This window comes from Amblyraja radiata, chromosome 30 (genome assembly GCF_010909765.2).
Source record: "Amblyraja radiata isolate CabotCenter1 chromosome 30, sAmbRad1.1.pri, whole genome shotgun sequence".
Taxonomy (NCBI): domain Eukaryota; kingdom Metazoa; phylum Chordata; class Chondrichthyes; order Rajiformes; family Rajidae; genus Amblyraja; species Amblyraja radiata.
Window position 1 is genome coordinate 15,410,715 of NC_045985.1, and position 55,000 is coordinate 15,465,714.

Consider the following 55,000-nt stretch of genomic DNA (forward strand, 5'->3'; position numbering starts at 1 on the left):
AAGAATATCATTGTTCTACCTGGGACATATGACAATAAAGCTCTCTCGACTCTCTCTCGAATTGGTTTCTATAAAGTGCCCCGAGCTGTAGGATGCGAAAATGGGATAATGTGACCATGTCGTCTATGGTTAGAAACATAGAAACATAGAAAATAGGTGCAGGAGTAGGCCATTCGGCCATTCGAGCCCGCATAAGCATTCAATATGATCATGGCTGAACATCAAGTATCAGTACCCCATTCTTGCTTTCTCCCCATGTCCCTTGATTCCAAAGAGATATATCCAACTCTCCCTTGAATACATCCAGTGAATTGGCCACCACTGTCCTTTGTGGCAGAGAATTCCACAGATTCACAACTCTCGGGTGAAAAGGATTTTCCTCATCGTAGTCCTAAATGACCTTCCCCTTATTCTTAAACTGTGTGGCCCCTGGTTCTGGACTCCCCCAACATCGGGTTCATTTTTCCTGCATCTAGCCGGTCCAATCCCTTAAGAATCGTAATTGTTTTATATAAGATCTCCTCCCATCCTTCTAAATTCCAGTGAATACAAGCCCAGCCGATCGAATGTTGACATGGACTCTCAGATTCCTATTAAATTCAATTTCCTCCCTCTCACCTTAAACCTACGCCCTCCAGGTGTTGAATTTCCCTACTCTGGGTAAAATACATAGAAACATAGACAATAGGTGCAGGAGTAGGCCATTCGGCCCTTCGAGCCTGCACTGCCATTCAATATGATCATGGCTGATCATCCAACTCAGTATCCCATACCTGCCTTCTCTCCATACCCCCTGATCCCTTTAGCCACAAGTGCCACATCTAACTCCCTCTTAAATATAGCCAAGGAACTGTGGCCTCAACTACATTCTGTGGCAGAGAATTCCACAGATTCACCAATCCCTCTGTAAAAAATGTTTTTCTCATCTCAGTCCTAAAGGCTATCCCCTTTATCCTTAGTTCATCCTTAGATCCCAGTTCATTGGCTATATTTTAGAAGGAGTTAGATGTGGCCCTTGTGGCTAAAGGGATCAGGGGGTATGGAGAGAAGGCAGGTACAGGATACTGAGTTGGATGATCAGCCATGATCATATTGAATGGCGGTGCAGGCTCGAAGGGCCGAATGGCCTACTCCTGCACCTATTTTCTATGTTTCTATGTTTAAACTGTGACCCCTTGTTCTGAACTTCCCCAACATCGGGAACAATCCTCCTGCATCTAGCCTGTCCAACCCCTTAAGAATTTTATAAGTTTCTATAAGATCCCCCCTCAATCTTCTAAATTCTAGCGAGTACAAGCCGAGTCTATCCAGTCTTTCTTCATATGAAAGTCCTGCCATCCCAGGAATCAGTCTGGTGAACCTTCTCTGTACTCCCTCTATGGCAAGAATGTCCTTCCTCAGATTAGGATTAGGACATAGGCATTTACCCTATCTAGTCACATACACAATACCCATACACAAATAAAAACATTTCTTCCATCGAACGTGTCCACAGACAAGCAGCTCGATTTGTTACTAACACCTATGAGAGAGAAGCGAGTGTCACCAAACTTCTGAATTCTCTGGGGTGGAAGGAACCCTCTCCAAGACAGACACACGTGAAGCTCACCGTTTGACATGTTTTTACAAAATGTTAAATGGTCAGCTCGACATAGACTACACGACCTACACCAAACCCAAACCAATTAGGAGCAGACGAGGGCATTCGATCCAATTTGTGATCCCAGCTACAAAGACAGATGTGTACAGCAATTCGTTCTTCCCCCGCTCAATTAAAGCATGGAATAATCTCCACCCAACTATAGTTACCCAACCAGATGCAACTAAATTTAAAGTAGCTCTTTCTTCCCAATAACCCTTTCTGGCTTAAGCCCTCCCTTCACCACCTCCACAGTTTTAATTCCATTTGGAATATTTTGGAGGACCAAGAAACCAAGAACCAAGAACTAGTCCCTCATGAATTCTTGTACACCTCTATAAATTCTCCCCTCAGCTACCTTCGCCCTAGAGGATAAAGTTGATTTTTGGAGCAAAAACTGGAATGAAATTCAAAGCCTGCCCCAATACAGCTCAGATTCAACAGCTGATAGATGAGCGTCACTGTGAAGAAGCGGTACCATAAATGTCGATTGCAACATTCACCCCCGCTTCATTCATTCGCGGCTCAGCGTTAGGTCTGATGCAAAGGTGTTTTTTTTAAAAAGAATTTAAGGTGGAAATAATGCCTGGGCGCCACCTGTGCTTCTATTTACCCCTGTTTCTCGACATCGTCGCCTCCGCAGGTAAGCGACGTGTGCAAGTTAAAAGTAAAGAGATCAGTTTAGTGCAAACTTGTGCAAGTTTTATCTGTAAAAAGTTGCAGCGCGAAGAGTTCTACAGCGAGCGAGGGAATCCTCCCTTTCTCCGCATGTGTGTGTGTGTGTGTGTGTGTTTGTGGGGAGATATTTGAGATATAATTATCCCCTCTTAAAATAGTGTTCCCCGCTTCTGCAGACCGACACAATAGCTGGAGTAACTCAGCGGGACAGACAGCATCTCTGGAGAGAAGGAATGGGCGACATTCAGACTGCCCGGCCCCGCTGAGTTACTCCAGCTTTTTGTGTCTATCATCGGTTTAAACCCACAGTTCCTCCCTATTGTTTCCCCGCTGCTTGTAACCCCTCTCTCCTTTATTTTTTTCTTTCATTTTCTACACAGCGTTTCGTTATCGCAGCGGTTTCATTCATTCGAGGGTCAAGGGTCTGTGTACAAATATGTGAGCGTTGTGAGGGATTTTCTGCGAGTTTTCTGGGACCTCCCGTTCACCAAGTCCTGCTAATTCCACTACCACCATCCCACCACCTCCTCTGCTCACGCTATCCTGGTTTCACGCAAGAATTCGTGGCTTTATCTGCTATCTTTATTTAAATGTTTATTTTCTTGCCTGAGTTTCCGTGTAATATTTGTCCCGCCGCCAGCGCCTTTGAGCTGAGAAATAGACAAAACGCTTGGTGACTCAGCGGGCCAGGCAGCATCTCGACTAGAGAACGGCCTGAAGAAGGGTCTCGACCCGAAACGTCGCCCATTCCTTCTCTCCAGAGATGCTGCCTGTCCCGCTGAGTTACTCCAGCATTTTGTGTCTATCTTCGGTTTAAACCAGCATCTGCAGTTCCTTCCGGACGTCTTTGACACTGGTTTAAGAAAAGGCATCTGCAATTCCTTCCTACATACCCTAGAGACCTATCCATGTGCTCCAGGAATGCTGCCTAACCCGCTGAGTTACTCACAAATAGTTGGAGTAACTCAGCGGGTCAGGCAGCATCTCTGGAGGAAAAATGTTTGGTGTCATTTCGAGTGGGGAAGAAGGGTCTCCACCCAGAAACCTCACCTATCCATGTTCTCCACAGATGATGCCTGATCTTCTGAGTTGCTGCAGCTTTTTGTGTCTATCTTCGGTGCCAACCAGCATCTGCAGTTCCACACAGTTTAAAACTTGGTATTAGGGTGGGTCTTGATTTCTTGAAGATATGCCTCCTTCGGTTAGTATCCTCTACTTGGGAAAGTATCCGCTAGTTTCTTTCAGCTTCGGACGATAGCTAAAATAAAACAATTCCTCCACTTTGATGACCTGGAAAAGATCATCCACACATTCATCTCCTCCCGCCTAGATTACTGCAACTCCCTCTACACTGGCATCAGCCAATCTTCCCTGTCCCGCCTGCAACTGGTCCAAAACGCCGCAGTGTGCGAGACTCCTGACGGGCACCCGAAAAAGGGACCACATCACCCCGATCCTGGCCTCTCCACTGGCTCCCTGTGCGGTCCCGTATAAACTTCAAAATACTCCTCTATGTCTACAAAGCCCTCAATGGGCTTGTCCCCACCTACATAAAAAATCTTCTCACCCACCACTCCACCTCCAGGCCACTCAGATCGGCCGACTTGGGGCTGCTGAATATCCCACGGTCTAGGCATAAGCTCAGGGGCGACCGTGCCTTTGCGGTTGCAGCCCCTAGACTGTGGAACAGCAGCCCCCTTCCCATCAGAACTGCCCCCTCCATCGACTCCTTTAAGTCAACACTAAAGACTTATCTATACTCCCAAGCCTTTCCTGACGTCCACTGAGTGAGGGCTACATGTATATATGTATGTAGTTTGTTTTGTTGTGCTATTCTTATAACAAATGTAAAGCACTTTGGCCAACGAGAGTTGTTTTTTAAATGTGCTATATAAATAAATGTGACTTGACGACTTGACTAATGTGAGGTTATCCACTTTGGTGGCAACAACAGGAAAGTAGATTATTATCTGCATGGTGGACAATTAGGAAAGGGGGAGATGCAACGAGACCTGGGTGTCATGGTACACCAGTCATTAAAAGTAGGCATGCAGGTGCAGCAGGCAGTGAAGAAGGTGAATGGTATGTTAGCATTCATAGCCAAAGGATTTGAGTATAGGAGCAGGGAGGTTCTACTGCAGTTGTACAGGGTCTTGGTGAGACCACACCTGGAGTATTGCGTACAGTTTTGGTCTCCTAATCTGAGGAAAGACATTCTTGCCATAGAGGGAGTACAGAGAAGGTTCACCAGACTGATTCCTGGGATGTCAGGACTTTCATATGAAGAAAGACTGGATAGACTCGGTTTGTACTCGCTAGAATTTAGAAGATTGAGGGGGGATCTTATAGAAACGTACAAAATTCTTAAGGGGTTGGACAGGCTAGATGCAGGAAGATTGTTCCCGATGTTGGGGAAGTCCAGAACAAGGGGTCACAGTTTAAGGATAAAGGGGAAATCTTTTAGGACCGAGATGAGGAAAACTTTTTTCACACAGAGAGTGGTGAATCTGTGGAATTCTCTCCCGCAGAAGGTAGTTGAGGCCAGTTCATTGGCTATATTTAAGAGGGAGTTAGATGTGGCCCTTGTGGCTAAAGGGATCAGGGGGTATGGAGAGAAGGCAGGTACAGGATACTGAGTTGGATGATCAGCCATGATCATATTGAATGGCGGTGCAGGCTCGAAGGGCCGAATGGCCTACTCCTGCACCTATTGTCTATGTTTCTATATGACTACTATGGCATCCTGTTGTGGTTTGCTAGTTGCACTATGGCTGAAAGGAAGGGCACTACAGAGAGTTATTAAAAACAGCACAGAGCATCACAAACGCTCAGCTACCCTCCCTGGATGACATTTACAGGGCCCGATGTTTACGTGGGGCCACAAACATCAAAAAGGACTCATCCCACCCTGCCAACCACCTTTACACTCTGCTGCTCTCTGGGACTAGATACAGGTCTCTGAAAGCCCGCACTTGTAGACTAATTAACAGGTTCTGCCCACGTGCCATTAAATAATTAAACTCAAATGCATAACACTGCGGGCAACACAACACAATTTGTGGTGCAATATTAAAAAATGTGTCTGCTGGGGTGTGTAATATAACTTGCACTATTTTTATTATCTATTTATTATTTCATTCATTGATCTTGCCGGTAATATGAGAGTTAATGGTTGATTGTGTTTTTGTGCTTTTAATCCTGTGTCTTCCATTAGAAACATAGAAACATAGACAATAGGTGCAGGAGTAGGCCATTTGGCCCTTCGAGCCTGCACTGCCATTCGATATGATCATGGCTGATCATCCAACTCAGTATCCCATCCCTGCCTTCTCTCCATACCCCCTGATCCCTTTAGCCACAAGGGCCACCTCTAACTCCCTCTTAAATATAGCCAATGAACTGTGGCCTCAACTACCTTCTGTGGCAGAGAATTCCACAGATTCACCACTCTCTGTGTAAAAAATGATTTTCTCATCTAAAAGACTTCCATCTCATCCTTAAACTGTGACCCCTAGTTCTGGAATTCCCCAACATCGGGAATAATCTTCCTGCATCTAGCCTGTCCAACCCCTTAAGAATTTTGTAAGTTTCTATAAGATCCCCCCTCAATCTTCTGAATTCTAGCGAGTACAAGCCGAGTCTATCCAGTCTTTCTTCATATGTAAGTCCTGCCATCCCAGGACTTTTGTATACCACTGAAGGAGATGCACTAACATTTCGTTGTACAGCTGCTGTGCAATGACAATAAAACGTATTTGATTTGATTTGATTTGAGATAGACACAAGAAGCTGGAGTAACTCAGCGGGACAGGCAGCATCTCTGGAGAGAAGGAATGGGTGACGTTTCGCGTCCAGACCCTTCTTCAGACTGGTTAGGGATGAGGGACACGAGAGATATAGGCGGTGATGTGGAGAGATGAAGAACAATGAATGAAAGATATGCAAAAAATGGGAAAAGAAACGATGGGAAAAGAAACAGGCCATTGTTAGTTGTGTGTTGGGTGAGAACGAGAAGCTGGTGCGACTTGGGTGGGGGAGGGATGGAGGGAGAGGGAATGCAAGGGTTACATGAAGTGAGAGAAATCAATATTCATACAACTGGGCTGTAAGGTGTAAGGTGCCCAAGCGAAATATACCTCCTCCGACGAGAATTCTGCAACACTCTCTCTTTCTCTCTCTCTCTGCTTCCCCTCTGTGATGCCTCCTGCACTCTGACTCTATGACCACGTTTTAAACCAGTCTCGCTACCATAGCCACGTGTGCTCCGGTTCTAGTCATCCCAGTTCGGACCCAGCCAGGATTACAGGTACCGACAGGTACTCGCTCTGACTGTCCCACAGCTCCGGGCCTCAGTCACCAACATCTGCAATGGCCCCCAACTTTACTTCATTCTACGCCAGATCCACACCCTCAACAAACGCTTCCTTGCCTACCTGGACTCCACTAACAATCGCAGAACAATCCCTGTTCCAGGCGTACACTGGCCCCATCCCCAAACTCTATCTCAGTTACATTGCCGACTGCATTGGTGCTACCTCCTGCACCCAGGCAGAACTCATGGATGTCATCATGGTGAGACCACACCTGTAGCATTGGGTACAGTTTTGGTCTCCTAATCTGAGGTAAGACATTCTTGCCATAGAGGGAGTACAGAGAAGGTTCACCAGACTGATTCCTGGGATGGCAGGACTTTCATATGAAGAAAGACTGGATAGACTCGGCTTGTACGCGCTAGAATTTAGAAGATTGAGGGGGGATCTTACAGAAACTTACAAAATTCTTAAGGGGTTGGACAGGCTAGATGCAGGAAGATTGTTCCCGATGTTGGGGAAGTCCAGAACAAGGGGTCACAGTTTAAGGATAAGGGGGAAGTCTTTTGATCAGCCATGATCATATTGAATGGTGGTGCAGGCTCGAAGGGCCGAATGGCCTACTCCTGCACCTATTTTCTATGTTTCTATGTTTCTATATGTTTTAGGACCGAGTTGAGAAAATTATTTTTTACACAGCGAGTGGTGAATCTGTGGAATTCTCTGCCAGAGAAGGTAGTTGAGGCCACAGTTCATTGGCTATATTTAAGAGGGAGTTAGATGTGGCCCTTGTGGCTAAAGGGATTAGGGGGTATGGAGAGAAGGCAGGTACAGGATACTGAGTTGGATAATCAGCCATGATCATATTGAATGGCGGTGCAGGCTCGAAGGGCCGAATGGCCTACTCCTGCACCTATTTTCTATGTTTCTATGTATCAACCTCACCACCAATTTCCATCCTGCATTCAAATTTACTTGAAACATCTCTGACACTTCCCTCCCCTTCCTTGATCTCACAGTCTCCATCACAGAAAATAAACTATTGACTGACATCTATTACAAACTCGCTGACTCCCACAACTATCTCGACTACACTTCTTCCCACCCTGCTTGCTTCAAAGACTATATTCCCTACTCCCAATTCCTCCGTCTATGCCGCATCTGCGCCAAAAACGAGGTGTTCCATACCCGGACATCCGAGACCTTTCAGAACTCATCATAGATGAGGCCACTCACTTGTATCTCTTCGGTACCCAGCAGCTCCACCCTTGCTCCCCCTCCTCCCAGTCGCAACAGTGACAGAGTCCCCCTTGTCCTTACCTTCCACCCCATCAGCCGGCGCATACAACACATAATCCTCCAAAATTGCCGCCACCTCCAACCGGATCCCACCACTAGCCACATTTTCCCATCTCCACCCCTTTCCGGCTTCCGCAGAGACCGTTCCCTCCACAACTCCCTGGTTAACTCATGTGGATAAATGTGAGGTTATCCACTTTGGTAGCAAAAACAGGAAGGCAGATTATTATCTAAATGGTGTCAAGTTCGGAAAAGGGGAAGTGCAACAGGATCTGGGGGTCATTGTTCATCTGTCAATGAAAGTAAGCATGCAAGTACAGCAGGCAGTGAAGAAAGCGAATGGCATGTTGGCTTTCATATCAAGAGGAGTTGAGTATAGGAGCAATTGGGTCCTTCTGCAGTGGTACAGGGCCCTAGTGAGACCACACATGGAGTATTGTGTGCAGTTTTGGTCTCCAAATTAGAGGAAGGACATTCTTGCTATTGAGGGAGTGCAGCGTAGGTTCACAAGGTTAATTCCCCGGATGGCGGGACTGTCACATGCCGAGAGAATGGAGCGGCTGGGCTTGTGTACTCTGGAGTTTAGAAGAATGAAAGGGAATCTTATTGAAGCATGTAAGATTATTAAGGGTTTGGACACGCTAGTGGCAGGAAACATGTTCCCTGTTGGGGGAGTCCAGATATGTTGAGGGAGTCCAGAACCAGGGGCCACAGTTTAAGAATAAGGAGTAAGCCATTTAGAACGGAAATGAGGAAATACTTTTTCACACAGAGATTTGTGAGTCTGTGTAATTCTCTGCCTCAGAGGGTGATGGAGGCCGGTTCTCTGGATACTATCAAGAGAGAGCTAGATAGGGCTCTTAAAAATAGCAGAGGCAGGGGATATGGGGAGAAGGCAGGAACAGGGTACTGATTGTGGATGATCAGCCATGATCACATTGAATGGCGGTGCTGACTCGAAGGGCTGAATGGCCTCCTCCTGTACCTATTGTCTATTGTCTATTGCCATCCCTTCTCACCTAAACAACCCCCTCCACAGCTACCTTCCTTCCCCTGCAACCTCAGATGATCGCTGTACCTCCTCCCTCGACTCTGTCCAGGGACCCCGACAGTCCTTTCAGGTTAGGTGGAGGTTCACTTGCACCTCCTCCAACCTCATCTACTGTATCCGTTGTTCAAGATGCCGACTCTTATACATCGCCGAGACCAAATGTAGACTGGGCGATCGTTTCGTGGAACACCTTCGCTCAGCCTGCCTGAACCTACCTGAATTCTCCTTCCCTTTCCTACACAGATCTTTCTGTCCTGGGCCTCCTCCATTGTCAGAGTGAGGCTAAACGCAAATTGGAGGAACAGCATCTCATATTTCGCTTGGGCAGCTCACACCCCAGTGGTATAAATATTGATTTCTCTCACTTCAGGTAGCCCCGGCATTCCCTCTCTCTCCATCCCTCCCCCACCCAAGTCGCACCAGCTTCTCGTTCTCACCCAACAAACAACTAACAATGGCCTGTTTTGTTTATCATCGTTATATTTTTGCATATCTTTCATTCATTGTTCTTTATCTCTCTACATCATCGTCGATATCTCTCGTTTCCCTTATCCCAGAACCAGGCTGAAGAAGGGTCTCGACCCGAAACGTCACCCATTCCTTCTCTCCAGAGATGCTGCCCGTCCCGCTGAGTTAAATACTCCAGCATTTTGTGTCTATTTTCAAAGAAAAGATGGTACATGAATAGATATTATGTTTTGGGCTGCACGGTGGTGCAGCGGTAGAGTTGCTGCCTCACAGTGCCAGAGACCCGGGTTCGATCCTGACTACGGGTGCTGTTTGTATGGAGTTTGTACGTTCTCCCTGTGACCTGCGAGGGTTTTCTCAGAGATCTTCGGTTTCCTCCTACCTCCTACAATGAAAGGCATAGAAACAAATGGATGTGGAGAGGATGTTTCCACTGGTGGGAGAGTCAACGGCCGCAGGTCACAGCCTCAGAATTAAAGGGCGCTCTTTTAGAAAGGAGGTGAGGACGAACTTCTGTAGTTAACATGTGGAACTCATTGCCACAGAGGGCTGTGGAGGCCAAGTCAGTGGATATTTTTAAGGCAGGGATATACAAATTCTTGATTGGAACGGGTAGTAGGTAGCAGCAGCCTGTCAGCAGCCCGTTAGTTTTTTTTCTACTTTTTTTGTTTTTTTAGTATGTTTTAAAGTATGTTTTTAATGTTTCTCGGTGTGTCTTGTGTGGGGGGGAAACCGTTTCGGTCACCTCCTCCTCCTCCATATTTAAGAGGGAGTTAGATGTGGCCCTTGTGGCTAAAGGGATCAGGGGGTGTGGAGAGAAGGCAGGTACAGGATACTGACTGGATGATCAGCCATGATCATATTGAATGGCGGTGCAGGCTCGAAGGGCCGAATGGCCTACTCCTGCACCTATTTTCTATGTTTCTATGTTTCTTTGTTTCTAAATCTGTTCCCTCCGCTCTCCTGTGTTCTGAATTGGATCCTCCCGTGCCTCTGGGATGACGACTATTTCTCTTGGTCCTCAGGGACAACGTTGACACCAAGCCTGGAGTTGTTCGGTGCCATCGGATCGTCCGTTGTGCTGCCAGGTCCCGGCGAGAAAGAAATTCAAAATGTGCGACACCTCCGGTGGGCATTTGGCAATATCCGAATTATAGATTACTTTTACCGCTCATTGCAAAACGCCACATTCACCAACTCCTATAAGGATCGATGCGAGTTCAACTCTTCCAACGGATCTGTGATGCTGAAAGATTTAACAGCCCAAGACCAAGGTCTCTATCAAGTTGACGTTGATTTAAACGCCAACAACAGCAGAGTCATCAAACTGAATGTTATGGGTGAGCAGTGTATCGGTTTGTTATTGTGTTGCATAGTTTTAGTCTATTATACAGCCTGGAAACAGGCCCAACTTGTCCATGCCGACCAACATGCCCCATCTATGATAGCACCACCAGCCTGTGTTTCACAAGTTCGAAAAGTAGAATTAGGCCATTTGGCTGATCTCTGCATCCTAATCCCATTTTCCTGCCCTCTCCCCACAACCCTTGATACCCGCTCTAATCAAGAATTTGTCTATCTCTGCCTTTATAGATATCCACTCAATCAATCAATCAATCAACCTTTTTTGTCATCTTGCAAGCAACAGTTGTACAGTGCAAAATGAAAAGACGTTTCCCAGGGAATAGCGGATCATCGCACATGAAATTTAAAACATTTCACACATAATAACACTAACAACAATCCAGTCCCTGATGGAACAGTATAAATAGTTAAAAGCAAGTAAAACAGCAACGTTAAAATACAGTAAAACCAATCATAAAAATGTCCGGGGCAGCTGATTTGAGTGACCTGTGCCATTATTAAAGTGTCCGTGCCAAGCCTCAGAATCAGGTGACTGTGAGTACAGAGTGACTGTTTAGCAGCCTCACAGCCTGTGACAGGAAGCTGTTTAGCAATCTTGTAGTCCGGGCTTTGATGCTTCGATATCTCTTGCCTGATGGCAGGAGATCCAGGTGTATGTGGAGGGGGTGCAGTTTGTCCTTAGCTATTCTCTGAGCTTTTTTCAGACAGCGGCTCTGGAACAGTTCTTGTACCAAGGGTAGGGAGACGCCAATGATCCTCTCTGCTCCCCTCACTACCCTCTGCAGAGCCTTCCTGTCCGAGCAGTTGCAGGTGGAGTACCACGTATTTATGCAGTACGCGAGTACAGACTCCACCGTACCCCTGTAGAAAGTCCTGAGGATGTTGGTGGAGGCCACTGATTTGGCCCCCACAGCCATTTGTGGCAATGAGTTCCACAGATTAACTACCCTCTGACTAAAGAAGTTCCTTTCTAAAAGCGCGCCCTTTAATTCTGAGGCTGTGACCTCTGGTCCCACCAGAAACATCCTCTCCACATCCACTCTATCTATGCCTTTCATTATTCTGTAAGTTTCAATGAGGTCCCCCTCAACCTTCTGAACTCCAGCGAGTTCAGGCCCAGTGCTGTCAAAACGCTCATCATATATTAAGTCACCCATTCCAGGAATCATTCTTGTAAACCTCCTCTGTACCCTCTCCAGAGCCAGCACATCCTTCCTTAGATACGGGGCCCAAAATTGTAACAATTTTATTTGGAAACTCCTTAAAGTTGTCTTCATGCTCGGACTGTTTGTTTTCATTCTTCATCAGAACGACTGTCGTCTCCTTCAATCACCACTGGTATTGCCATGGTGGATCAGGACATTAATCTGACATGCCAAGTGGCTGGAGGGAAGGCGAGCTCGGTCCGATGGACGAAAGACGGCCGAATGACAACAAACAGCGACGACACGTATCGCTTGTTGCAAAACAACCTCACCTTGCAGATCCGGAATGCCCAAAAATCACATTGTGGAGTCTTCACTTGCATCCTGGAAAATCGTGTCAGTGAAGTGAACCATTCTTACCACCTCTTCATTCATGGTGAGTGATGTTAGTTTAGTTTAGCTTAAGGTTTTCAGTTTAACTCAAACAAAACTCAGAATCTGAGTTACTGTGTGGAGATATGGGATAACACCCACAAAACCAACCTACAGCCGTTATGCACATTACAAAAAACAGCAATAAGAATTATCAATAACGTTGGATATCTTGAACATACCAATTTATTATTCTTAAAGTCACATATACTGAAGTTCACCGATCTGGTTAAATTTAAGACTGCGCAAATCATGTACAAAGCAAGAAATAATTTACTTCCAAGAAATATACAAAAACTGTTTATGGAAAGACAGGGTGGGTATAATTTGAGAGGGGAACATAATTAAAAAACTCAATGTCAGAACAACTCTTAAAAGTATGTGCATAGCAATCTGTGGTGTGAATTTGTGGAATGGTCTGGAACAGGAGATAAAACTTAGCACAAGCATAATTCAGTTTAAAAAGATGTACAAAAACACTTGTTTAAAAGGATATTGGGATGAGGATAGGTGATTGTGATATTTGTTATACTGATTGTATTGGGAAGGGTGATTATAGAGTGATGGGTTGTATATATGACTAAGATACTGTATAGTATATGAGGGTTTTTTTTCTTTTTCTTTTTTTCTTTTTTGTATGGCTTTGTAAATATTTGATTAGTGTTCAAATGTAAATAATTTGGTGTACATATAGTGGCTGGTGTACATATGGTGTACATATAGCTGCTAAATTTGTATAAGATAATTACAAGCAGTTGAATAAGGGGTTGGAATTAATAAGCTTTGGCTTCTTCCTGCTCATTTTCGGACACATACGATTTCATTTATTTATAGATATTGTTTATGACACGTTATAAATATTCTTGTTTTGTTTTTTGTATGCTGTTTCACACTTGCTTTTTATTCTTTTATTCTGTTCGAAATAAATAATTAAAACAAATATATTTAAAAAAAAACATTAATAGCCTATTGCATTTTATCTGTTTATTTATGTATGTGTATATATATATATTCAATGGTAGTCAAGTCAAGTCAAGTCAAGTTTATTCGTCACAAACACATACGAGATGTGCAGTGAAATGAAAAGTGGCAAATGCTCGCGGACTTTGTGCAAAAAGACAAACAAACAAACAACCAAACAAACTACAAACAGAATGGAACAGAATCACATATTATTTTACATATTAAATATTGTGGGCGGAAGGAAAAAGGGGAAAAAAAACAAAACAGCAATTTTTTTTAAAAAGAGAGAAAAAAAAAGAAAAAAAGACTGATGTGTTCTGTTCTGTTCTATATTTATTTATGCCTACTATATTCTGTTGTGCTGAAGCAAAGCAAGAATGTCATTGTCCTATCTGGGACACATGACAATAAACTCTCTTGAATCTTGAATCTTGCCTCGTCTTCACACCTTACACTTCCTTATCTCTGTGTCCAACCCCATCTCACCTGACTCTCGGTCTGAAGAAGGGTCTCAACCCAAAACGTCACCCATTCCTTCTCTCCGGAGATGCTGCCTGTCACATTGAGTTACTCCAGCATTTTGTGTCTATCTTCGGTGTAAACCAGCATCTGCAGTGGTCTCCTAATTTGAGGAAGGACATCCTTGTGATTGAGGCAGTGCAGCGTAGGTTCACGAGATTGATCCCTAGGATGGCGCGACTGTCATATGAGGAAAGATTGAAAAGACTAGGCTTATATTCATTGGAGTTTAGAAGGATGAGGGGGCATCTTATGGAAACATATAAAATTATAAAAGGACTGGACAAACTAGTTGCAGGAAAAATGTTCCCAATGTTGGGCGAGTCCAGAACCAGGGGCCACAGTCTTAGAATAAAGGGGAGGTCATTTAAGACTGAGGTGAGAAAAAACTTTTTCACCCAGAGAGTTGTGAATTTATGGAATTCCCTGCCACAGAGGGCAGTGGAGGCCAAATCACTGGATGGATTTAAGAGAGAGTTAGATAGAGCTCTAGGGGCTAGTGGAGTCAAGGGATATGGGGAGAAGGCAGGCACGGGTTATTGATAGGGGACGATCAGCCATGATCACAATGAATGGTGGTGCTGGCTCGAAGGGCCGAATGACCTCCTTTTCTATGTTTCTATGTTTCTATGCAGTTCCTTCCAACACATAATATTTCCTATTTCAGGTATTCCGTCTCTACATAGCACAACCCTGAGCCTCTCCATTGTGGCTCTGATTTTTGGCTGCACAGTCTTCATCGGCATTATCGTTTCTTGTTTACTGGGAGGCAGTACTGCAATAAGTAAGAGATATTTATTTACATTTTTCTACCGATCGCTGTTGAAAATTAAACAACCATCGCAACGTGAGGGGGAGATATTTTTTAAATAGTCGTTTTTTACAGAGCGATTGTTTCTCTTTCTTTTCTAGGGTCTATTTCTTAACTTTCTTCTCTAACTCTCTTTCTAATGGGTTTCTTTTCCCAACACTTTCCTGCACTATCACCACTCTTTCTCACTTTCCTTATTTCTTTTATTTCTATCTTTCTTAAAGCTCAAATAATGAAGGGGTACAACAAATGTAATAAGATAAATGTGGTGTGTATTACTGTAACTAATTGTACTTATAATAAAAACTTAAAAAAAAATAAAATAAAAAAAAAAAAATAAATAAAGCATAATATAAAATTAAATTAAATTAAAAAAAAGAAATAAATTTTTTTTTTTTTTTTTAATTAAAAAAAAAAAAAAAAAATAGCCCCAAAGTGCTGGAGAAACTCTATCGTCACGGTGGCACAGCGGTAGAGTCGCTGCCTCACAGCGCCAGAGTACCGGGTTCGATCCCGACCACGGGTGCTTGTCCGTACGGAGTTTGTTCGTTCTCCCCGTGACCTGCGTGGGTTTTCTCCCGGCTGCTCCGGTTTCCACTCACGGCCCAAACACGTGCGGGTTTGTAGGTCGATTGGCTTTGGTAAAAAATGTGAATTGTCCCTAGTGTGTGTAGGATAGTGTTAGTGTACGTGGTAATCGCTGGCCGGCGCAGGCTTAAGCCCCTGTCCCACTTAGGAAACCTGAACGGAAACCTCTGGATACTTTGCGTCCCACCCAAGGTTTCCGTGCGGTTCCCGGAGGTTTTTGTCAGTCTCCCTACCTGCTTCCACTACCCGCAACCTCCGGCAACCACCTGCAACCTCCGGGAACCGCACGGAAACCTTGGGCGGGGCGCAAAGTCTCCAGAGGTTTCCGTTCAGGTTTCCTAAGTGGGACAGGGGCATTAGTGTTTCCACGCTGTATCTCTAAAATGTCTGCAAAATTGAATTGAATTGAATTGAATCCTTTATTTGTCATTCAGACCTTTCGGTCTGAACGAAATGAACGAAATGCTTTTCAACAAATGGATATACTGGGCAGAATGGAAATTTCTTTCACCAGAGGGTGGTGAATGTGTGGAACCCATTGCTATGGATGCCAAATGCTTGGGTAGTTTTAAAGTAGAGATTAATACGTTCTTGATAAGTATGGGCGTCAAAATCTACCTGTAGAAGGGAAGAGAATGCGATTCAGAGTTTAGTTTAGTTTATTGTCACGTGTACCGAGCTACAGTGAAAAGCTTTTTTGTTGTGTGCTAACCAGTCAGCGGAAAGACTATACATGCTTACAATCGAGCCGTCCACAGTGTACAGATACATGTCTAAGTTAATGACGTTTAGTGCAAAATCAAAGATAATGGGAGGGTCTCCAATAAGGTAGATAGACTGCAAAATTGATCAGCCAACATCGAATGGTAGAATAGGCTCGATGGGCTGAATGGTCTAATTCTGCTCCTCTGTCTTATGGATGCTGATTCGGACCTTCTGAATTGTGTCATTCTACAATTCCAGGTTTAGTTTAGAGATACAGCGCGGAAACAGGCCCTTCGGCCCTCCGAGTCTACGCCCACCAGCGATCCTCACACACTAACACTATCCGACACACACGAGTGACAATTGACATTTATACCAAGCCAGAGAGCCCAAAAACCTGATTGTCTTTGGAGTGCGTGTGGAAACTGGAGCACCCGGGGAAAGCCCACGCAGGTCACGGGGAGAACGTACAAACTAGGTACAGACAAGCACCTGTGGTCAGGATCGAACCTGGGTCTCTAGGGCTGTGAGGCAGCAACTCTACCGCCCCTGTATTCTAATGTTCACCAGACTGATTCCTGGGATGTCAGGACTTTCATATGAAGAAAGACTGGATAGACTCGGCTTGTACTCGCTAGAATTTAGGAGATTGAGGGGGGATCTTATAGAAACTTTCAAAATTCTTAAGGGGTTGGACAGGCTAGATGCAGGAAGATTGTTCCCGATGTTGGGGAAGTCCAGGACAAGGGGTCACGGCTTAAGGATAAGGGGGAAATCCTTTAAGACCGAGATGAGAAAAACATTTTTCACACAGAGAGTGGTGAATCTCTGGAACTCTCTGCCACAGAGGGTAGTTGAGGCCAGTTCATTGGCTATATTTAAGAGGGAGTTAGATGTGGCACTTGTGGCTAAAGGGATCAGGGGGTATGGAGAGAAGGCAGGTACAGGATACTGAGTTGGATGATCAGCCATGATCATATTGAATGGCGGTGCAGGCTCGAAGGGCTGAATGGCCTACTCCTGCACCTATTTTCTATGTATCTATGTAATGTTGAAACTTATTGCTTATTTTTGCAGGTCTACCGTCTCATCAAAAATTACTGCTGTTCTTGCAGTTGGCATCGATGGTGTCTCTTGTCGTACTCATGGCAGCAATTTGTTTCTGGGGGGAAACTTCAGGTAGAGTATATGCCCCTGTTTCTCTCTTGATCGGATATTGCCTATTGCACACTCTATTATCGAGTAGTAGGTCAGGTGGTAAAGCTGCAGAGAGACAAAGAAACATAGAACACAGGTGCAGGAGGAGGCCATTCGGCCCTTCGAGCCAGCACCGCCATTCATTGTGATCATGGCTGATCGTTCCCTATCAATAACCCGTGCCTGCCTTCTCCCCATCCCTTGACTCCACTAGAGCTCTATCTAACTCTCTCTAAAATCCATCCAGTGATTTGGCCTCCACTGCCCTCTGTGGCAGGGAATTCCATAAATTCACAACTCTCTGGGAGAAAAAGTTTTTTTCTCACCTCAGTCTTAAATGGCCTCCCCTTTATTCTAAGACTGTGGCCCCTGGTTCTGGACTCGCCCAACTTTGGGAACATTTTTCCTGCATCTAGATTGTCCAGTCCTTTTATAATTTTATATGTTTCTATAAGATCTCCCCCTCATCCTTCTAAACTCCAGTGAATACAAGCCTAGCTTTTACAATCTTTCCTCATATGACAGTCCCGCCATCCCAGGGATCAATCTCGTGAACCTACGCTGCACTGCCTCAATCACAAGGATGTCCTTCCTCGAATTAGGAGATCAAAACTGTACACAATACTCCAGATGTGGTCTCACCAGCGCCCTATACAACTGCAGAAGAACCTCTTTGTGGTCATACTCTTCCACATTCCAATTATAAGTTGTGGATACTGCCCAGTCCTTCACGGGCTCTGACCTCCCCACCCTCGAAGGGATTTACCGGAATCGCTACCTCAAAAAGGCAGCCAGCATCATCAGAGACCCACGCCACCCTGGCCACGCACTCATTTCACCCCTGCTATCGGGAAGAAGGTACAGGAACCTGAAAACTGTAACATCCAGTTACAGAGGGATATATCTGGGAGTCCTTGTTCATCACTCACTGAAAGTAAGCATGCAGGTACCGCAGGCAGTGAAGAAAGTTAATGGCATGTTGACCTTCTAAACAAGAGGAGTTGAGTATAGGAGGAAAGAGGTCCTTCTGCAGTTGGACAGGGCCCTAGTGAGACCACACCTGGAGTATTGTGTGCAGTTTTGGTCTCCAAATTTAAGGAAGGACATTCTTGCTATTGAGGGAGTGCAGCGTAGGTTTACAAGGTTAATTCCCGGGATGGCGGGACTGTCATATGTTGATAGAATGGAGCGGCTGGGCTTGTACACTCTGGAGTTTAGAAGGATGAGAGGCGATCTTATTGAAACATATAAGATTATTAAGGTATTTGACACGCTAGAGGCAGGAAACATGTTCTTGATGTTGGTGGAGTCCAGAACCAGGGGCCACAGTTTAAGAATGAGGGGTAGGCCATTTAGAGCGGAGATGAGGAAAAACTTTTCACCCAGAGAGTTGTGAATCTGTGGAATTCTCCGCCTCAGAAGGCAGTGGAGGCAAATTCTCCAGATGCTTTCAAGAGAGTTAGATAGAGCTCTTAAAGATAGCGGAGGCAGGAACGGGGTACTGAATGTGGGTGATCAGCCATGATCACATTGAATGGCGGTGCTGGCTCGAAGGGCCGAATACCCTACTCCTGTACCTATTGTCTATTGTCAATGAGGTCCTTATTTCCAGCATCTGCAGACTGATTCCTGGGATGTCAGGACTTTCATATGAAGAAAGACTGGATAGACTTGGCTTGTACACGCTAGAATTTAGGAGATTGAGGGGGGATCTTATAGAAACTTACAAAATTCTTAAGGGGTTGGACAGGCTAGATTCAGGAAGATTGTTCCCGATGTTGGGGAAGTCCAGGACAAGGGGTCACAGCTTAAGGATAAGGGGGAAATCTTTTAAGATCGAGATGAGAAAAACATTTTTCACACAGAGAGTGGTGAATCTCTGGAACTCTCTGCCACAGAAGGTAGTTGAGGCCAGTTCATTAGCTATATTTAAGAGGGAGTTAGATGTGGCCCTTGTGGCTAAAGGGATCAGAGGGTATGGAGAGTAGGCAGGGATGGGATACTGAGTTGGATGATCAGCCATGATCATATTGAATGGCGGTGCAGGCTCGAAGGGCCGAATGGCCTACTCCTGCACCTATTTTCTATGTTTCTATGTTTCTATTTGATTTTCCTTTGTGCTATCATGCCTCATATTCACTGTAATTTTAATTTCAGTTATGAATTACTCATTTTTGTTTTTTATTATAGAATATTCTGGAATCATAGTGGCTACATTGGTGATTTTAAGTCTCCTCCTAATACTGATCTTGGTTGCGATGTGCAGCATGAAGACATATGGCTGGGAGTGGTTTAATAACATCCTGTCAACCCATTGTAAGTTCAATCAAGAGATACGATACAATGATACCATGATGATACAATTTATTTGTTGTCATTTGAACCTCATTGAGGTTCAAACGAAATTTGATTTCTGCAGTGATACACACAAGTAGAAAAAACCAAGACACAACACAATTTACACAAACATCCATCACAGCGAATCCCCTCCTCACTGTGATGGAAGGCAAAGTCTTATCTCTCCCCTGCACTCCTCGTTCTCCTCCCGATGTCAGAGTCAAAGCCCCCGGCGGACGATGGTAAGTAAGTCCCGCGGCCATTAAAGCCGCGCGGGGCGATGCAAGGCCGTGCTCCGGGTCTTGATGTTGGAGCCCCCGGCGGGCCCTAGCAAGTCCCGCGGCCATTTAAAGCTGCGCCGGACGATGTAAGGCCCCGCTCCAGGCCATCCTCAACTCCGCAACTCGGGCGGGAGAGTCGCCGATGCGGGGTTGAAAGCCCCGAAAAGCGGTCTCCCACCAGCGACCCGCGGGCTCCCGGTGTCACCGTCCACCAGACCTGCGGTTGGAGCCTCCGAATCTCCGGGGTCGGGCAGCAGCAGCGCGCCACCACAGCTCTCCAAACTCCGAACTCGGCCAGCTCCGCGATGGTGAGTAGTCCGCAGGTTCCGCGACTGGAGCCCCAGGTCGTTCCGGTTGGAGGCCGGCTGCTCCACGGTGCTAGGCCCCAACGACAACGGAGACCAGACAGGGAAAAGGTCGGGTCCTCCGTACAGGGAAAAGATTTTAAAAGTTTCCCCCGCCCCCGCCCCCACCACACACATACCCAGTTAAAAAAATCACTAAAAACTACACTCAAACAAGACAAGAAAAATTTTAAAAGACAGATGGACTGCAGAGGCCGCTGCGACGTGAGTCGTGCCACCCACCCAATGTACGTTACTTTTTACAGAATGCAGTTATAATCACCAGTTAAATATTTCAGCTGTTGCTGCTTAATGTAACCAGCGGTATGAATATTGACTCCTCTAACTTCAAGCAACCCTTGCTTTCCTTCTCTCTCCATCCCTCCCCCCTTCCCAGTTCTCCGACCAGTCTGACTGTCCCGGATTATATTATCTCTGTTTGCTTTGATTTCATATTCCCCTATTCTCCTTACAGTGATCTGTTCTACATTTTCCTTGATCTGCATTTCTTTTGATGTCTCATTTTCACACCCTACCCATCCTTATCTCTGTGTCTCCCAGTCCCTTGACTCAGTCTGAAGAATAGCAATGTTACAAAATGTTGAGATTTTAAAAATCAAGTCTGCAATTTATCCCATCAGATAAAGCATAAAAATAAGTTTCATTTGACACCTAATTCACTTTGATATCTTCAGTATTAAATAAGTTATGGCCATTTTCATACTCGGAAATTAGCATCTTGTTCCCTATTGCTTTTCCATTAACTTAACACAAAAGCTGTGATTGAGGACAGTCAAATGGCCATAACTTTCTTAAATATTAATAGAACTGAAAGAATTTTTCAGTTATTATAGATTGAAGCATTCTGAATGCTGATGCTGCCTCACCCGCTGAGTTTCTCCAGCATTTTTGTCTACCTTCGATTTTTCCAGCATCTGCAGTTCTTTCTTAAACATTGTTAGCTGTTTGGTAGGTGAGAACAAGTTACAATGAGACTCAACAAGACGACTTTGAAGCTGGTACGACTTGGGTGGGCGGAGGGATGGAGAGAGAGGGGTTGCAAGGGTTACTTGAAGTTAGCGAAGTCAACATTCATACCACTGGGCTGTAAGCCGGCCGAGCGTAATATGAGATGCTGTTCCTCCAACTTGCTCTGACAGTGGAGGAGGCCCTGGACAGAAAGGTCAGTGTGGGAATGGGAGGGGGAGTTGAAGTGCTTGGCAACCGGGAGATCAGGTAGGTTCAGGCGGACTGAGCGAAGGTTTTCAGCGAAACGATCGGCCAGTCTATGTTCTATCGGTCTCGCCAATGTATGAGGGATTAGTTTAATGTCTCATCACATTCGGCACAGACACTGCAAGCTGAAGGATCTATATCTTTGCTGTACTATAGTTTAGCTTAGTTTAGAGATACAGCACGGAAACAGGCCCTTCGGCCCACCGAGTCCGCACCGACCAGCGATCCCCGCACACTAACGCCATCCTACACACACACACACACACACTAGGGACAACTGTTACATTTATACCAGGCCAATTAACCTACAAACCTGCAGAGAGAGTACAGAGGAGATTTACTAGAATGTTGCCTGGGTTTCAGCAACTAAGTTACAGAGAAAGGTTGAACAAGTTAGGACTTTATTCTTTGGAGCGCAGAAGGTTAAGGGGGGACTTGATAGAGGTCTTTAAAATGATGAGAGGGATAGACAGAGTTGACGTGGATAAGCTTTTCCCACTGAGAGTAGGGAAGATTCAAACAAGGGGACATGACTTGAGAATTAAGGGACAGAAGTTTAGGGGTAACATGAGGGGGAACCTCTTTACTCAGAGACTGGTGGCTGTGTGGAATGAGCTTCCAGTGAAGGTGGTGGAGGCAGGTTCGTTTTTATCATTTAAAAATAAATTGGATAGTTATATGGACGGGAAAGGAATGGAGGGTTATGGTCTGAGCGCAGGTAGATGGGACTAGGGGAGAATACGTGTTCGGCACGGACTAGAAGGGTCGAGATGGCCTGTTTCCGTGCTGTAATTGTTATATGGTTATATGGTCTTTGGAGTGTGGGAGGAAACCGAAGATCTCGGAGAAACCCCACGCAGGTGACGGGGAGAAGGTACAAACTCCGTACAGACAGGATGGAACCCGGGTCTCCGGCGCTGCAAGCGCTGTAAGGCAGCAACTCTGCCGCTGCGCCAACCCTGATATTACAGTTAGTTACGAAATTACTGTTCAAAACTTTGTGATTGCATTTGTTTTGTTGACAGTCTGCAGAATTATGGTGGATGCAGTAACTCCAGTGGGCGGACTGATAGTTATTTTCAAATCTGGAATTCTGATTGCAGAGATATTGAAACAAGCTGGTGAGTGTTAATTAATATAAATCGTTTCAAAAAATTGTCAACCCTCGTTATAATAGACCATAGAAGCGGTGGGGGGAGGGGTGTCCATTATTACAGATTGTCCGTTATATCAGATTAATATGCCCGTGTCCCATTTAGGAAACCTGAACGGAAACCTCTGGAGACTTTGCGTCCCACCCAAGGTTCCCGGAGGTTGCAGGTGGTTGCCGGATGTTGCAGGTAGTGGAAGCAGGTAGGGAGACTGACAAAAACCTCCGGGAACCGCACGGAAACCTTAGGTGGGGCGCAAAGTCTCCTGAGGTTTCCGTTCAGGTTTCCTAAGTGGGACAGGGACATTTTTTAGGGATTACCAGGCAATAGAGTATCATTGTATGAGTAGTGGATGCAAGGAACTGCGGATGCTGGTTACACAATGCTGGAGTAACTCAGCGGGACAGGCAGCATCTCTGGAGAGAGGGAATGGGGGACGTTTCGGATCGCGACCCTTCTTCAGACACCATTCAACACCATTCGGGTCTCGACCCGAAACGTCACCTATTCCTTCTCTCCAGAGATGCTGCCTGTCCCACTGAGTTACTCCAGCATTTTGTGTCCATATCCAAAGATGCTGCCTGACCCGCTGAGTAACTCCAGCATTTTGTGTCTACCTTCGGATTAACTCGGAGGGTCAGGCAGCATCTCTGGAGAACATGGACAGGCAACGTTTCGGGTCAGAAAAGATAGACACAAAATAATTGCTGAAGTAACTCAGCGGGACATGCAGTCTATTCCTTCTCCGCAGAGATGCTGCCTGACCCGCTGGGTTACTCCAGCATTTTGTGTCTATCTTCGGTGTAAATCAGCATCTGCAGTTCCTTCCTACACAATGAACCATTCTACATTTGATTGATTGATTGATTGATTATACCTTTAATAATCCTTTACAGGAAATTACAGTGCCACGACAGCTTCAAGACAGACATAACACCACACATTTCCTCAAATGGCTTCCATACTTAACAAGTTAAAATACAAGTTAAAATACAAGTTAAAATACAATTAATTTAAAAAAAAGTGCAGTTATTTATGCGCATTATATAACCTTATAGCAGCTGGTAAACAGGACTTCCTATGTCTCTCAGTTTTGCACATTGGTGCAATCAGCCTCTGACTGAAGATGCTGCTCTTGATCACCTTCAGGGCATGGAGTGGGTGAGTGGGGTTGGTCATTATAGAACCTAGTTTGTTCAGAGTTCTGGCCTCTGCCACCTGCTGGACCGTTCGTTGCTCAGCCCCGACCACTGAGCCGGCCTTCCTGATTAGCTTGTCCAGTCTGTTTTTATCCGCTATACGGGCGCCATCTCCCCAACAGGCCACAGCAAAAATAGAGCACTGGCCACCACTGAATGGTAGACACTGCACAGTAGGGGTTGGCAGATGTTAAATGCCCTCAGCCTCCTTAAAAAATACAGTCGGCTTTGTCCCTTCCTGTACACCGCCTCCATATGACACTTCCAGTTCAGCTCACTGTCAAGCTGCACCCCAAGGTACCTGTGATTAGCGACCACCTCCACCTCAGTGCCCTTAATGGTGATTGGTGTTGCTTGAGTCCTCCTCCTCCCCCTCCTGAAGTCCACAACTATCTCCTTTGTTTTTTGGTCATCATCTGCTTTGATCTATCATTTTCACACCTTGCCCTTCCCTATCTTTGTGCCTCCCTCTCCGCTGACTCTCAGTCTGATGAAGGGTCTCGATCCGAAACGTCACCCATTCCTTCTCTACAGAGATGCTCCCTGTCCCGCTGAGTTACTCCAGCATTTTGTGCTTGTCTTCGATGTAAACCAGCATCTGCAGTTCCTTCCTCCACATTTCTGGTCGAGACCCCACTTCAGACTCTGGGCCCAGAACTGGGCCTGGAATTTGGGTGGGTTGATGGACCCGCCCTACTGGCAACCGTGGGGGAGGGGAGGATCGGGGAGTCGATGATGGCCAGCAGCTGGAGTGTGGGTAGGGTCGGCGATGGCGAAAGTCGGGCCTGGCATCGGCCCCGCGGAAACCTTGTGCCGAAACAAAGAACCGCAGAAGCTGCCTCAGGGGTCACAGTTTAAGGATAAGAAGGAAATCTTTTAGGACCGAGATGAGAAAAACGTTTTTCACACAGAGAGTGGTGAATCTGTGGAATTCTCTGCCACAGAAGGAAGTTGAGGCCAGTTCATTGACTATATTTAAGAGGGAGTTAGATGTGGCCCTTGTGGCTAAAAGGATCAGGAGGTATGGAGAGAAGGCAGGTACAGGATACTGAGTTGGATGATCAGCCACGATCATATCGAATGGCGGTGCAGGCTCGAAGGGCCGAAGGGCCTATTCCTGCACCTATTTTCTATGTTTCTATGCCTCACACCAAAGACAAACGCAAAGTGGCGGAGTAACTCAGCAGACCAGGCAGCAGCATCTCCGGAGAGAAAGGAATGGGTGATGTTTCGTAAGTTCATTAGTTCATGAGTTAAGAGGAGCTGAATTAGGCCATTCGGCCCATCAGGTCATTCAACATTGGCTGTTGGAGTGGCGGAGTAGACTTTTGGAGTTTGGGGGTCAGACTTATCGGCGTGAGTCAGCGGTGGTGGTGGCGGTCGTAAGTCTAGACTGGAACGGCAATGGGAGGCGGTGAGGGCTGGGGGTGATGTCGGCAGCCTAGCCTGCTTGTGAAGATTGGCAGATACCTCCACCATAAACGATATCCGTTATAAAGAGGTCCATAGTAACGAGGGCTTACTGTAATCTATTGTTTAGCTATGAAAGTCCTGGGATGTCAGGACTTTCATATGAAGAAAGACTGGATAGCCTCGGCTTGTACTCGCTAGAATTTAGAAGATTACATAGAAACATAGAAACATAGAAAATAGGTGCAGGAGTAGGCCATTCGGCCCTTCGAGCCTGCAATGCCATTCGATATGATCATGGCTGATCATCCAACTCAGTATCCCATCCCTGCCTTCTCTCCATACCCCCTGATCCCTTTAGCCACAAGGGCCACATCTAACTCCCTCTTAAATATAGCCAATGAACTGGCCTCAACTACCTTCTGTGGCAGAGAATTCCACAGATTCACCACTCTCTGTGTAAAAAATGATTTTCTCATCTCGGTCCTAAAAGACTTCCCTCTTATCCTTAAACTGTGACCCCTAGTTCTGGAAGATTGAGGGGGGTTCTTATAGAAACTTATAAAATTCTTAAGGGGTTGGACAGGCTAGATGCAGGAAGTTTGTTCCCGATGTTGGGGAAGTCCAGAACAAGGGGTCACAGTTTAAGGATAAAGGGGAAATCTTTTAGGACCGAGATGAGAAAAACATTTTTCACACAGAGAGTGGTGAATCTGTGGAATTCTCTGCCACAGAAGGTAGTTGAGGCCAGTTCATTGGCTATATTTAAGAAGGAGTTAGATGTGGCCCTTGTGGCTAAAGGGATCAGGGGGTATGGAGAGAAGGCAGGGATGGGATACTGAGTTGGATGATCAGCCATGATCATATTGAATGGCGGTGCAGGCTCGAAGGGCTGTATGGCCTCTACTCCTGCACCTATTTTCTATGTTTCTATGTTTAGATTAGTGTAGTTTAGTGTAGTTTAGTTTAGTTTAGTTTAGTTTAGAAATACAGCGCAGAAATAGGCCCTTCCTCAGATCTGAATTTGATTCCAAGGCTTTTCATAGAAACTTGCAAGAATTAGTTTAGTTTACAAATACAGCACTGAAAAAGGCCCTTCGGCCCACTACGTCCGCACCGACCAATGATCTCCGCTCATTAAGACTATCTTGCACAAACTAGGGTCATTTTTTACCTTTATACCAAGCCAATTAACTGGTAGAGTTGCTGCCTCACAGCTCCAGAGACCCGGGTTCGATCCCGACTACGGGTGCTGTCTGTACGGAGGTGTACGTTCTCCCCCTTAACCCGCGTGCGTTTTCTCCAAGATCTCCAGCTTCCTCCCACACTCGAAAGACGTACAGGTTTGTAGGTTAATTTGCTTGGTGTAAATGTAAATTGTCCCTAGTGTGTGTAGGTTAGTGTATGTGTGCGGGGGTCGCTGGTCGGTGCGGACTCGGTGAGCCGAAGGGCTGCATCTGTAAACTAAACTAAACTAATTATTCCGAGTTACTATGGGAAGTCTTGAAATCAAACTAAGATCCTAGGAAGAGGCCATTCGGCCTGCTGTATCTGTGCTGTCCTTCACTCTGTGCTAATTAGACCCACAGTCTATAATGACAAATGCTGGAGTAACTATTATTTTATACGTTTATAATTTACATTCTTTTGTCTATCGACAGGAAAAGGCTGTGAATCCCCAGACAATCTTCTATCAAGTATTCTCCCTGCCGTCATTGTGCCATCAGTTGTCTTTGTTATGTTCTTTGCAAGTTACGCCATATTGTGTAAGTAAAATTGCCACAATGTTTGTTTCATAGTCACAACAGACTTGCATTACGGGTTACGTTTTGCCAACCCTTGCATGGAACCATAGAAACATAGAAAATAGGTGCAGGAGTAGCCCATTCGGCCCTTCGAGCCAGCACCGCCATTCAATATGATCATGGCTGATCATCCACAATCAGTACCCCGTTCCTGCCTTCTCCCCATATCCCTTGATTCCGTTAGCCCCAAGAGCTATTTCTAACTCTCTCTTGAAAACATCCAGTGAATTGGCCTCCACTGCCTTCTGTGGCAGAGAATTCCACAGATTCACAACTCTCTGGGTGGAAAAGTGTTTTCCCTCATCTCAGTCCTAAATGGCCTACCCCTTATTCTTAAATTGTGATCCCCTGGTTCTGGACTCCCCCAACATTGGGAAAATTTTACCAGCCTCCAGCCTGTCCAAACCCTTGAGAAATGTATATGATTTTATTTGTCTCTTTACTCTCCCCCACCCCCTCCCCCTCCCCCTCCCCCTCCCCCTCCCCCTCCCCCTCCCCCACCCCCTCCCCCTCCCCCTCCCCCTCCCCTCCCCCTCCCCCTCCCCCTTCCCTCCCCCTTAACCCACTCATTCCTGGCATCATTCTCGTAAACCTCCTCTGGACCCTCTCCAGAGCCAGCACATCCTTCCTCAGACATGGTGCCCAAATTTTCTCACAATATTCCAAATGTGGCCTTATAGAGCCTCAGCGTTACATCCCTGTTTTTGTATACAAGCCCTCTTGAAATAAATGCTAGCCTTGCGTTTGCCTTTCCGCTGACTGGAAAGCATGCAACAAAAGCAGTTGTTGGCTTGGTGTTAATGTAAATGTACCCTGGTCTGTGTAGGATAGTGTTAACGTGCGGGGATCTGAAGAAGGGTCTTGTCCTGAAACGTCACCCATTCCTTCTCTCCAGAGATGTTGAATTACTTCACCATTTTGTGTCTATTCAGCTTAAACCAGCGTCTGCAGTTACTTTCTGCAACTTGTGGTCTCAATAACAAGGTGCCTGTGGTTTCATTCTGCAGACTCATAGATGATCTTTCGAATTTGCATTTACGGTTTTGTGGACGGAAGCCATAACCTGTGCCTAGTCTCTGCTGGAAATGTGTGAAAAACAACATTTTAAACTATTGTGTAAGAAGGAACTGCAGATGCTGGTTTAAATCGAAGATAGACACAAATAGCTGGAGTAACTCAGCGGGACCAGCAGCATCTCTGGAGAGAATGGATGGGTGATGTTTCGTGTTGAGACTGAAGAAGGGGTCTCGACCCAAAAACATCACTCATTCCTTCTCTACAGAGATGCTGTGACCCCTTGTTCTGGACTTCCCCAACATCGAGAATAATCTTCCTGCATCTAGCCTGTCCAACCCCTTAAGAATTTTGTAAGTTTCTATAGGATCCCCCCTCAATCTTCTAAATTCTAGTGAGTACAAGCCGAGTCTATCCAGTCTTTCTTCATATGAAAGTCCTGCCATCCCAGGAATCAGTCTGGTGAACCTTCTCTGTACTCCCTCTATGGCAAGAATGTCTTTCCTCAGATTAGGAGACCAAAACTGTACGCAATACTCCAGGTGTGGTCTCACCAAGACCCTGTACAACTGCAGTAGAACCTCCCTGCTCCTATACTCAAATCCTATTGCTATGAGTCACGCTCCTCCACACTCACCGATGAGAATAGTTTTCTGTCGGCGGGTTCCCCATAAAGAACGAGCAATTTAATTGGCTTAAGCCCATCGCACACTATTTAAAATGGCAAAATGTAGACCAAAATGCTGGAGAAACTCAGCGGGTGAGGCAGCATCTATGTCTGAGTTTGGCCCTTCTTCACATTCAAGCATTTCTCCAGCATTTTTGTCCACCGCTCCATAGATGCTGCCTCACCCGCATTCACATTCCCGTGCAGATGGTGTGATAGGTGAGACACAGCGGTGGTCCCAGCACCGACCCCCGACCCCCCCCGAGGCACGGCTCACACCTCCCTCCCTCACCTCCGGTGGCTCTCTCTGTGTCCGTCGCCCCCTCTGTCCACTCCCCATGGAGTTTTAACCCCGGCCCGGAGCCCGGAGCGGACTGGGTGAGTGGGGGCGTCGATGCCGCCTCCGGAGTCGCGGGGATGGATCTCGGGCGAAGGCTCCGCTCCAATGCCCGACCCCAGGTCACTGACCCTCACCTCCCCCGGACACCCGGGTCACTGACCCTCACCTCCCCCGGACCCCCGGGTCACTGACATAGAAACATGGAAAATAGGTGTAGGAGTAGGCCATTCGGCCCTTCGAGCCTGCACCGCCATTCAATATGATCATGGCTGATCATCCAACTCAGTATCCTGTACCTGCCTTCTCTCCATACCCCCCTGATCCCTTTAGCCACAAGGGCCACATCTAACTCCCTCTTAAATATAGCCAATGAACTGTGGCCTCAACTACCTTCTGTGGCAGAGAATTCCACAGATTCACCACTAAACCTGACTCTCACCTCTCCGTCTATAGTCAAAGGGTAAGGTTGATTGATTTATTTGTGCAGAACAGTGATGGAAGTCTGACTCCTCTTGTTTCTATGTTTTTGTTTCTCTATATATTTGCATAACAGCATGAATTATAATCTGATTTCCATACATGAATATACTAAGGTCATTCATGTGCTGCACCTGTTGATCAGAGCCTGGCTCTGCTGTGGAATGTAATTAGGAATGTAATTTAGCCTAACCTTATTCACACCTAATCCAATTTGAAGCATAAATGTTGCATTTAAGTGTAAGTTAAAAGTATGCACCAGATTCCACAATTTCAAACTGAAAAAGGCAAAAGCTTCCTACCGTGGGAGGGGGGGGATACCCCCTGACACATAGCCCTCAATCGGTCACTGCACTCCCTCGCAATTTCTGCCTCTCACCTCTCACCCTATGTTGGCAGCCCTGCTCTATGAGTAATGGAGTAACCCTATGGTAGGGGAAATTTTTTGTGCTGTGCAATAATGTTTTCACCATATCCCGCTTGCATGCACAGACCATCAAACTCTACTTTAGACTCTGGATATACAGCGCAGAAACAGGCCCTTCGGCCCACCGAGTCCGTGCCGCCCACTGATCACCCCATACAACTACCACTATCCTACACACACTGGGGACAATTTTACCAAAGCCTAATGACCGACGCACCTGCACGTCTTTGGAGCGTGGGAGGAATCCGGAGCATCCGGGGAAAACCCACATGGTCACGGGGAGAACGTGCAAACTCCTCACAGACAGCACCTGTGGTTAGGTTCGAACACGGGCCTCTGGCGCAGTGAGGCAGCAACTCTACCGCTGACCTTTTTGTGTAATACACTTTACATTAGTGCGGCTTACTCAAATTCCTTTGACGGTGGTGGTCAGGGTAGCGCAGCGGTAGAGTTGCAGCCTTTCAGCGAATGCAGTGCCGTAGACCCGGGTTCGATCCTGACAGCGGGTGCTGTCTGTACGGAGTTTGTACGTTCTCCCCGAGACCTGCGTGAGTTTTCTCCGACTTACAGGTTTGTAGGTTAATTGGCTTAGTAAATGTTAAAATTGTCCCTAGAAATCAGATTCCAGCAAGTACAATTGATAGGTACACAAAAATGCTGGGGAAACTCAGCGGGTGCAGCAGCATCTATGGAGCGAAGGAAATAGGCAACGTTTCGGGCCGAAACGTTGCCTATTTCCTTCGCTCCATAGATGCTGCTGCCCCCACTGAGTTTCCCCAGCATTTTTGTGTAACTTCGATTTTCCAGCAGCTGCAGTTCCTTCTTAAGTACAATCGTAATCTCACTAATATTTAAATCCTCGTTGACTTCCACTTCCCATTAGTTTGGGCGATGTTTTCCACAGACTCTTTATCTGAAGTCCCTGACCCTCTTTGAACTTGAGTTAAACGCTCAACTTCCTGGAGTCCGTCTTCTTAAAGACATAATTCGTGCATTTAAAGCTTTCTGCTGGATTTTTTAAATCATCTGCTCTTGGGTTTTGCATGAATTTTCATGAAATAAACAAGCAAATGGTTTTTGTTGTGCATGGGTTTATGAAAATATTATGAAAATTAGCGAGTGTTAGGAGGCCCTACAGCACTTGCAGCGCCAGAGACCCAGCTTTTTGTTACAAGCCCCCTTGAAACAAACGCTAGCCTTGCGTTTGTCTTTCTGCTGACTGGAGAGCACGCAACAAACGCTTTTCACTGCACTTTGGTACACGTGACAATAAGCTAAACGGAACTGAACTGAAAATTGTAGATGCTGGAATTTTGAAACAAAAGCAGAAGATGGTAATACTCAGCTAGTCAGTGACGCCTGTTTGGTTTCCAAATTTGAGGAAGGACATTCTAGCTATAGGGGGGTTGCACGTAAGGTCACTGGGTCATAGGGGTTGACGCTCAATCCATCTGGAGGACATCCGTAACTTCCGGTATATGTTATTAATGCAAGAAACGCGTACTTTCCTACCGGTTAAAAACCGCCAAAACTTTGAATTTTTGCGCTGAAAAAAATTGTGTAAGTCGGGGTAAGTGTGAGAGACATGTACCCAACTTTAGAATTCCAAACGTGAAGCGAAATGAAGGTATAGAGAAGCGAGAGCTGAAGGGACTACAGCAGCTAAAGTGCTTGGTAAACATTGGCCGTGCAGATATCAGAATTGAAAATATTGGGAATTATCGCGTTTGCTCACTGCATTTCATCAACAGTAAGGCATTATTTGTGTTTTTTCTTGATTCCTTTGGTATCTAAAAAGTCTCAGAAGTGATAAATCTGGCTGTAAATTTTTCTTCAGATGCGTTTTCATTTTGTATGTAAAAACCCACTTGAGAACCATGGGCGATTTAAAAAATTTACAGCCAGATTTATCACTTCTGAAACTTTTTAGATGCCAAAGGAATCAAGAAAAAACACAAATAATGCCTTAGTTGATGAAATGCAGTGAGCAAACGGCCAATGTTCGCCAAGCACTCTGGCTGTTGTTGTCCCTTCAGCTCTCGCTTCTATCTACCGTCATTTCTCCTCACTTTTGGAATTCTGAAGTAGGCTAAATGTCTCTCACGCTTATCCCGATTTCCATAATTATTTACAGCGCAAAAATTGACAATTTCAGCGGGTTTTAACGGGCCCGCTACGCTGGAAACAATGGTAAGTGCCTACCTGCAGTTCATCGCGTGTAATCCACTTGGAGTAGCGTAGCAACAGTACGGGTCATGGGTCGTGACCCGACTGCCGTGAAACCTCCCTATTGAGGGAGTGCAGCATAGGTTTACTAGGTTAATTCCCAGGATGGCAGGACCGTCATATGTTGATAGAATGGAGCGGCTGGGCTTGTATACTCTGGAATTTAGGATGATAGGGGGTCTTATTGAAACATATAAGGTTATTAAGGGATTGGACACGCTGAAGGCAGGAAACATGTTCCCGATGTTGGGGGAGTCCAGGACCAGGGGTCACAGTTTAAGAATAAGGGGTAAGCCATTTAGAATGGAGATGAGGGAAATCTTTTTCACCCAGAGAGTTGTGAATCTGTGGAATTCTCTGCCACAGAGGGCAGTGGAGGCTGGTTCTCTGGATGCTTTCAAGAGAGAGCTAGATAGGGCTCTTAAAAATAGCGGAGTCAGGGGATATGGGGCGAAGGCAGGAATGGGGTACTGATTGTGGATGATCAGCCATGATCACATTGAATGGCGGTGCAGGCTCGAAGGGCCGAATGGCCTACTCCTGCACCTGTTGTCTATTGTCTATTGATTGATGCATGGTAGGGAGAGGATAATGCTATGAAACAAAAGATAGTGTTAATGTGCGGGGATCGCTGGTCGGCACGGACTCGGTGGGCCAAAGGGCCTGTTTCCGCACTATATCTAAACTAAAACGCACGACATAAGGTGGAAACAAAAGACTGCGGATGCTGGTTTATACCAAAGTTACACACAAAGTGCTGGAGTAACCCAGCGAGTCAGGCGACATCACTGAGGAAAAAGGTGGCCGACATTTTGAGTCGAACTGAAGAAGGGTCCCGACCAGAAACGTCGCCCATCCTTTTTCTCCAGAGATGCTGCCTGACCCGCTGAATTATTCCTGCACTTTGTGTCCATCTTTAGAGGACACAAAGTCTTGATGAGAAAGTCTCTTTCTTGCCATAGAGGGAGTACAGAGAAGGTTCACCAGACTGATTCCTGGGTTGTCAGGACTTTCATATGAAGAAAGACTGGATAGACTCGGCTTGTACTCGCTAGAATTTAGAAGATTGAGGGGGGATCTTATAGAAACTTACAAAATTCTTAGGGGGTTTGACAGGCTAGATGCAGAAAGATTGTTCGCGATGTTGGGGAAGTCCAGAACAAGGGGTCACAGTTTAAGGATAAAGGGGAAATCCTTTAGGACCGAGATGAGGAAAACATTTTTTACACAGAGAGTGGTGAATCTCTGGAATTCTCTGCCACAGAAGGTAGTTGAGGCTAGTTCATTGGCTATATTTAAGAGGGAGTTAGATGTGGCCCTTGTGGCTAAAGGGATCAGGGGGTATGGAGAGAAGGCAGGTACAGGATACTGAGTTGGATGATCAGCCATGATCATATTGAATGGCGGTGCAGGCTCGAAGGGCCGAATGGCCTACTCCTGCACCTATTTTCTATGTTTCTATCTTTACATATTTAGACATGACATACTGGACTAACTCAGTGGTTCAGGCAGCATCTGTGGAGAACATGGACAGGTGACGTTTCTAGTCGGGACCCTTCTTCAGTGGAGTTTCTCCAGCACTTCTGTCAGCCTCTGTGCCCTTGCAGGTTTTAAATTGATAATTGTTTTCAAGAGAGGGTTAGATTTATCTCTCAGGGCTAACAGAATCAAGGGATATGGGGGAGAAAGCAGGAACGGGGTACTGATTGTGGATGATCAGCCATGATCATATTGAATGGCGGTGCTGGTTCGAAGGGCCGAATGGCCTAATCCTGCACCTGTTTTCCATGTTTCTGTTTCTATGTAATACGGACAGGTGACGTTTTGGGTCGGGACCCTTCTTCAGACCCGGTCCTGACCCAAAACGTCACCTATCCATGTTATCCAGAGATGCTGCCAGACCCTCTGAGTTAGTCCAGCGTTTTGTGTCTACCTTCAGTGTAAACCAGCATTTGCAGGTCATGTTTAGTACAATGACCACTGGATTTTGTTGACATATGGATATGAACAGTTTTATAGTTGTTAGTTAGTCAAGTCAAGTCACATTTATTTATATAGCACATTTAAAAAACAACTCTCGTTGGCCAAAGTGCTTTACATTTGTTATAAGAATAGCACAACAAAACAAACTACATACATATATACATGTAGCCCTCACTCAGTGGACGTCAGGAAAGGCTTGGGAGTATAGATAAGTCTTTAGTCTTGACTTAAAGGAGTCGATGGAGGGGGCAGTTCTGATGGGAAGGGGGGATGCTGCTGTTCCACAGTCTAGGGGCTGCAACCGCAAAGGCACGGTCGCCCCTGAGCTTATGCCTAGACCGTGGGATATTCAGCAGCCCCAAGTCGGCCGATCTGAGGGGCCTGGAGGTGGAGTGGTGGGTGAGAAGACTTTTTATGTAGGTGGGGGCAAGCCCATTGAGGGCTTTGTAGACATGGAGGAGAATCTTGAAATGTATACGGAACCGCACAGGGAGCCAGTGGAGAGAGGCCAGGATCGGGGTGATGTGGTCCCTTTATCGGGTGCCCGTCAGGAGCCTCGCACACTGCGGCGTTTTGGACCAGTTGCAGGCGGGACAGGGAAGGTTGGCTGATGCCAGTGTAAAGGGAGTTGCAGTAATCTAGGCGGGAGGAGATGAATGTGTGGATGATCTTTTCCAGGTCATCAAACTGGAGGAATTGTATTATTTTAGCTATCGTCCGAAGCTGAAAGAAGCTAGCTTTTACCACGGCATTGACTTGTTTGTCAAATTTCAGTGCTGAGTCAAATATCACGCCAAGGTTTTTGACGTGAGGTTTGAGTAATGCGGTAAGGCTTCCAATGCTGCCTGCTATCATTTTGATTGAGTCCGAGGGGCCGAGAAGGATGACCTCAGACTTACTCTCGTTTAGTTGGAGGAAGTTCTGGGCCATCCAACACTTTATATCCTCGAGGCAGTGGGTAAGGTTAAGCAGATTTGATTGGTTTTTGGGCTTCAGGGGGAGATAGAGTTGGGTATCGTCTACGTAGCAATGGAAGGAAATGCCGTGCCTTTCAATGACTTGGCCTAAGGGGATCATATACAGGGGGAAGAGAATGGGGCCAAGGATGGAACCTTGTGGAACCCCACAGCAGAGATTAGCTGGGGAGGAGAATGAGTTGCCTAGTTAATGCTGAACAATGAAATGCTGCTACCAAAATAGTGAAGTTATAGTGAAGAATAGTGAATAGTGCAGATCAGAAGAACTCTTGAATATTTTTACTGATCTTAATCTTGGACAGAATCCAACTTGCTTACTAAGCTACAATCAAAATATTGAAATTCCCAAGCAAAGAAAAATAATTTCGGAGAGGAACTCAGTGGGAGAGGCAGATTCTTAGACTTCCTATGGGCCCTATACAAGGCCAGCACATCCTTCCTCGGATATGGTGCCACGGAACAGCTCACAATACTCCAAATGCAGCCTTATAAACCTTTGGCATTTTATCCTTGCTTTTGTATTCTAGTGTTCTCAAAATGAACGCTAACAATGCATTGGCTCTAATTAGTAATCAGATTAAAAAGATTTAGCCTGAGTATTGGGTGTAGAAGTCGGGAGGTCATGTTGCAGTTGTATCAGACGTTGGTGAGGCCGCATTTAGAGTCTTGAGTTCAGTTCTGGGCACCGTGTTATAGGAAAGATATTGTCAAGCTGGAAAGGGTTCAGGGGAGATTTACGAGGATGCTGGCAAGGCAAGAGGGTCTGAGCTACATAGAAACATAGAAACATAGGTGCAGGAGTAGGCCATTCGGTCCTTCGAGCCTGCACCGCCATTCAATATGATCATGCCTGATCATCCAACTCAGTATCCCATACCTGCCTTCTCTCCATACCCCCTGATCCCTTTAGCCACAAGGGCCACATCTAACTCCCTCTTAAATATAGCCAATGAACTGGCCTCAACTACCTTCTGTAGCAGAGAATTCCACAGATTCACCACTCTCTGTGTGAATTTTATTTTTCTCATCTCGGTCCTAAAAGACTTCCCCCTTATCCTTAAACTGTGTGACCCCTTGTTCTGGACTTCCCCAACATCGGGAACAATCTTCCTGCATCTAGCCTGTCCAACCGCTTAAGAATTTTGTAAGTTTCTATAAGATCCCCCCTCAATCTTCTAAATTCTAGCGAGTACAAGCCGAGTCTATCCAGTCTTTCTTCATATGAAAGTCCTGACATCCCAGGAATCAGTCTGGTGAACCTTCTCTGTACTCCCTCTATGGCAAGAATGTCTAGAGGGATAGGTTGAGCAGGCTGGAACTCCATTCATTGGAGCACAGGAGGATGAGGGATGATCTTACACTTGTGTGTATATAATCATGAGATGAATAGATCGGGTAGATGCACAGAGTCTCTTGCCCAGAGTAGGGGAATCGAGGACCAGAGGACATAGGTTTAAGGTGAAGGGAAAATGATTTAATAGGAATCTGAGGGGTGACTTTTTCACACAAAGGGTGGTGGGTGTATGGAATGAGCTGCTGGATGAGGTAGTTGAGGCTGGGACTATCCCAACGTTTAAGAAACAGTTAGATAAGTACATGGATAAGACAAGTTTGGAGGGATATGGACCAAACACAGGCAGGTGGGACTAGTGTAGGTTGGTCATGTTGGCAGGTGTGGGAAGTTGGGACGAAGGGCATGTTTCCACACTGTATCGCTCAATGGCGATGTCTCTATGAAATCAGATAGCCTTTTTTTCTCACTCTAATAACAGCATATCAAATTTTTTATTGCAGATTTATTAGATTTCAAACCACTATGCCTGGCCAGAACAAATGTCGGCACTTTCCTCATCTGTGTTTAGTTTGTGATACCATAATAACTGCATTCAAATCACGATGCAACATATAGCTCTTTTGTTCACTGACTAATGTAAACCTTTGTTCAAATGCACAAGGAAGTTCCACACAAAACTGGTAATTCTAGGTACATGTTTTTGCATGCAGAGAATTCAGACTGTGGTATGAGGAAATTGTTAGCTTTGTTTAGCTTAACGATACAGCGTGGAAACTGGCCCTTCGGCACACTGACCCCCCATGCCGACCAGCGATCCACGCACACTATCACTATCCTACACACGCTAGGGACAATTTTACATTAATACCAAGCCAATTAACCTACGTCTACAGTTTACAGTCTAATATATTGTCACGTGTACTGAGGTACAGTGAAAAGCTTTGGAGTGTGGAAGGAAACCGAAGCACTCAGAGAAAACCCACACAGGTCATGGGGGAAATGTGCAAACTCCGTACAGACAGCGCCTACGATGAGCGTTTGTTGGCACTGGGCCTGTACTCGCTGGAGTTTATCAGAATGAGAGGGGACCTCATTGAAACGTATCGAATAGTGAAAGGCTTGGATAGAGTGGATGTGGAGAGGATGTTTTCTCTAATGGGAGAGTCTAGGCCTAGAGGTCACAGACTCAGAATTGAAGGACATTCAAGTTCAAGTTCAAGTGAGTTTATTGTCATGTGTCCCTGTATAGGACAATGAAATTCTTGCTTTGCTTCAGCACAACAGAACATAGTAGACATTTACTACAAAACAGATAAATGTGTCCATATACCATAATATAAATATATACACACATGAATAAATAAACTGATAAAGTGCAAATAACAGATAATGGGTTATTAATAATCAGAGTTTTGTCCGAGCCAGGTTTAATAGCCTGATGGCTCTGGGGAAGTAGCTATTCCTGAACCTGGTAGTTGCAGTCTTCAGGCTCCTGTACCTTCTACCTGAAGGTAGCGGGGAGATGAGTGTGTGGCCAGGATGGTGTGGGTCCTTGATGATACTGCCAGCCTTTAGGAAGGAGATGAGGAGAAATGTCTTTAGTCAGAGGGTGGTGAATCTGTGGAATTCTTTGCCACAGAAGGCTGTGGAGGCCAAGTGAGTGGATATATTTAAGGCAGAGATAGATAGATTCTTGATTAGAATGGGTGTCAGGAGTCATGGGGAGAAGGCAGGAGAATGGGGTTAGGAGGGAGAGATAGATCAGCCACAATTGTTTAAGAAGGAACTGCAGATGCTGGAAAATCGAAGGTACACAAAAATGCTGGAGAAACTCAGCGGGTGCAGCAGCATCTATGGAGCGAAGGAAATAGGCAACGTTTCGGGCCGAAACCCTTCTTCAAACTCGGCCACGATTGAATGGCGGGGTAGATATGATGGGCTGAATGGCCTAATTCTGCTCCTATCACTTATGACCTGATGACTCGTGTTTGTCTTCGGTATGAGCCAGTATCTGCATTTCTATGTTTTTACAACTTGTCATGTGGTCTGGTCCACAGATACGAAACACAAGCAGCAAATGAAAACAAAGCAAGAGGTACGAAATGAACAGCAAGACTGCGTGAGTAACAGCAGTAAAGGGAAAGTAGAAACATTGGCATGAGTCCAAGTTATGCAATGGGGAATCACAACTGTGGTTAGAGAATGTGGTACTGTGGCGCAGTGGTAAAGTTGCAGCCTCACGGGATCGATCCCGACTACGGGTGCTGTCTGTGTGGAGTTTGGACATAGATTCATAGAGTCATAGAGTGATACAGTGTGGAAACAGGCCCAACTTGCCCACACCGGCCAACATGTCCCAGCTACACTAGTCATAGAGTGATACAGTGTGGAAACAGGCCCAACTTGCCCACACCGGCCAACATGGCCCAGCTACACTAGTCATAGAGTGATACAGTGTGGAAACAGGCCCGACTTGCCCACACCGGCCAACATGGCCCAGCTACACTAGTCATAGAGTGATACAGTGTGGAAACAGGCCCAACTTGCCCACACCGGCCAACATGTCCCAGCTACACTCGTCCCACCTGCCTGTGTTTGGCACATATCCCTCCAAACCTGTCCTATCCATGTACCTGTCTAATTGATTCTTAAATGTTGGGATAATCCCAGCCTCAACTACCTCCTCTGGCAGCTTGTTCCATACACCCACCACCCTTTGTGTGAAAAGGTTGCCCCTCAGATTCCTATTAAATCTTTTTCCTTTCACCTTAAACCTATGTCGTCTGGTCCTTGATTCCCCTACTCTGGGCAAGAGACTCTACCCGATCTATTCCTCTCATGATTTTGTACACCTCTATAAGATCACCCCCTCATCCTCCTGTGTTCCCAGCCTACTCAACCTCTCTCTATAGCTCAGACCCTCTAGTCCTGGCAACATCCTTGTAAATCTTCACTGTACCCTTTCCAGTTTGACAAATATATACTTGTATAGGGCTCTGGTGAGACCACATCTGGAGTATTGTGTACAGTTTTGGTCTCCTAATTTGAGGAAGGACATCCTTGTGATTGAGGCAGTGCAGCGTAGGTTCACGAGATTGATCCCTGGGATGGCGGGACTGTCATGTGAGGAAAGATTGAAAAGACTAGGCTTGTATTCACTGGAGTTTAGAAGGATGAGGGGATATCTTATAGAAACATATACAATTATAAAAGGACTGGACAACCTAGATGCAGGAAAAATGTTCCCAATGTTGGGCGAGTCCAGAACCAGGGGCCACAGTCTTAGAATAAAGGGGAGGTCATTTAAGACTGTGGTGAGAAAAAACTTTTTCACCCAGAGATTTGTGAGTTTGTGGAATTCCCTGCCACAGAGGGCAGTGGAGGCCAAATCACTGGATGGATTTAAGAGAGAGTTAGATAGAGCTCTAGGGGCTAGTGGAGTCAAGGGATATGAGGAGAAGGCAGGCATGGGTTATTGATAGGGGACGATCAGCCATGATCAAAATGAATGGCGGTGCTGGCCGAATGGCCTCCTCCTGCACCTATTTTCTATGTTTCTATGTTTCTATGACAACATCTTTCCTACAAAACGGCGGGCAGAACAGTACACGATACTCTGTACGTTGTACATGGATAGGTCAGGTTTGGAGGGATATGAGCCAAATGCAGACAGGTGGGACTATTGGGCTGGTGTGGGCCGGTGTGGGCAAGTTGGCTACAACGAGCCAGTTTCCACACTGTAAAAGCCAACTCCATAAACCTTGTGACACACACTTAGTCATTTGCTCTAAAGTTTAGTTCAAATCCCCTTAAGGGTGGCCACGGTGTCGCAGCGGTAGTGTTGCTGCCTTACAACGCTTGCAGCGCCGGAGACCCGGGTTCCATCCCGACCACGGGTGCTGTCTGTACGGAGTTTGCACGTTCACCCCGTGACCTGCGTGGGTTTTCACCGAGATCTTCTGTTTCCTCCCACACTCCAAAGACGTACAGGTATGTAGGTTAATTGGCCTGGTGTAAGTACAAATTAGAAACATAGAAACATAGAAAATAGGTGCAGGAGTAGGCCATTCGGCCCTTCGAGCCTGCACCGCCATTCAATATGATCATGGCTGATCATCCAACTCAGTATCCCATCCCTGCCTTCTCTCCATACCCCCTGATCCCTTTAGCCACAAGGCCCACATTTCACTCCCTCTTAAATATAGCCAATGAACTGGCCTCAACTACCTTCTGTGGCAGAGAATTCCACAGATTCACCACTCTCTGTGTAAAAAATGATTTTCTCATCTCGGTCCTAAAAGACTTCCCTCTTATCCTTAAACTGTGACCCCTAGTTCGGGACTTCCCCAACATCGGGAATAATCTTCCTGCATCTAGCCTGTCCAACCCCTTAAGAATTTTGTAAGTTTCTATAAGATCCCCCCTCAATCTTCTGAATTCCAGCGTGTACAAGCCGAGTCTATCCAGTCTTTCTTCATATGAAAGTCCTGCCATCCCAGGAATCAGTCTGGTGAACCTTCTCTGTACTCCCTCTATGGCAACAATGTCTTTCCTCAGATTAGGAGACCAAAACTGTACGCAAATTGTGTGTGTGTTTAGGATAGCGTTAGTGTGCAGGGATCACTGGTCAGTGCGGACTCGGTGGGCCGAAGGGCCTGTTTCCACGCTGTATCTCTAAACTAAACAAAACTAAATGACTCAGACAGAATTCCCCCTTAAATGGGCCCCATGATTAATATTGTGATGCTATTTTTATCTCCTTTTCATAGCCAGACATTCTTTATGCTGGAATGTGGACGTTCCTGTTCAGCGATTTTTCCATCATGTCTTCCCCGTAGCAATCATGTCCCATCTGTTAATTAACGCCATCAGTTCAATTTAGTAGTTTAGAGATACAGCGCGGAAACAGGCCCTTCGGCCCCCTGGGTCCGTGCTGACCAGCGACCCCCACACATTATCACTATCCTACACACAGCGGTACAGCGGTAGAGTTGCCACCTTACAACGCTTGCAGCGCTGGAGACCCCGGTTCAATCCTGACCACGGGCGCTGTCTGTACGGAGTTTGTACGTTCTCCCCGTGACCTGCGTGGTTTTTTTTCCGAGATCTTCGGTTTCCTCCCACACTTTATTCTTTATTCTTTATTCTTTGGAGCGCAGAAGGTTAAGGGGGGACTTGATAGAGGTCTTTAAAATGATGAGAGGGATAGACAGAGTTGACGTGGATAAGCTTTTCCCACTGTGAGTAGGGAAGATTCAAACATGACTTGAGAATTAAGGGACAGAAGTTTAGGGGTAACATGAGGGGGAACTTCTTTACTCAGAGAGTGGTAGCTGTGTGGAATGAGCTTCCAGTGAAGGTGGTGGAGGCAGGTTCGATTTTATCATTTAAAAATAAATTGGATAGTTATATGGACGGGAAAGGAATGGAGGGTTATGGTCTGAGTGCAGGTAGATGGGACTAGGGGAGAATAAGTGTTCGGCACGGACTAGAAGGGCCGAGATGGCCTGTTTCCGTGCTGTAATTGTTATATGGTTATATGGTTATAAGGTTATACAAAGACGTACAGGTGTGTGGGTTAATTGGCTTGGTGTATGTGCAAATTGTCCCTAGTGTGTGTGTAGGATAGTGTTAACATGCGGGGATTGTTGGTCGGCGCGGACTCGGTGGGTCGAAGGGCCTGTTTCAGTGCTGTATCTCTAAACTAAACTAAACTAATCTAAACTCTGGGAACAACTTATTTTTATACCAAGCCAACCAATCCACAAACCTGCACGTCTTTGGAGTGTGGGAGGAAACCGGAGCACCCGGAGAAAACCCACGCAGGTCACAGGGAGGATGTACAAACTCCGTATAGACAGCACCCAGAGTCAGGATCGAACCCGGGTCTCTGGCGCTGTGAGGCAGCAACTCTACCGCTGCGCCCCTATAATGTACTGTTGTGTGAGACAACTTTGCCACCTCCACCTTCAATGTGTCCGGGGTAATGAGGAGAAGGCAGGAGAATGAGGTTCGGAGGGACAGATAGATCAGCCATAATTGAATGGCGGAGTAGACCTGATGGATGCAATCCCTGCATTAAAGGGGAGTCCAGAACCAGGGGCCACACAGTTTAAGAATAAGGGGTAAGCCATTTAGAACGGAGACGAGAAAACACTTTATGAGTCTGTGGAATTCTCTGCCTCGGAGGGCGGTGGAGGCCGGTTCTCTGGATGCTTTCAAGAGAGAGCTAGATAGGGCTCTTAAAGATAGCGGAGTCAGGGGATATGGGGAGAAGGTACGAATGGGGTACTGATTGGGAATGATCAGCCATGATCACATTGAATGGCGGTGCTGGCTCGAAGGGCCGAATGGCCTACTCCTGGACCTATTGTCTATTGTCTATTATCTTTTGTCTATTAAAATAGATGCAATTAAGGATTGTGTCCCTCCCATGTCTATCGTCAAAATAAACTGACTCATCTGACATTTCCATTAGTGTTTCCTTGTTCCTTCTCCTCCCCATCATTACACTCCTACTCTGCAATCCCAACGATTCCAGTTTCAATCACTGATTCCAATTCTTTGGAACTTGTTTATTAGTTCATATTTTGTAACAATAAATTAGAAAGTAGCATAATCTTAAGAAAGATTATAAGAAAGGGGCGGCAGGGTGGCACAGCGGTAGAGTTGCTGCCTCACAGCGCCACAGACCCGGGTTCGATCCTGACTATGGGTGCTGTCTGTACGGAGTTTGCACGTTCTCCCTGTGACCTGCGTGGGTTTTCTCCAGGGTGCTCCGGTTTCCTCCCAAACTCCAAAGACGTACAGGTTTTTAGGTTAATTGCTTTTGGTGAAATAGTGAATTGTCCCTAGTCATGGAGTCATAGAGTGATACAGTGTGGAAACAGGCCCTTCGGCCCAACTTGCCCACACCGGCCAACATGTCCCAGCTACACTAGTCCCACCTGCCTGCATTTGGCCCATATTCCTCCAAAATTATCCTATCCATGTACCTGTCTAACTGTTTCTTAAACGTTGGGATAGTCCCTGCCTCAACTACCTCCCCTGGCAGCTTGTTCCATACACTTAGAAACATAGAAACATAGAAAATAGGTGCAGGAGTAGGCCATTCGGCCCTTCGAGCCTGCACCACCATTCAATATGATCATGGCTGATCATCCAACTCAGTATCCTGTACCTGCCTTCTCTCCATACCCCCTGATCCCTTTAGCCACAAGGGCCACATCTAACTCCCTCTTAAATATAGCCAATGAACTGGCCTCAACTACCTTCTGTGGCAGAGAATTCCACAGATTCACCACTCTCTGTGTGAAAAATGTTTTTCTCATCTCGGTCCTAAAAGATTTCCCCCTTATCCTTAAACTGTGACCCCTTGTTCTGGACTTCCCCAACATCGGGAATAATCTTCCTGCATCTAGCCTGTCCAACCCCTTAAGAATTTTGTAAGTTTCTATAAGATCCCCCCTCAATCTTCTAAATTCTAGTGAGTACAAGCCGAGTCTATCCAGTCTTTCTTCATATGAAAGTCCTGCCATCCCAGGAATCAGTCTGGTGAACCTTCTCTGTACTCCCTCTACGGCAAGAATGTCTTTCCTGAGATTAGGATTTTCTCCGGGTGCTTAAACGTTGGGATAGTCCCTGCCTCAACTACCTCCCCTGGCAGCTTGTTCCATACACTTGTGTGAAAGGGTGTGGAAAAGTGTGTAGGATAGTGTTAGTGTGCGGGGATCGCTGGTCGGCACGGACTCAGTGGGCCGAAGGGCCTGGTTCTGCGTTGTATCTCCAAACTAAATTTTATATTTTATATTTTCTTACAATAAATTAGGTGGTATAGTCATATGAAAGATGATAAGGAAGAGAAATGTAATTGAAGTAAATATGTTTTTTTTATTTTAAGGCCATACCACTGAATGAAATGCCAGATCAAGACGTGGGAATCTCAAGGTATGTGTTGACAGTACTGATGCCAAATTACGTGGCAGCATCTCTGAAGAAGGGTTTCGGCCCGAAACGAAACTATTTCCTTCGCTCCATAGATGCTGCTGCACCCGCTGAGTTTCTCCAGCAATTTTATCTACCTTCGATTTTCCAGCATCTGCAGTTCCTTCTTGAACATGAATGATGCCAAATTATGATGCTTTGGCGAAACAAGGAACTGCAGATGCTGCTTTACAAAAAAGGACACAAAGTGCCGGAGTAACTCAGCGGGTCAGGCAGCATCTCTGGAGAACATGGATAGGATCATAGAGTCATGGAGTGTGGAGACGGGTCCTTCGGCCTAACTTGCCCATGCCGACTTAGATGTCCCATCTGCACTCGTCCCAGATTCTCAATTAGTAATGTGAAAAATGTTTTTCTCATTTCGGTCCTAAAAGATTTCCCCCTTATCCTTAAACTGTGACCCCTTGTTCTGGACTTCCCCAACATCGGGAACAATCTTCTTGCATCTAGCCTGTTCAACCCATTAAGAATGTTGTAGAGATCATCCCCAATCAGTACCCCGTTCCTGCCTTCTCCCCATATCCCCTGACTCCGCTATCTTCAAGAGCCCTATCTAGCTCTCTCTTGAAAGTACCCAGAAAACCACCCTCTGTGGCAGAGAATTCCACAGACTCACAATTCTCTGTAAGAAAAAGTGTTTCTCCTCATCTCCGTTCTAAATGGCTCACCCCTTATTCTTAAAATGTAGACCCTGGTTCTGGACTCCCCCAACATCGGGAAAATGTTTCCTGCCTCTAGCGTGTCCAAACCCTTAATGATCTTATATGTTTGAATAAGATCACCTCTCATCCTTCTAAACTCCAGAGTGTACAAGCCCAGCCGTTCCATTCTCTCAGCATTTGACAGTCCCGCCATCCCAGGAATTAACCTTGTAAACCTACGCTGCACTTCCTCAATAACAAGAATGTCCTTCCTCAAATTAGGGGCTGTTTGTTATGGGCTGTAAGTAATAATGTAATTGTTTTGTTGTCAGTACACATGCCAATATGCACTGTTGTCAGTAAACATGGTTGTGGGGGAGGGAGGGAGGGAAGAGATTTACAGATATTTTGAAGGTTTCCAAATGCATGCCCTTGAAAGTACCTTGCAAATGCTGCACAATTTCCAAGCTTGTTTGGACTTTAAAGATACAATGCAGAAACAGGTCCTCAAGCCCAACGAGTCCATCGATCGCCCCATACACTCGCACTATCCAACACACTAGGCCCAGAATGAAAGGAGGCCACTTTAGAAAGGAGATGAGGAGGAATTTCTTTAGTCAAGAGGGTGGTGAATGTTTCCACTCGTGGGAGAGTCTAGGACCAGAGGGCACAGCCTCAGAATTAAAGGATGTTCCTTGAGAAAGGAGATGAGGAGGAATTTCTTTAGTCAGAGGGTGGTGAACCTGTGGAATTCTTTGCCACAGAAGGCTGTGGAGACCAAATCAATGGATATTTTTAGGGCAGAGATTGTTGATTAGTACGGGTGTCAGGGGTTATGGGGAGAAGGCAGGGGAATGGGGTTAGGAGGGAGAGATGGATCAGCCATGATTGAATGGCGGAGTAGACTTGATGGGCCGAATGGCCTAATTCTGCTGCTAGAACGTATGAACATGGACGAGGGACAATTTTTTAAACAGTTTTTACCATAAATTGTCCTACACACATTAGGGACAATTTACAATTTTTCCGAAGCCAATTAGCCGACAATCCTGTGCGTCTTTGGAGTGTGGGAGGAAACCGGAGCACCCGGAGAAAACCCACGCGGGTCACGTGGAGAATGTTCAAACTATGTGCAGACAAAACACCGTAGTCAGGATCGAACTGGCTCTGCGAGGCAGAAACTCTACTACCAGACCACTGCGTGCAAATCAAAATTGTTTCTGCAATTTTTTTTAAATTCTGCTTTTGTCTTTTTTCTCTACAGTAATGTCGCAAATGGGGAGGAAATGCCTAGAGTGCAGGCATCCTGTTTACAAGATGGGATACTTAGAATGGAGTCAACGCAAACTTGTCCAAAAGCATTAACCCCGTGATGTCCGAGCATTTACCCCGTCAGACAGGGGAAACATTGCAACCATTCACAAAATAACCATGAGGGAGCTATTTGCTGTAAAATGTGCTGTAAAAGTATTGTTGGTGCTGTCTGTATTGGGCTTGCAAGCAATTGATGGGATGAGTGTCTTGCAGAGAATTGATGAAGTTAATCTAGTCCGGGACACAACGCCAGAGGCCCGGGTTCGATCCCGACTACGGGTGCTGCCTGTGCAGAGTCCATCGATCGCCCCATACACTCACACTATACCTACACACTTGTGCGTTCTCCCCGTGGTTCTCCCCAGGATATCCAGTTTCCTCCCGCACTCCAAAGACGTACAGGTTTGTAGGTTAATTGGCTTCGGTAAAGTTGTAAATTGTCCCCAGTGTGTGTAGGATTGCATTAGTGTGCGGGGATCGATGGCCAGCATGGACTCCATGGGCCAAAGGGCCTGTTTCCACCCTGTATCCCTGCATTTCGTTGTCTACTGCAGTGATACCCAACCTGGGGCCATGGCAAATTTCAGGGGGGCCACAGGTTCAATGAAGGGGGCCACAGAGCTACCACCCGTTGCCTCTGTTGTTGAAATATATTTTTAATGTATGATTATAAATGGTTGTTTTATTGAACCCACAAAATATTTTTGATGTTTGTGGAATAGAATAAAAGATAATATATGTGCTGAAATGTGAGGTTATCCATTTTGGTGGCAAAAACAGGAAAGCAGACTATAATCTAAATGGTGGCCGACTAGGAAAAGGGGAGATGCAGCGAGACCTGGGTGTCATGGTACACCAGTCATTGAAAGTAGGCATGCAGGTGCAGCAGGCAGTGAAGAAAGCGAATGGTATGTTAGCTTTCATAGCAAAAGGATTTGAGTATAGGAGCAGGGAGGTTCTACTGCAGTTGTACAGGGTCTTGGTGAGACCACACCTGGAGTATTGTGTACAGTTTTGGTCTCCAAATCTGAGGAAGGACATTATTGCCATAGAGGGAGTGCAGAGAAGGTTCACCAGACTGATTCCTGGGATGTCAGGACTGTCATGAAGAAAGACTGGTTAGACTTGGTTTATACTCTCTAGAATTTAGGAGATTGAGAGGGGATCTTATAGAAACTTACAAAATTCTTAAGGGGTTGGACAGGCTAGATGCAGGAAGATTGCTCCCGATGTTGGGGAAGTCCAGGACAAGGGGTCACAGCTTAAGGATAAGGGGGAAATCCTTTAAAACCGAGATGAGAAGAACTTTTTTCACACAGAGAGTGGTGAATCTCTGGAACTCTCTGCCACAGAGGGTAGTCGAGGCCAGTTCATTGGCTATATTTAAGAGGGAGTTAGATGTGGCCCTTGTGGCTAAGGGGATCAGAGGGTATGGAGAGAAGGCAGGTATGGGATACTGAGTTGGATGATCAGCCATGATCATATTGAATGGCGGTGCAGGCTAGAAAGGCCGAATGGCCTACTCCTGCACCTAATTTCTATGTTTCTATGTTTCTATGAATAAGAGAATAGACACTGATATTTTTATGGAAGGTATTATAATATTGAAGTAGTTTTTTTCTGCTAATAATATCAGGGAGGGGGGGCCACAGAAAAATGAAAAGATCCCAAGGGAGCCATGAGCTAAAAAAAGTTGTGAACCACTGGTCTAACTGCATTTCATTGTCTCTGTACTTGCACACTGCACAGTCACAATAACATTTTAATCTGAATCTGAAAACTAAAAACTAAATTAAAATTGATGGGGTCAATTTATTTAAAAATGCCGTTAATTGCTAGACAATGGGTCTGCTGAACACAATAGAAACATAGAAACATAGAAGATAAGTGCAGGAGTAGGCCATTCGGCCCTTCGAGCCTGCACCGCCATTCAATATGATCATGGCTGATCATCCAACTCAGTATCCTGTACCTGCCTTCTCTCCATACCCCCTGATCCCTTTAGCCACATCTAACTCCCTCTTAAATATAGCCAATGAACTGTGGCCTCAACTACCTTCTGTGGCAGAGAATTCCACAGATTCACCACTCTCTGTGTGAAAAATTTTTTCCTCATCTCGGTCCAAAAAGGTTTCCCCCGGTCCTTAAACTGTGACCCTTGTTCTGGACTTCCCCAACATCGGGAACAATCTTCCTGCACCTAGCCTGTCCAACCCCTTAAGAATTTTGTAAGTTTCATAAAGATCCCCCCTCAATCTTCTAAATTCTAGCGAGTACAAGCCAAGTCTATCCCAGTCTTTCTTCATATGAAAGTCCTGACATCCCAGGAATCAGTCTGGTGAACCTTCTCTGTACTCCCTCTATGGCAAGAATGTCCTTCCTCAGATTAGGAGACCAAAACTGTACGCAATACTCCAGGTGTGGTCTCGCCAAGACCCTGTACAACTGCTGTAACACTCCCTGCTCCTATACTCAAATCTGCTCCTATACTACACTGCTCCTATACTCCCTGCTCCTATACTCAATGACAAAGAACAGTTTGTGAAGTCTAAATTACTGCTGATAATAACCTAGAGAGTACTGTAAACAATGTGTAGGAAGGAACTGCAGATGCTGGTTTACACCGAAGATAGACACAAATGCTGGAGTAACTCAGCGGGACAGGCAGCATCTCTGGAGAGAAGGCATGGGTGATGTTTTGAGTCGAGACCCTTCTTCAGACTAGTTCTGTGAACAATAATCCCTTCAATGATACAAATATGCTAATCCCAGCCTTTGTCAGCCTCTATAGATAAGGAAGTCCGTGTTTCAACTTCTTTGTAAAGGTTTTCATTCGAAAATCCAGTGACTGTTATCAGTAATTGCGATCAGTCTTTAGGCTTTTAGTTGTAATTCTTTTGCTTTTTTACTTTGTTAATAATGTTTTGTTTGATTTTAGTTGAGGTCTGCAGATATTTCAATGCTTTGCTCTGTTGCTGTATAACTGTTGAGCCAAAATAAAATGTTTTAAAAGCTAATACTGGACATGGCAAATCATCAAGAATTCAGTGATCCTAATGACTTGGTCCATCACATGGTCACCTACAGTCTCTTAACGGTGGCGCAGCGGTAGAGTTGCTGCCTTACAGCGAACACAGCGCCGGAGATCCGGGTTCTATCCCGACTACCGACCCTGTCTGTACGGAGTTTGTACCTTCTCCCCGTGACCCTCGTGGGTTTTCTCCGAGATCTTCAGTTTCCTCCCACACTCCAAAGCCGTGCAGGTTTGTAGGTTAATTGGCTTGGTAAATGTGTAAATTCTCCCTAGTTGGTATGGGATAGTGTTGATGTGCGGGGATCGCTGGCCGGCCCGGACCCGGTGGGCCGAAAGGGCCTGTTTCCGCGCAGTATCTCTAAACTAAACTAACCTGAACATAAACTAATTTTTTGCCGCACGCTGGTGCAGCGGTAGAGTTGCTGCCTCACAGCGTCAGAGACCCTGGTTCCATCCTGCCCACGGGTGCTGTCTGTACGGAGTTTGCACGTTCTCCCCATGACCCACGTGGGTTTTCTCTCAAGACTCCAATTTCCTCCCACACTCCACAGTTTTGTAGATTAATTGGCTTGGTATAAGTGTAAATTGTCCCTAGTGTGTGTAGGATAGTGTTAGTGTGCGGGGATCGCTGGTCGGTGTGGACTCAGTAGGCAAAAGGCCTGTTTCCGCACTGTATTTCTAAACTAATCTAAACTAACCCCCCCCCCCCACCTGCCCCCTCCCACGCCCCCCCCTTACAACCAGTTGAAGAAGAGTCCCGACCAGAAATGTCATCTATCCATGGTACACAAAAAAGCTGGAGAAACTCAGCGGGTGCAGCAGCATCTATGGAGCGAAGGAATCTATCCATGTTGTTCAGAGATGTGTAGGAAGGAACTGCAGATGCTGGTTAAAACCAAAGATAGACACAAAATGCCGGAGTAACTCAGCGGGTCAGGCAGCATCTCTGGAGAGAAGGAATGGGTGACGTTTCGGGTCGAGACCCTTCTTGCTGCTGCCTGACAGAGTTCCTCGAGCACTTTGTGTCCTATACGTTATGTTGAGTTGTAAAGAATCTCCATGTCAACTGTGGTATGGGCAATTCTTCATGTCCTAACCAGTAATTTGGTAACTGGAAACAGGCCGTTGTAGCTGTTTGTTGGGTGAAAACAAGAATCTGGTGCGACTTAGTTGGGGTGGGGGGGGGAGGGCTAGAGAGAGAGGGGATGTAAGGTTTACTTGAAGTTAGAGAAATCAAAATCATATCTTGGTTTCTTGGTTTCTTGGTCCTCCAAAATATTCCAAATGGAATTTAAACTGGAGGTGGTGAAGGGAGGGCTTAAGCCAGAAAGGGTTATTGGGAAGAAAGAGCTACTTTAAGTTTAGTTGCATCTGGTTGGGTAACTATAGTTGGGTGGAGATTATTCCATGCTTTAATTGTGCGGGGGAAGAACGAATTGCTGTACACATCTGTCTTTGTAGCTGGGATCACAAATTGGATCGAATGCCCTTGTCTGCTCCTAATTGGTTTGGGTTTGGTGTAGGTCTTGTAGTCTATGTTGAGCTGACCATTTAACATTTTGTAAAAACAGGTCAAACGGTGAGCTTCACGTCTGTCTGTCTTGGAGAGGGTTCCACCCCGACCAGAGAATTCAGAAGTTTGGTGACACTCGCTTCTCTCTCATAGGTGTTAGTAACAAATCGAGCTGCCTGTCTTTGGACACGTTCGATGGAAGAAATGTTTTTATTTGTGTATGGGTCCCATGCTGCAACTGCGTAGTCCAAATGAGGTCTAACGAGGGTGAAGTATAGCTTCGCTGGGTTGTAAGCTGCCCAAGTGAAATATGAGGCCTTCCAATTTGCATTGGGCCTCACTCTGACAATGGAGAAGGCCCAGGACAGAAAGGTCAGTGTGGGAATGAGAGGGGGAGTTTAACAATGGTCTCCCAGTACAAACTCTGCACAGGCAGCACCCATAGTCAGGATCGGACACAGGTCTCTGGCGCATGGAGGCAGCAGCTCTACCGTTGCACACACAACTTGTTTCTTCATGCTCTTTGTTCCAGCATTTGCGTTTTCTTGTGTCTACATACAATCTATGGAACTTGTTTGACTGGAATTCCTGGCTGCAAGCCCGCCCACACACCCAACCCCAGAGCACTCTCTGCCCCACATGAGATAGAATAGGAATCCTAATCATTCTTATAATCATGGCACCAACAGAATTGGCATGGAATCAAGTGGCGGTGAATCTGTGGAATTGTTTGCCACAGACGGCTGTGGACGCCAAGCCAATGGATATGTTCAAGGCAGAGATAGATAGATTCTTGATTACTAAGGGGGTCAGGGGTTACGGGGAGAAGGCAGGGGAATGGGGTTAGGAGGCAGAAATGGATCAGCCATGATTGAATGGAGGAGCAGACTTGTTGGGCCGAAAGGCCTAAATTCTGCTCCTATCACTTCTGACCATAAGTCACAGTCAATCCTGAGGAGACACCATGAAGAAACTAATATCAGTTCCATCATAGACTCATACAATGGGGAAACAGGCCCTTCAGCCCAACTTGCCCACACTGACCAACATGCGCCATCTACACTACACCTACATCTACACCTCATTGATGACCCTCGGACTATCCTTGATCGGACTTTACTGGCTTAACCTCGCACTAAACGTTATTCCCTTATCCTGTATCTGTACACTGTGGACGGTTGTAATCATATATTGTCTTTCTGCTGACTGGTTAGCACGCAACAAAAGCTTTTCATTGTACCTCGGTACACGTGACAATAAACTAAACTAACCACTAGTCCCACCTACCTGCTTCTAGTCCCTGCCTCAACTACCTCCTCTAGAAGCTCGTTCCATACACCCACCAGCCTCTGTGTAAAAATGTCACCCCTCAGGTTCCCATTAAATCTTTCCCCCGTCACCTCAAGCCTATGTCCTCCGGTTGTTGATTCCCCTATTCTGGGCAAAAGACCCGATTGTAATCATGTATTGTCTTTCTGGCATCAGGCAAGAGGCATAGAAGTGTGGAAACAGATTCAGAGAATGTGACAAGAAACTAAATTAATTTTTTCCCCCTCACCATAAACCTATGTCCTCTGATTCTTGATTTCCCTACTCTGGGCAAGAGATTGTGTGTCTCATTTTTTGTCTTGTAATCACCAAGGGTTTAGACCGCACTGGGTCTGAGTTAGAAGGTCATTCAGTAAGTGTTGGGAATAGATTTAGGCCATTCGGCCCATCAAGTCTACTCCGCCATTCAATCATGGCTGATCAGATTCCCAAATCTGAGGAAGGACATTATTGCCATAGAGGGAGTGCAGAGAAGGTTCACCAGACTGATTCTGGGATGTCAGGACTGTCTTATGAAGAAAGACTGGATAGACTTGGTTTATACTCTCTAGAATTTAGGAGATTGAGAGGGGATCTTATAGAAACGTACAAAATTCTTAAGGAGTTGGACAGGCTAGATGCAGGAAGATTGCTCCCGATGTTGGGGAAGTCCAGGACAAGGGGTCACAGCTTAAGGATAAGGGGGGAATCCTTTAAAACCGAGATGAGAAGAACTTTTTTCACACAGAGAGTGGTGAATCTCTGGAACTCTCTGCCACAGAGGGTAGTCGAGGCCAGTTCATTGGCTATATTTAAGAGGGAGTTAGATGTGGCCCTTGTGGCTAAGGGGATCAGAGGGTATGGAGAGAAGGCAGGTACGGGATACTGAGTTGGATGATCAGCCATGATCATATTGAATGGCGGTGCAGGCTCGAAGGGCCGAATGGCCTACTCCTGCACCTATTTTCTATGTTTCTATGTTTCTATCAGGATCTTATAGAAACATATAACATTCTTAAGGGATTGTACAGACTTGATGCAGGAAAAATGTTACCCATGGTGGGGGGGTCCAGAACCAGGGGGTCACAGTTTAAGAATAAGGGGTTGGCCATTTAGGACTAAGATGAGAAGAATATTTTTCACCCAGAAAGTTGTGAATCTGTGGAATTCACAGAAGGCAGTGGAGGCCAATTCCCTGGATGTTTTCAAGAGAGAGTTGGATATAGTTTCTAGGGCTAACGGAATCAAGGGATATGGGGAGAAAGCAGGAACCGGGTACTGATTTAAGATCAGCCATGATCATATTGAATGGTGATGCTGGCTCGAAGGGCCGAATAGCCTACTCCTGCACCTATATTCTATGTCTATGTTTCTATCCACCTCTCCCTCCTAACCCCATTCTACTGCCTTCTCCCCATAACCCCTGACCCCCTTGGTAATCAAGAATCTATCTATCTCTGTCTTGAAATATCAATTGACTTGGCCTCCACAGCAAAGAATTCCACAGATTCACCACCCTCTGACTGAATAAATGTCTTCTAATGTCCTTCCTAAAAGAAAGTACCTTAATTCTGAGGCTGTGACCTCTAGTCCTAGACTCTCCCACTAGTGGAAACACCCTCTCCACATCCACTCTATCGAAGCCTTTCACTGTTCTATGTTTCAATTCTAAACTCCGAGTATAGGCCCAGTGCCAACAAACGCTCATCGTAGGTTGACTGATGGTCATTGCCTCTCGAGATCTAGAATTCAAGGGAATGCTGCCACAACTATAAATACCTCCTGATATCACAACTGTGGCTTTTCCCACATCCTGCTCCATTTCATCCATGCTGGAGGCCGATTACACTCGGCAAAATAAATTATTGTCAATCCATTTAAAGAGGCTATGTTGAGTTAATGGGTACAAACTATGTTTACCTACGCCTGCAGTTCCTGAAGAAGGATCTCGACCCAAAACATCACCCATTCCTTCTCTCCACAGACGCTGCCTGCCTGAGTTACTCCAGCATTTTGTGTCTATCTCCGGTGTAAACCAGCATCTGCAGTTCCTTCCCACACATACCTTCTTACACATTGTATGGTGTCAAAGATACATTGCAAACCTTCAAGAAGAGAGCAAGGGATAGGGTTAGGTAGGTTGCTTAAAAATGTTTAAAGTCCTTTTCATGTGTTATAATAATTTTGTGCTTTGAAGAAAGTTGAAACTGAGCTCATGTACCTGACATTAACTACAGTCTAGTTCAGTCTGATCCTGATCTCTTTTGTAATTAGCTTTGTAAAACTATAAAATAAGGTTGTGTGTAAGAAAGAACAGCAGATGCTGGTTTAAACTGAAGATAGATGCAAAAAGCTGGAGTAACTCAGCGGGACAGGCAGCATCTCTGGAGAGAAGGAATGGGTGACGTTTCGTGTCGAGACCCTTCTTCAGACTGGTTATGCCCCTGTCCCACTTAGTAAACCTGAACGGAAACCTCTGGAGACTTTGAGCCCCACCCAAGGTTTCCGTGCGGTTCCCGGAGGTTTTTGTCAGTCTCCCTACCTGCTTCCACTACCTGCAACCTCCGGCAACCACCTGCAACCTCCGGGAACCGCACGGAAACCTTGGGTGGGGCACAAAGTCTCCAGAGGTTTCCGTTCAGGTTTCCTAAGTGGGACAGGGGCATTATAGGGATCAGGTAAACAAGAGATATAGACGATGATGTGGAGAGATAAAGAACAGTGAATGAAAGATATTCAAAAAAGTAAGGGTGATAAAGGAAACTGGCCATTGTTAGCTGTTTGCTGGGTGAGAACGAGAAGCTGGTGCAACTTGGGTGGGGGAGGGATGGAGAGAGAGGGAATGCCG

The 55,000-nt window shown here is 45.8% G+C and overlaps 1 protein-coding gene across 1 annotated transcript; it reads left to right on the forward strand.

Annotated features, from left to right (window-relative positions):
• The first annotated feature begins 2,221 nt into the window (after positions 1 to 2,221).
• LOC116989968 lies at positions 2,222 to 46,654 on the forward strand. The gene is made up of 11 exons (XM_033047524.1): positions 2,222 to 2,282; positions 10,471 to 10,785; positions 12,119 to 12,391; positions 14,537 to 14,653; positions 17,051 to 17,152; positions 19,361 to 19,486; positions 22,394 to 22,489; positions 26,790 to 26,894; positions 38,396 to 38,457; positions 44,239 to 44,285; positions 46,248 to 46,654. The coding sequence occupies exons 1-11, from the start codon at positions 2,222 to 2,224 to the stop codon at positions 46,354 to 46,356; spliced, it is 1,413 nt and encodes a 470-aa protein (XP_032903415.1). The 3' UTR covers positions 46,357 to 46,654.
• Positions 46,655 to 55,000: the final 8,346 nt, after the last annotated feature.

What these genes read in the sequence shown, in the direction of transcription:
- LOC116989968 (XM_033047524.1), top strand. Translation starts at nt 2,222, where the DNA reads ATGCCTGGGCGCCACCTGTGCTTCTATTTACCCCTGTTTCTCGACATC. An exon ending in GGGAGGCAGTACTGCAATAA is followed by an intron (nt 14,654 to 17,050) that starts GTAAGAGATATT and finishes TTATTTTTGCAG; the next exon opens with GTCTACCGTCTCATCAAAAA. An exon ending in AGAGATATTGAAACAAGCTG is followed by an intron (nt 22,490 to 26,789) that starts GTGAGTGTTAAT and finishes GTCTATCGACAG; the next exon opens with GAAAAGGCTGTGAATCCCCA.